General features: G+C 37.3%; 5 protein-coding genes and 1 long non-coding RNA gene across 6 annotated transcripts; 5 read left to right on the top strand and 1 right to left on the bottom strand.

Annotated features, from left to right (window-relative positions):
* The first annotated feature begins 21,989 nt into the window (after positions 1-21,989).
* On the top strand, positions 21,990-23,308 carry hoxa13b (homeobox A13b). Its single transcript, XM_070879927.1, has 2 exons — positions 21,990-22,653; positions 23,064-23,308. The coding sequence occupies exons 1-2, from the start codon at positions 22,005-22,007 to the stop codon at positions 23,306-23,308; spliced, it is 894 nt and encodes a 297-aa protein (XP_070736028.1). The 5' UTR covers positions 21,990-22,004.
* A 12,389-nt stretch (positions 23,309-35,697) lies between these two features.
* Positions 35,698-38,211, top strand: hoxa11b (homeobox A11b). The gene is made up of 2 exons (XM_070879926.1): positions 35,698-36,346; positions 37,545-38,211. The coding sequence occupies exons 1-2, from the start codon at positions 35,698-35,700 to the stop codon at positions 37,775-37,777; spliced, it is 882 nt and encodes a 293-aa protein (XP_070736027.1). The 3' UTR covers positions 37,778-38,211.
* Positions 38,212-49,014: 10,803 nt separating this feature from the next.
* hoxa10b (homeobox A10b) lies at positions 49,015-51,825 on the top strand. The gene is made up of 2 exons (XM_070879925.1): positions 49,015-49,824; positions 51,391-51,825. Exons 1-2 carry the CDS (start codon positions 49,065-49,067, stop codon positions 51,663-51,665), a joined length of 1,035 nt encoding a protein of 344 aa, XP_070736026.1. The 5' UTR covers positions 49,015-49,064; the 3' UTR covers positions 51,666-51,825.
* A 6,037-nt stretch (positions 51,826-57,862) lies between these two features.
* Positions 57,863-68,025, bottom strand: LOC139263867 (uncharacterized). Its single transcript, XR_011593236.1, has 3 exons — positions 67,954-68,025; positions 62,074-62,226; positions 57,863-58,360 (listed from the first exon to the last, which is right to left on the bottom strand). It is a non-coding gene; the product is annotated as an uncharacterized lncRNA (long non-coding RNA).
* LOC139263866 (homeobox protein Hox-A9) lies at positions 59,069-61,120 on the top strand. The gene is made up of 2 exons (XM_070879923.1): positions 59,069-59,681; positions 60,342-61,120. The coding sequence occupies exons 1-2, from the start codon at positions 59,141-59,143 to the stop codon at positions 60,581-60,583; spliced, it is 783 nt and encodes a 260-aa protein (XP_070736024.1). The 5' UTR covers positions 59,069-59,140; the 3' UTR covers positions 60,584-61,120.
* A 206-nt stretch (positions 68,026-68,231) lies between the features above and the next one.
* LOC139263865 (homeobox protein Hox-A7-like) lies at positions 68,232-70,631 on the top strand. The gene is given in 3 exon segments (XM_070879922.1): positions 68,232-68,273; positions 68,276-68,699; positions 69,646-70,631. Coding segments are annotated over 3 exon segments (699 nt in total). The 3' UTR covers positions 69,879-70,631.
* Positions 70,632-72,089: the final 1,458 nt, after the last annotated feature.

The following is a 72,089-nucleotide window of genomic DNA, read 5'->3' as shown; positions in this document are numbered from 1 at the left end:
ATCATTTGACATGGGACCATAAGTAACTATTTTAGCCATTTAAACAAGGCCCATGCATCTCAGTAGTGTTCATCCTCCCAACTCCCCACAATCATCCATCAGGAAATGGGCCATGCTGAGAATTTCACACAAAACTGTATGCCTGATTTTCCAACTGATGCTTGCTTCCAGTGGTACTGGGCCTTGCAAAATTGGGATTGTACTGTGTTACATTGAGTCCTCATCAATGTACCTTCCACATATATATACATACTGGGACTGATTTTCAGATTTGTTTGTGGACCCAACGGGAACCATATGCTGTGGGATTTACAACTGCCTGAATGATGAGGATTGACCCTGCTGAATGTTAGAGGTCATTCTAATTTTAAGAGTTTAAGGAAACTTCTGGCCCATATTGGGTCTGCTGCTGGGAGCTTGCTAGAAAGTGGTTATGTGTCACAGCAGCTATTAGAGGGCTGTTAACAAAGGATGATGGGTAAATTAAAGGGATGAAGCCACATAAAGGTCGACGAACGTGCATAGGAGGAAAACGTTTGTTAGCTTATAAAATGCTGTAAGAATTCTCAATACAGATTTGTACATTTCCAAACAAAATATGAGGAATAAAGGTATCTGACAATATTCCAATAATTGACACAACAGAGATCATGGCAAGAAATGCATTCTGTGGGTTATTGATGGAGCAGCATAGCTCTTGAGCCCTTTGTTTAATAACTGCTGCTACATGAGCTGGGTGCAGAAAGAGTTGCCCGTGTCTGTCATTCCAGGGCACCTTCTCCATGGGACAATACTGACAGACAATAGTGACTAGGCTCAAAGCTCCGTGAAGTGCCTACAAGATATGGGAACAGATGTGAAAGGAAATTGCACAACTTAAGGAAGCAGCCAAGGTGCAACAACTCAAATTTACTAACTACAAGACCCGTGTATTTGCAGCAGGGTATTCAGGAGAAACTACTTTTCCCAAAGAGTAGTAAGAATGTAGAACGTGCTACCACAAGGGGTAGTTGAGGCGAATAGCATAGATGCAGTTAAGGGGAAACTAGATAAGCAACTGAGGGAGAAAAGAATAGAAGTGTATGCTCATGGGGTTAGCTAAAGAGAGGAAGCTTGTGTGGAGCATAAATGTTGACAGAGATCAACTGGGCCGAATGGCCTGTTTCTATACTGTAGACTCGATGTAACTCAATCAACGCCGCAAAGTATTGCCAGGCAATCTGTTTCTCATTTTACTGCTGGCCCATGCCAAAGCCTCACACAACTTTACTGACCATAATTACCCATAGAGCACACATTACTGACCTTCACAGATAAAAGCACAATAACATAAGCTAGCTGCATGGTGCACTGTCATGTTTAATCATCATTCACACCTGATCCCCATTAGCATTGTATGTATAATTCACATTTGTATCCATTAACATTACATACTATGATTATTCTTCATTTATACAGATTTTCATGATATAAACTTTTACCCTTCATACATGTAATTAATTAATCTGGACTGATAAGAATAAGAATTACACAACATGCTATTAAGAAATATTGTGGTCCATAAATTAATTTATTCATATCTATTGCTCAAAGTTACCATTTTAGTTGAGAAAATCTCATCCTCATCCTTGACCATATCAGTTATCCTGGGAAAGCAACATTCTTGCTTAAGATTTTTTGAAATGAACAATATTTTGATTGAATCCAGTTTTTGAAAAGTTGCAGATTAATGAAGGTGCAGAATATTCATGATAAAGGAAAATGATAATCAGAGCACTCCTCACCTCAAGCATGACAAGTCTCATGTTCTGAAACTGATTGCACCACCTCTTTCCTTGTAAGATCCAAAGTATATCGGATCCTGGCTCGAAAGGCACATGACGATAGTGGCAGCAGTTACAACAACAATAACAACAATAATAGCAACAACAACAAGATCAACAGCAGCAGTAACAACAAGCGTGTATAAAGTGCTCCTAATGTACAGAAACTGCACAAAATTGAACACAATATTTCAAAACAGATACAAAAACAAAATACTGTGGATGCTGGAATCTGGAATAAAAACAGAAAATGCTGGAAATCTCAGCGGGTCATGCAGCATCTGTGGAATTGAAAGAGTATACTGTATTCGCTGCTCACGAAGCGGTCTCCTCTACATTGGGGAGACCAAGCGTAGATTGGGTGACCACTCTGCAGAGCACATCCGTTCAGTCCACAAGTATGACACTGAGTTTCCGGTTGCCTGTCTCTTTAATTCTCCACTGCATTCCCACTCTGACCTCTCTGTCCTCGGTCTCCTACACTATTTTACGAAGTTCAATGCAAGCTCAAGGAAACATAGAAACATAGAAACATAGAAACATAGAAACATAGAAAATAGGTGCAGGAGTAGGCCATTCGGCCCTTCTAGCCTGCACCGCCATTCAATGAGTTCATGGCTGAACATTCAACTTCAGTACCCCATTCCTGCTTTCTCGCCATACCCCTTGATCCCCCTAGCAGTAAGGACCTCATCTAACTCCTTTTTGAATATATTTAGTGAATTGGCCTCAACAACTTTCTGTGGTAGAGAATTCCACAGGTTCACCACTCTCTGGGTGAAGAAGTTCCTCCGCATCTCGGTCCTAAATGGCTTACCCCTTATCCTTAGACTGTGACCCCTGGTTCTGGACTTCCCCAACATTGGGAACATTCTTCCTGCATCTAACCTGTCTAACCCCGTCAGAATTTTATATGTTTCTATGAGGTCCCCTCTCATTCTTCTGAACTCCAGTGAATACAAGCCCAGTTGATCCAGTCTTTCTTGATAGGTCAGTCCCGCCATCCCGGGAATCAGTCTGGGAATAGCACCTCATCTTTCGTTTAGGCACTTTACAGCCTTCTGGACTCAACATCGAGTTCAACAACTTCAGAGCATACCTGCTGCCAATCTTTGGCTCCCTTCCCCCCCACCCCCCGAGCCTGTTTCTTTTTTTCTCCTTGTCTCTAATGGCAGCTGGTCATTATTCCACCATTCACACCCTATCTTGACTAATGTTTTTGACACTCCTGGCATTACATTTCAATTGGGCCCATCATGCCTTCTGTCTCTTTAATCTCTCCTGTCTTCCACCCTATCACAGAACTTCCCTTTTGTTGTTTCTTCCCCTTCCCATTTCAGTGCTTGTTAAGAATGTGTTCTTTCCGAACACTCTCCAGTTCTGACGAAGGGTCGTAGACCCGAAACGTTAACTCTGCTTTCTCTCCACAGATGCTGCCTGACCCGCTGAGATTTCCAGCATTTTCTGTTTTTATTTCAAATCAGATCTATCTAGCACTCTACTACTTTCTTGCATTTAAATTCGATAACTTTTGAGGTCCAGCTTTCTTTCAACTTTGATATGGTTCTCTTTGCACCTGCAAGCTAACTTTTAATGACTTTGGTACCTGTACCCTAAAGGGCTGATTCCGTACTCCCAGCAGGAAGCAGCAGTCACAGGAAGCACAATGCAGGAAATTATAGGTGCACAGCCTGAGATTTTCCATCTATTAAAATGAATGGATAAAAAACTACAGGCTCTATGCGCACAATTTCCCGCATTGCACTCCCTGTGGATGTTGTTTCCTGCTAGGAGTGTGTGAGCAAGGAATCGACTCTTAAATCCCTTTGTTCATTTACCAAGTGTCAGATTACCTTGGTTTTTAGTATTTTCTCCTTTGAGTCAGAATGTTGTGGGTTCAGCATCCGCTATGGATTTGAGCAAATCATTGAGACTGACACTTCAGTATAGTGCAGAGAAAATTCTGCATTGTCACGTGTAACATCTTTTGGATGGAACATTAAATGCAGGCCTGCTCAGATGGACATTAAAGATCCTATGACATTGTTTGAAGAAGAGCTGCGATTTCTCCTGGAGTCCTTGCCAACATTCCTCCCTCCACCAACACCATTAAAAACAGTAACGCCAGAGTCTCTGTGTATATCTATGCTCCCATTCTGTCTAATCACCTAATTCCTCCCATTTGTTTCGCTATCCTTTGCTATCTTCTGGAATGCGTCTTTTAGGAACTTACCCCTGTCATTTTATGTGTGGAATAAAGCTTCTTGAGCTCAGCATTTTACTTCTGACCATTAGAAAGTTTGCTTCTGGTTACTTGTGTAAGATTGGATGGGTCTTTGATTTCCAATACTCTTCCAGTGTCTTGTGCATGAAATTGGCCAATGGAGCCTGATACTCGCCCACAATAAAATGTATTTTACTTGCTAGGTATTAGCTATTTGATCCTTCGATATTCTACTAATAGACAATGCACAATTAACTGGGTCTTAAGTATCTGATTATTTCATACTCTCCTTGTGTCTAATAAATGAGTATCAGTTCTATTATCCCTTGATATCTATCATTACTTTGTGACATTAGATGTCAATCAGCTCTCTGGTTCTGAATAATCTGCCAATGTCTAGTTTCTGACATTGGCTGAGTATTAGTTATCTAGTTTTACTAATAATCTTTCAGTATCTTGTGTATGTGATTAGCCAGGGATTAGTATTAGATCCTCTATACTCTTCTTAGTATCTAATGTATGATATATGATACTGGTGGGTCATTAGCTGATACCCTAATATTCTTTCACTGCCTAGTGTGTGAGGTTGCTTGGGTATCAGGTATAGGGACCCCCAATATTCTTCCAGTATCTTATGTATGAGATTGGCTGGGTACCCCTCTATCTGGGCCAATGTACCGTTCCAGGGTCTGGTGTATGAGATTGGTTGAGCATTAGTTAATTGGTTCCCTTATGTAAAAGATGCAGTTATATTGTCACTTTACCTGGATATGAAGTAATTTCAGGATGCACAGTGAGGCAGAAGTAGCAATAGAATTCAATAGCCAGGTTCTGATCTTACAACCGGGTGCACTAAACTTCTTCCAGGAGATTATCTTATGCTAAATTTTAACTCCAGGTGAAGTATATCTCCATCCCAGTGTGGAGCTACATTTTAAAAGTGTCCAGACAATCAATGGATTAATGAATCAATGCATGCATGTATTGCCACTGACATCAGTGCAATCCATGGTGATATGTAGATGGCAGTATAAGTCATGGCATCGCACTCCCACAAATATCAGTTGGAGGAAATAGCTATAGTATAACTGTAGTCTTAAAAAAACTGATTTATTAAATTAACAATATATCATCCACCCATATAGAACCCTGATGTAGTCCAATGCTCTCCTGGCCAGCCTCCCATCTTTCACCCCCCAAAAAATTGAGCTCATTCAAAACTCTGCTGTCCATACCTGAACTCACACCAAGTCTGGTTCAACCATCTGACCTACATTGCTGAATTTAGGGAGCTAGGAGTTAAATTAAAAAGTAGGACCTCAAAGGTAGTAATCTCAGGATTTTTACCAGTGCCACGTGCTAGTCAGAGTAGGAATTGCAGGATAGCTCAGATGAATATGTGGCTTGAGGGATGCTGCAAGGGGGAGGGATTCAAATTCCTGGGATATTGGAACTGGTTCTGGGGGAGGTGGGACCTGTACAAACCGGGCGGTCTGCACCTGAGCAGGACCGGAACCGATGTCCTCGGCGAAGTGTTTGCTAGTGCTGTTGGGGAGGTTTTAAACTGTTGGGGAATCTATGCAGGGAGGCAGAGGGAAGTAAAAAGGCAGCAGAAGCAAAGAGTAGGAAGGAGAAAAGCAAGGGTGGAGGGCAGAGAAATCAAGGCCAAAAATCAAAAAGGGCCACATTACAACATAATTCTAAAAGGTCAAAGAGTGTTAAAAAAACAAGCCTGAAGGCCCTGTGTCTCAATGCGAGGAGCATTCCTAATAAGGTTGATGAATTGACTGTGCAGATAGCTGTTAACGGATATGATGTAATTGGGATTACGGAGACATGGCTTCAAGGTAACCAAGGCTGGGAACTCAACATCCAGGGATATTCAATATTCAGAAAGGACAGACAGGAAGGAAAAGGAGGTGGGGTAGCATTACTGGTTAAAGAGGAGATTAATACAGCAGTAAGGAAGGACATTAGCTTGGATGATGTGGAATCTATATGGGTAGAGCCGCGAAACACCAAAGGGCAGAAAACGTTAGTGGGAGTTGTGTACAGACCACCAAACAGCAGTAGGGAGGTTGGGGACAGCATCAAAGAGGAAATTAGGGATGCGTGCAGTAAGGGTACAGCAGTTATCATGGGTGACTTTAAACCACATATTGATTGGGCTAACCAAACTGGTAGCAATACTGTGGAGGAGAATTTCCTGGCATGTATAATGGATGGTTTTCTAGACCAATATGTCGAGGAACCAACTAGAAAGCAGGCCATCCTCTACTGGGTCTTGTGTAACGAGAGAGGATTAATTAGCAATCTGGTCGTGCGGGGCCCCTTAGGAAAGAGTGACCATAATATGGTGGAATTCTTCATTAAGATGGAGACTGACACAGTTAATTCAGAGATTAGGGTCCTGAACTTAAAGAAAGGAAACTTCGACGGTATGAAACGTGAATTGGCTAGGATAGACTGGAGAATGATACTTTAAAGGTTGACAGTGGATAGGCAATGGCAGACATTTAAATATCACATGGATGAACTACAACAATTGTACATCCCTGTGTGGCTTCAGAATAAAATAGGGAAGGTTGTTCAACCGTGGCTAATAAGGGAAATTAGGAAAAATGTTAAATCCAAGGAAGAGGCATATAAATTGGCCAGATAAAGCAGCAAAACTAAGGACTGGGTGCAATTTAGAATTAAGCAGAGGAGGACTAAGAATTTAATTAGGAGGGGTAAAATAGAGAATGAGAGTAAGCTTGCAGGGAATAGAAAAACTGACTGCAAAAGCTTCTATAGATATGTGAAGAGAAAAAGATTAGTGAAGACTAATGTCAGTCAGAATCAGGGGAATTCATAATGGGGAACAAGGAAATGGCAGACCAATTGAACAAATACTTTGGTTCTGTCTTCACTAAGGAAGACACGAATAACCTCCCGAAAATACTGGAGGACCGACGGTCTAGCGAGAAGGGGGAACTGAGGGAAATCCTTATTAATCAGGAAATGGTGTTAGGGAAATTGAAGGGACTGAAGGCCGATAAATCCCCAGGCCTGATAGTCTGCATCCCAGAGTACTTAAGGATGTCGCCCTAGAAATAGTAGATGCATTGGTGGTCATTTTCCAATATTCCATGGACTTTGGTTCAGTTCCTATAGATTGGAGGGTAGCTAATGTAATCCCTCTTTTTAAAAAAGGAGGGAGAGAGAAAACAGGGAATTATAGACTTGTTAGCATGACATCGGTGGTGTGGAAAATGCAGGAATCAATTATTAAAGATGTAATAGCAGCGCATTTGGAAAGCAGTGACAGGATCAGTCCAAGTCAGCATGGATTTATGAAAGGGAAATCATGCTTGACAAATCTTCTAGTGTTTTGAGGATGTAGCTAGTAGAGTGGACAGGGGAGAACCAGTGGATGTGGTGTATTTGGACTTTCAAAAGACTTTTGACACGGTCCCACACAAGAGATTAGTGTGCAAAATTAAGGCACATGATATTGGGGGTAATGTATTGACGTGGCAGACAGGAAGCAAAGTGTGGGGATAAACGGGTCCTTTTCAGATTGGCAGGCAGTGACTAGTGGGGTGCCGCAGGGTTCAGGGCTGGGACCTCAGCTATTTACAGTATACATTAATGATTTAGGCGAAGGAATTGAATGTAATATCTCCAAGTTTGCAGATGACACTAAGCTGGATGGCAGTGCGAGCTGCGAGGAGGATGCTAGGAGGCTGTAGGGAGACTTGGACAGGTTAGGTGAATGGGCAAATGCATGACAGATGCAGTATAATGTGGATAAGTGTGAGGTTATCTACTTTGGTGGTAAAAACAGGAAGGCAGATTATTATCTGAAGCGTGACAGATTAGTAAAAGGGGAGGTGCAACGATACTTGGGTGTCATGGTACATCAGTCATTGAAGGTAGGCATGCAGGTACAGCAGGCAGTAAAGAAAGCAAATAGCATGCTGGTCTTCATAGCGAGGGGATTTGAGTATAGGAGAAGGGAGGTTTTACTGCAGTTGTACAGGGCCTTGGTGAGACCACACCTAGGGTATTGTGTGCAGTTTTGGTCTCCTAATCTGAGGAAAGACATTCTTGCTATTGAGGGAGTGTAGCGAAGTTCACCAGGTTGACCAGTCTGATTCCCGGGATGGCAGGACTGACATATGAAGAAAGATTGGATCAACTAGGCTTATATTCACTGCAATTTAGATGAATGAGAGGGGATCTCATAGAAACATAAAATTCTCACAGGATTGGACAGGTTAAAGGCAGGAAGAATGTTCTCGATGTTGGGGAAATCCAGAACCAGGAGTCACAGTCTAAGGATAAGGAGTAAGCCATTTAGGACCGAGATGAGGAGAAACTTCTTCACTCAGAGAATTGTGAACCTGTGGAATTCTCTACCACAGAAAGTTGTTGAGGCCAGTTTGTTAGCTATATTCACAAGGGAGTTAGATGTGGCCCTTACAACTAAAGGGATCAAGGGATATGGAGAGAAAGCAAGAATGGGGTACTGAAGTTGTATGATCAGCCATGATCATATTGAATGGTGGTGCAGGCTTGAAAGGCCGAATGGTCTACTCCTGCACCTACTTTCTATGTTTTTATGTTACATTGGCTCCCGATCTGGCAACACCTCAAATTTAAAATTCTCATCCTTGTGTTCAAATCCCTCCATAGCCTTGCCCTTCCCTGTCTCTATAACCTCCTCCAGACCTACAACCTTCTGAGATATCTGCGCTCCTCCAATGCTGGCTTCTTGTGCATCCCGAATTTCCTTGCCCCACCATTGATGGCCGTGCCTACAGCTGTACAGGCCTCAAGCTCTGGAATTCTCTTCCTAAACCTCTCTGCCTTTCCACCTCTCTTCCTTTAAGAAGCTCCTTAAAATCTACCTCTCTGACTAAGATTTCCATCCTTCTTTGACTGTGTCATTTTTTTGTCTGATAATGCTCCTGTGAAGCAACTTGGAATGTTTTACTATGTTAGAAGTGTTATATAAATGCAAGTTTTTGCGATACCCGTGCATGTGATTGGCTGAATACCCTATATCTGGTCTCCTTACAATATCTGTGTATGAGACTGGCTAAGTACCAGTTATCCTGTCCCCTGACACTCTTTCAGTATCTGGCCTATAAGATTGGCTGAGTATTAGCCGTCTTCCCTCTGGGTCGATACTAATTGTATACGCTTAATTAGCTCCCTGTTGTAACAGCTGCTGACAGATAAACAGCGAAATGGACACGATTAAACGGCGTTTGGTGTCATTCTGGATTCCATCCTACCATGATGATCTTTGTAATTGAATGAAGTGTGTATATTTGTTACCAAATATAATTCTCCAACAGTTGGAAAGAGAAATGGCTATATAAATAATTGCCATTTATATTATATATGTAGCCATTTATATATTATTTATAACATCACTTTGCACACTGCGCATTACAACAAAACATATAGCGCGTGAACACAGGAATAATAAAAATACATTTGACCGTAACAAATGCTTCTGTTATAATATCATCTGCATTGAATTGCAATAGTCTGTGGGGCATTGAATTCCCCTTAAAATAATCCTGAGACTTAAAAGGTAATGTTTATACAATTATGCAAAGAGTTCCGAGGTTAAATAAAACCTATGAACATGCTGCCGCAGAATTACGAGCAAGGCATGCATACATCAGCCCTTGTTTGTCTGTGTCCTTTTAGAAAGACTGCAAAAGCTCTCTCCACTGCTGAGCTTCATGCCCCACAGAGCCTTCCCCCGAGCCCCGGTTATCACTCGCTGTCTTCGTGTTCCCCCTACTGTTGATTCGCGTTACTGCACAATAATGGGAATGAACCCCAATTGGCAGTACCTACATGTCCCATGTTACACATTTTCCAATTAAACTGTTGTTAACAGAGGCGTTTCCTCTTTTCGTCATCAAAATTAATTATATTGATTTTTGGAGTTGTTGCACGTCATCTTGGTTGAAAAGAACAATTTAAGCTTGCCGACTTTTTGTTTAATTTTACATTAGTGTTGATAGACCGCATCATTTCTGTTGTCTATAAGATATTGACATGATATTGACACAATCCCATTTGTTTCTTTCAAAAGTGAAAAACGATCAAAATAATTCAGGTAACATATTAGGCAAACGAAGACTACAACGTACAAAGCGGGATTCGGGTATTTTCTTTAGGAACTAACTGCAATAGCATAGAGGCCATTTAAATTAACTTATCAGAAAATCGATTAGAATTTCAGGAGGCTGCGAGCAATCGAAAAGGTGGGTTGTGATTTGATTGTCGACCATTTTGAGACGCGGTTCAATTTAATAGGCGTCGAGGGAAAATACGGGTTTCCTTAAAAAAAATATTGTACTATATTTGCCGGACACAATGCGCGAGTGAATTATTCAAGTACAAAAAGTTGTCTACAATTGTGAAACAGTCCAGATTTTTTTTTACTGGTTTTCATCTCCGTCTGAAGTAATTAAGGCATGCGTATTTATCCAAGCTCGCTTGCCTCGTAAAATCTACAAGTTAGATAGTTGCATTATAAAAATGGAAGTTTAAGAACAAACAATAACTTACCTATCAGAAAACTCTGTACTTGTTACTGGGGATCTTGCACTTCACAATATATCATTTTCACAAATGCATTAAGTCATTAGTTCATAACATAAAAAAGATGCATTCGCCTGAGTTACGTCTAACGATATTTAACATTGCCATTTCTAACCAGTGGAAATATATTTTTCTGCTTGGTGCAAGTGTAACTTACACAAGATTTCCACAGGACGGTGAAGGAAATCAATAGGATACGGCCATTTATCGCTTTTTAATATATAGAATTTAACATTAACGCATCTACAATGATCAAATGTAAAGCTGAAATAGTCCAGTTTCACTTACACTATATGCTGACATTAATGGCAATAATAATTCATAGCTTTTAGTGCGTTTTTATAGTCTGTAATGGTAACACAGTCACTCAAGAAATGTTTGACTTCCTGGGGTGGATGGCAGTGTGGAAGTAACCACGCGTTTGAACTCCAAATTCCATTCGTTTAAAGAATTTACGAGCATAACATGAAATGATGGAATTGGTAATTTCTCGAAAATGTGAACACAACATATAACCAATTAGAATAACTATTTTAAAATAATCATTCTTTAAGCAGCACATATTAATGTGTTGCAATTGATTTGTGAGCACAGAAAAACACTAGCGAATTGAGTTTGGTGGAGCAGAACCCGTCAAATATCGATAGGTTGTGGGAGTTCTCTGCCCCACTGTTGCCGATAAGAAATATCACTGACGATGAAAGATCAATCATCTCAGCATCGTGCTCTTTGCTCTTGACTGCTCAAAACACTCTTAGTCGCAAATAACACCTTCCTGAGATAGTCGAATGCTTTTCAGCCAATCAACTGCGAGTTTGTTTGCCCTTGCACCCATGTTTCAATCGATATGTTTCGGGATTCTGTGAAGCAGCGCACTGCCTGCCTGCTGTCTGACAAACGGTAGGAGCGGGGAATTTTGCATAAAGTTGTCAGATGCAATCAGAAAGAAACGACAGCAATATCTAATCTTCCCACTCGATGCACTGATGCTGATCCGTATTATACTTTAGTGTGGATTGTTCCCCGACCTCCCCCTCCGCACACGCCATTATATATCGACCAAAACCGCTGAACTTGTTATGAGTTCTTATAATGGACTCATTGAATTAAAAAAAATGTAGACACTAAACAATTCAATGAATTAGTTTTAAGGCATTATATAAATTTCAACAAAAAGGCGTTCAATTTGTCTCAGAATTTCCAAAACTTGAAGTGCAGCTCTACGAAATATGTATTTCCATAAAAACTTATTTAAGGTGAAATGTAGATCTGTTTGTTTGTTGTTGGGATTTTTGATGAACCTACTTTTGCTCTTTTAGAAGTTCAGGAATGATTTGTTTCATTAAAATTAATTAAACGAAGCCTAAAGCCGAAATTGAATAACACTGTAGTCACATACAATGGGCGATGGCTGCGGTTTCAGACTGCAGTTAAAACGGAAATAAATGTGAAAGCCAAGTTACTCATTTCGGTCGAAAATAGCGCGAGCTCCACGTTATCATATAAACGTGTTACTTTAATGTTGAGGATTTATCTGAGTAGATGGACACTGGCCAACAGAACAATGTGAATTAAAAAATACAGGAAGCGCGGGGAATAACTGCTTTAGCGTGTTTAAACTAGTCCAGGGCACCAACGATACTCCATTTGTTATTTTATTACTTAGAGACTAAATATTTGTTCAAAAATCTAATGTAGGTGCCTTTGAAGAAAGCTTAGGTGCATTGCCAGATGTAATGACCAATAAATCTCAAACCTCCCATGTCCCTGTGCTAAATTAGCTGGACCAGTGCCATTTGTCCAACCATATTTCACGTACTCAGCTCCAACACAGACGGCCCTGCCCACGTTTGTGTAAAGTGTACAATTCTGTCCAAAAATAAATGTGCTTCTGGACTTCGATGCAAATAACACTTCTGATCTCCGATCACACTTTGTAGTAAATGCGGTGACCGCCTCAGTGTCCTTGACACGAACAGATTGAAGTTAAAGCGGAGGCGTGTTTATGGTTTTACCTTGCTATGTAAACAGATACAGTAATAAAATGATCCATTTACATAGGTGCAGAATATATCCTGGTTCAAGAATGATTACTTTCTGTAGCATGGTAAAAGATTGCGTTCAGCACATAGGTGCTTTTACCTAGGTACAGCCAAATACAGTGCCAAGATCACTCAGTGACTGCAATCTTTGGAGTCAAGACTCATAAAACAGGAAAGAATAACATTCTTGAACGTCTTCCATTAACTCTGCAGACATCTAGTGGGAAAGCTGTGTCACTACAAGGGCAAATGCAGGAATGAACAAGCCTAGAAATCTCGAATATATGTACATCGTTTGTGCTCCTTCTTCACATTATCCTTGCCCGCCGGTCGTTTAAGTTTTGCAGTGATTCCTTCAGTGTATGATAGAGTTTACTACAGTCTCGTCATTGAGGAGTCTCTGCTACTCGCAGCATCAGATTGAGAGTTGCAGTTATTCCCGAGAACTCCTTATCCGACTTGAGCCTGGGCTGAACATGCAGGGGTCAGCCATGCTTATCTGGGAGCTATCGGGTTCCCACGACCCTCTAAACTCACTGGTCAAATTAAGACTGATACTAATGAACCAGACCTGAGGATAGCCCATTACCACCACTCGTCCTTTACTCCTAGCGAAGGAGTAATTAATTACTCTTCTTCCTTACGTTTATTGGAAGTTGCTGAAATCGAGTTAAAGTGACTGGGGTCAATTTCTGATCAATTTTATAACATTTGCAATCAAAATATTATCATGCTAAGATTAACATAGGAAGATTCGGTAAACAGATAATTAGCTAAAGCATCAAAATAGAATCACTGATATGATATTTTGCAGAAATATATACAGACCAGTTTTTTTAAACTAAATTAATTCAACATCCATGAAGGAACCGGAAAAAAAACTATACAATAAGTTTGCGACTTCTAGCAGCCTTATTCCTCCTTTGCATAATATCAGATATATTATAAGTTGAGCTTTTTATGTACTGTACTGCCTGATGCAAACTATCCCGTGTATACATTAAGTACATTTTCGGTATGGACACTTCATTTTAAATGTCTGCTGAATATTGCAGTCTCACTCTGCCTGCGTGAAGCAACGGAAACCCTAATTCACGATTAAGATCGTGTGTGGTAGAATGTTCATAATGTGTTGCAGTTGGGCTTCATAAATTGACAAAAAGAAACGTTTCAATCTAAAAGCGATAGTAAAACTTTATGTTGATACAATCCTCCACTCAAGTGCCCAAAACAACATTAACAGATTATCATTTTACGATGACATAATTTTTAAATAGTTCACTGGGAAGGTGGCGAAATGTTTGTTACTGTTCAAGAAACATTTTTCTTACACATTGGAGAAAGAGAAAATAAATCGCTGATCCTTTATCGCCGAAACTTATAAACGTCATTGAAGACTTTCAGAGGCAGTTGTGAACGAAGATGTGCAGATGTTTGTTTCGATATGTTTATACAGACAGCCGAAGCCAGTCACAGAGGGGATAGCTTGTTTAAATATTCAGTGTTATAATGTAAATCCTACAAGCACCGGTGAATCGATTTTAAAGGATTAATATTCGTTTATAAATTCATTTTGCTGTTGCGTGCAGAAATGCATCTTAAATATTAAAAACGACCATTCATTCTATATATACAATATGACGTTTCTCCAAGGATTAATGATGTATTATGGTGGAGAGTACACTTTAATTAAAATATATTCATAGTAATAAAATATAAAAATGTTCAGGAAATATATACACCTGTATTTCCTATACCTTTTAGCAAATTATTTGTTTTCACTTATATGTATGACAATAACCAGGAATTAAAAATAAGGATGAGAATTCAAAGCAATAAACAGTAAGTAGCACCAAGGTACGTTGATTTGTAACACTTACGTCTAGCTTATCATTATAGCCTGTGAGAAACACCGATAGAAAACAATCTTTGTAAAACATAGTCATCGACAACATAAAATATATCACTTATTAGTTGGCACGTAGCTAGTACATGAATGGAGTTAGAGTGTAATATAAAATATTGTCAATGTAAACGATGTGTCCTTAAAGGAGTACAATAAATGATATGTGTCTATTCACGTCTCATAATTGCAAACTATTAAAATAACTTTAGTGTTTAGCTTTGACATTGTACTTGTTAAATGCATGAAAGGTTGATTTCATATAGTGTGGGCACGAATTATATCACAAATTTGCAACAATCTCGTTTTTCTTGTTTTCTAGTCTGCGTTGATTCATACGTCTTTAAATCTAGTAATATTTTATACCTACAAACTATGGGCGTTTGGCATTTTGACGTTTATAAAGGAATGCATACATAACTTCGTATAATCTTTGCATCTTCTTGCGTGCGTTTATTAAAAGTGTAGACTTGAAGAGATACTTGTCTTATATAAATGTAACACTTCATATAGATTTTTAGTTCGCAGTTTACCGAATTTTCATGATTTTAGATCATAGGTTCAAATTACCTCAAAGCTGTCATCTTCACATTTATATGGCTACTCGAAAATGTTATTCATTGTACATATATAACGCCTTTGGAGTTTTATCATTCATAAACTATCACTATGGGACTTTATATGCATTTAGTTAAAGCGATGCGCGTTTTATTCAGATATTAATATAGTCGTACATAGTAATAAATACAATTGAAATAATTGATTCGAATAATGGAGTATTTACTCGTTTACAGCTCCGAATGTTCATTCACTCTGGTCTGCCCACCCACGAGCTCAGTACAGACAGAGGAAGAAAAGAATCCATCATAGCAAACCCCAGACTGCACAACGCCACATCGCTTTCCAGGAAACCTGCTTTCTGACGCCTGAAATGACAACAACGAAAATAACTGTTGCAAAACTGGGGATGTCAGAACAGCAGGTAAAGACGAGGCGATTCCAAAAGAGAAATAGTCTAGGCTGGCTCCTATATGCAATGAGTTTTTCTTTCATGGGAGTCCACTGCGATAACATTTTCTCTTAATAGGTAAAAATCTGGTTTGAAGATCAGCATCAGAAAGCGCATTGGTCATCAGCAAACAGGAACAAACAATTTAGTTGTGGGGTGCAGTGCTGAAACCGGATCTTTACAATTAAATTATCTTTTTATGTAAATATTATTGATAAATATTTACAAATGGCATCAAAAACGCGGTAGTTTGGTTTAAAGCAAGCATTATATAATTATTCTTTTGAAGCAAAACACCGTTATCTGTAATGCTATGGACTGATTCTAAACAATTCAAATTAGAGGCAAATTTTAAATAGAATCGAAAATATGCACGGCTTTAAGTTATTATAGCATATTTCTGTTTTATTTTATTTTGTTAGAATATGTTAGAATACATTTGTTAAAAAGTTATTGTGATTTTTTTTAACCTTGTACAAAATGTATCTTCTCACTAATGGTCTCATTATCTTTTGATAATAAGAAGAAAGAAAGACTTGGATTTATATAGCGCCTTTCACGACCACCGTTCGTCTCAAAGCGCTTTGTATATTGCAACAGTTTCATGAACAATTGTTGGGACACACTTGAATAACTTTTTATGTAAATATTCATGCAATTGTATTTAGCATAGCTAAAAAAGAAATTACGCGTAATGTGCCCTCACCAGTGTGAGGAGCCTAGTCAGATATGCACTCATAATTCAATGATATCACTTACTTAAACTGTATTTGATAATAAAAAGTAAAAAACATTTTATATCGAATGATGGACTGACATTAGTAAATATGAAAAAGGAAGTCTGTTACTCTTTTAACCCATTGTCTGTGGATGTATGGCATTGATCAATGGCAGCAACACAAATACATATGCAAAATATTTGTATATTATTGTATTCTGAAACGGCTTCATAATTAAAGTTATACAAACATGCATGATATCTAGATATGGCAAACTATGCCAAACCCAGTTTTCATAAGTAACAACTTGTTCTCCAAGGACATATAATATATCTACAGAGTCTGTCTTAGGCAGTTGGTCAATGGTACGGGTCATGAGTCAGCATTCACAATGATGATTGAATGTACTCGAGATCTGTTATAATTAAGAGATAAAAGGAGAAGAACCACATACTATCTGCAGTGTAGATATATTTATTGATATGTATGTTATGATATTGTAAATTAAGCAATTCATGGACAGCGATATTGATTAATCATTTTGATCGATCTCAGTCGGGCTCCAGGAAAGTATTTCGAAATGTTTCAGGAAAGCAGCATGGAATGATTGAGAGGAAATGTTGGTTTGTAGAGGTGCTGGTGTTAATCTAACAACTGCACAAATATTCCAAATACGATTCGTAAGACGCATATGGTGAACAGACTGTAATAGAACTGTTTTAGGAAAATTAATCTTGCAATAATACCTTATTGTGATTAATTTGGCTAACGTCTAGAAATAATTCTACCATAAGTAATAGATTATTTGAAGTTTCTTTGTTTGTTTTGTCCAAGACATTGCTTTGCGTGATTTAACCTGTAGTGCTCGAAATTTGAGTTGCTGGTAGCCACAGTGAATGAAATATGAGTGATGTGACTTATATGACCTGAAATCAAAACGACACCTATTAAATTATCTATTTAACTTAATTATTAAATCGTTATATATTATTAGTAAATATTCATCGACAAATGAAAGGAACAAATAATAAAAATGTAAAATGTATGGGTTTACACGCAGTTCCTGGAGAATGTTAAGACCATTTCCCTTTAAAGCATATTAAGCTAGCAGTCATAAAAAGAGACTAAATCGCAACTTTGAAGACATTAAAATTGCCACAAAGGGGTTCCAGAAATGTTCCAAATGTGAAAATAACAAATGCACTCATGCTAGCTTAGTTCTTTGACATGGAGATTGGATTGTACACGCTGCACAATCTATTTTATAACATCCGCAAATAAAATGAACACAAACATAGTTTAATTCTGTGGTACTCTTGGACAATGGCTTAAAATGGGGGGGAAATCCAATTTTACCAGCTATGCGGTTAAAATATCCTTTCCATATTATTTGATGGCATATTTATGTTTGAAAAATACGTGTTTTAAAGCCGTATTGCGCCGAGGAATCACGACTGATAAAATATTCGGAAACATTTGACTGGACCAACATGGAGATCTTTATTCAGAATGAAGAATTTGGGGATTAAAATACACAAGCTTCCTGGATCACGTAAATATTTAATTAGATGAAAATGGCAAATCAAGATCACTGTGATCTTCGAAAGCTTGTACACTTTAACCCTATGTTGGTACAATAAAACGAATTAAAATACACATTTTATTTTATTGGAGAACAACACTTGGACATGTTTTAGGCCATATCAAACTATGCACCAATATGTACTACCGGGTATGTTCTCGCTCAACTTGTTTGCAGTTTTACCCCAGCGATCGTTTTGATTTCAGGCACACATAATGCGCACCTATATAGTATTTATTCGCTATTTCAGCCCGATAGAACAAAAACATCCAGGCTGATAACATAAGCACATGAGGACGTCAGGCTGTTTAGCATGGATGTTCTGTAACACGTTTGAAAGCACATATACTGATCTTATTGAACGAAATAGCGGACAATAATTATAAAATTATATATTTTGTATTATAGTTCTAAATGTGGCTTTATAACTATTCGTGAGCATATCCGGAATAGCGGCGTATAGTTACTTCTTAGCCATGCAGTTTTTTGCACGTTGCCACAATCTAAGCTTCCCATTGGTGATGTACTGATCTGTACATAGTTTGAAACCATGTCTTGGAGATCACACCTGACATCACAGTACAACCCTTAATACTTTGACGTATTATTCATTAAGACAGTTCCTTATCTTCTACAGAATGTCCCTACCTTTTCAAATAATATTGACGTGCCTCTAGTGCAAACAGTCAGTTCAAAACTAGAGGTTTTGTAAACACTGCATTTAAACCGGATGCAATGCTATACAATTTGCAATGTATCTTAAAGCGACTGCATCCATTTCACATCCTTTTGCCAACCATGCAGAAACAGCCTGGAAGTGAAGACGGTATGGTCAGTGGAATCTTTTTTTCATTTGGAGGGTTGTGAGTGGAAAACAAAAGAAAACAAACAAAACGCCAATGAAAAAGTCAATTCTCACGGCTTGCCTTTATAAGAATTCAGACAGGGTCGTCAACGCGTGAATGACAGCACTCACATTGGCTAGACAGCAACTTTCAACTTGACCTTGGCCTTTAGCCGTGTCTAACCCGTATGTAAAAGAGTTGCCCATTTGGTTGCTGCCATTTTGTAGCATAATCTACAATGTGGCCGTTTGAATATGAAACAGTTTATATTTATAATGCACACATCCCATAGCACAAGAGTTTTTTCAAAGTGGAAGGCATTAGAGGTTCTACCTGTCACTTAAGTATGCAGCCGAATGTTTGTTTCAGTTTAATATGTACTTTGTTGGGGGAGGGGCAGCATTCTCTTAACTCAAGAATGGAGAATTAAATACGACGCCGTGTAAAGCTGTTGCTCAAATGCATTTCAGGTTAAAATGTAATCCAAAACGACGAAGCCGTTGCCCACTTTTTCGTGTATAATCTGACAACTTGATATTTAAATGGAAAAAACGCACACAATGAAATGTAGCGCATATTCCGTGTATATTCTGAGATTAACCTTGCGGATACGGTTGTATTAGCGATTAACATGAGAGAACTACGTGACAAAATGCTTTCCTTCGAAATATTGAACAACCAAAACAAATTCTAAGAAGACCCTTTGTTTATAATGCACGTGGAAATCAAGATACACCAACTATATTAAATTGAAACTAAGGAGTTCGACCAACTAATAATCATGGGATGAAGACGAAGCATTACAGCCAGTGACAAATATGCTCAAGTACCATTCATCTTAACAAATAATCATCACTGAAGTATAAACTGCACGAGTTCCCATCGAATAGGTTGGTCATGGAATTGAAAGAATAATCATTTAAGATCTATTGAGAAAGTTTAACAAAATCCCGATTTGGCTTGTCATAATTTCGCTGCAGCTTTGTATGTTTTGAAATGATCTCAATATATTTCCACAATTATAATCCAGAAAACGGTGAACACTTTCATTAGGTTTCCGAAAGGGAGGATAACGTAAAAAATGTCTAGATGCGGTGGAGAGGTTATTACTAATCTCGCTATTTCATGCTATGTTAGTCGACGGAGAATGCTTGTATTCAACATAATTTGAATTGCAGCGTCTCGGTTTAAATGACGATGTCAACAGCAGTGCGGGAACAGTGCTCCCAAATCATCGAGGTTCGTATCACTTCCAATTTCTAAAATAAGTTTAAAGGAACAGCGTGTAGCTGTTTCTCGAGCGATTGTATGACCCCAGTATTAGAATGGTATGAGAAATATAGAAAACAAAGAGAGCAAGAAAATAAAGCAAGAGATAGTAAAAGAAAGCAAGAAAGAGATAGATAAATAGAGAGAGAGAGAGAGAGGAATTATAAAGAATTAAAAGAAGTATTTTAATAGTAAAATGATTGCTCTTAGCAGCTGCATCACTGCAGGTATTAGGTCCTGTGCCAAAAAAGCAGGACAAAAAACTTACTGAAGCAAGCTTGACGCCTGATATGATATGGTTTTGATTCCATGTATCACAATATCTGATATACAATTAAGTGTCTGAAATTGAATTAAAATCCACACTTTGTGATGACCCATGTCAGCCGAATAGTATTGGTTACATTTTTGCTCACTTTATGATTTTTTTTACCAGCCACCCTTCCTCATCATGTGATATATGACTGAAGTTTGCCCCATGCTTTCCGCCAAATTGTAGCAGGTTAATTCTAAATACACGTAATATGGTTGATGTTTATCTATCAAATAACACTTTTAACAATGTGCTAGATATTATAAAATAAATCATATTTATGGATTTTAGCACATTTAAAGATGTGGCATATATTATTAAATAATTCATGTTGTATCCCTTTCCCTGTATTTAAGTGTGCCAGATACTCATAAAACACGTGTACTGATATTTCAATATGAAATCCAGTTATGTAACTGCTGTTCCTGCTCAATGAATACACATTTTGTAGCATGCGAGTTAATACGAATTAGCGGGGGAAGTAAGAAGGCTGACATTTATTTAAATACTTTTGTATCACGGCTGGCAAACGGCAAAGAAAGAATTAGTGAATATCTATATCTGTCTTATAAATGTCCTTTGATCTCAACAGATCTTTACTTGTGGCTGGCTAGAAATTTCGCTATTATTATAAAAGGTAAACATTTTAATTGGTCAATGCGAATGTAAGTTCAAACTGACTTCATTACACTATAGGACGAGTTCGAAAATGTAAAATTATTGATTTTACTAAGTTCTGCTCTGGTGTTTATTTTAGTTACAAATATTATATCCAGAGTGAAAAGATGCATTTGCTCAAATATTTATCACATCTTATCAAATCTCGGCTCCGGAATAATTTCGGTTTGTCCTTCGACATTATTACTATTTGGTTTAACGAGTTATGTCATGAAGCAATACAAAGGTCATACAGATGTTTCCCTTTAACTATAAAAATGCTGCGGCTACCTATTCCTTTAAATGTTATTTTATTATTGGTTGAAAACACCTTGAGATTTTATATATGTGGTGCAATTCAAAAAAGGTGCAGCTGTAGCCCATCCTAATGTCAGATTTTGCTCCAACGGCCACGGTTTTGACAGAAAACGCCTTTCGTTGATAAGAGATATACATATAAAAAGATGAATTGTTAAAAACATCTTGCATAGGCAACTTCAACCGCAGGCATAATAATCAAATACACAGCCATTGACATTTAAAATATTTTATGTCGTACAGCCTATAATTATGTGAATTATTTATTTCGTTAAATGCAAAAGACAACACTTTTAGCTTCGCCTTGTTTTGTGTAAATGCAAAATATCGCTTTTTCCAGTCGGGCCATGCGTTTTCATTTACACGCACCTATGTGATGCCCATACATAACTGGTTTATTTTGTGCACCGCTGGTATTCTGTGATTTTGATAACTGTATTTTATTCCTATCACTCCTGCACGTAAATATCCTAACGTTGCTTTATTAGACTAATGGAGTATCTACCTTTTTATTCTTCAGATATTTATCATCTACTTTGCATATCACGTGGTCAGCTCGCAGCCAATGAGGAGGCAACTTTCAGCGACAGTGGCGCGTCAATGCTGCTAAGTCTGAGAGATTCAGTATCTCTTTTCAGTCTTGGGGACTTTTAAAACGGCCACTAGTCTCAATGTTGGACGTGATATGACAGCGTCAGTGATACTTCATCCCCGCTGGATCGACACGGTGATGTTCGTCTACGACAATAGTTTGGATGAAATTAATAAAAACATGGATGGATTTTCAGGAGGGAACTTCACAGCAAATCAATGCAGGAATTTGATGGCCCATCCAGCATCCCTAGCCCCCAGCTCTGCCTACTCGTCGAGTGAAATGCCAGCCTCTGGCATTGCTGAACCTGTCAAACAGTGCAGTCCTTGTCCTGCTGCTCAAACTTCGTCCAGTGCTTCCCTTCCTTATGGATACTTTGGGAGCAGTTACTATCCCTGCCGAATGAGTCATCATAGCAGCATTAAGTCCTGTGCTCAGCCCTCCACCTTGTCTGGCTATCCTGCCGACAAATATATGGACACGTCCGCTGGCGAGGAATTCACCTCCAGAGCCAAGGAGTTCGCTTTCTACCAAGGTTACGCGGGGCCATACCAGCCGATGCCCAGCTATTTGGATGTACCTGTGGTTCCCACCATCAGCGCTCCGGGAGAACCGAGACACGAAACATTATTACCCATGGAGAGCTACCAGCCCTGGGCAATTACCAATGGATGGAACGGTCAAGTCTGCTGTTCAAAAGAGCAGCCCCAAGCTGCCCACCTCTGGAAATCGAGTCTGCCAGGTAAGTATAGATAAAAGACAGCGCGCTTTCAATTATCTCCAGAAGCGAGTTCAATGAAGGGAACAAAGCATTCTGATGCACGGGTCAGTGGATAATATATAAAATAGATTATAATTAAGAGATGATATTCGTAATTCCCTAATATAAGGAATATATTATCATTTACTTTAATGTTTAGTGTACTGCCTAAATATTATTTTGCATGATTTTTCATAATGACTTTACAATTCCAACGTATTGTACAAAATTATATTTTCTGCCATATAATTTATTTCAAAAAGTACACTCGATATAACATCTCCCTGGTGTGATCTTGAACTTGACTCCGGCGACAGTGCCCGTTTTTAAACTTTTAATTGGTGACAAGTGCTAAATTCCATGGATGGTAAGGTATGTTTTTCTCTTCACAGACGTCGTTTCGCACCCTTCGGATGCGAGCTCTTTTCGGCGTGGGAGAAAGAAACGAGTGCCTTATACCAAAGTGCAGTTGAAAGAACTTGAGCGGGAATATGCTACCAATAAATTCATTACCAAAGACAAACGAAGGAGGATATCGGCATCAACGAACCTCTCTGAGAGACAAGTCACTATTTGGTTTCAAAACAGACGAGTCAAAGAAAAGAAAGTTCTTACGAAACTGAAAAGTAACAGCTAGTGCGACAATTCCAGAAACGTTCGGACTTCTTTTGAAAATGTAAAAAAAACTGATCTCAACCTGGAGAAAAAACCCACCTCAGCTCATTTTCTTGATGCTAGATTTTTTTTTCTTTCTGCCTGCACATTGCTTTAAAAAAACAGAAACACACACAAGTTAATATCTAGGAGAGAAATTGTATAACGATTTTGTTAAAGCAAACTAAATATTCATCAAAAGTAAATCAAATCCATTAATCAAGAATCTAGAGAGTTGCTATTTTTAAATGTAGTAAACATGCGGAGTTAATTGTTTAATGCATATAAAATATATCACTTTAAAAGACTAAATGTACCAATTTGATTTATCCACTACCTTCGCATAAAGTTCATCAAAGCACCTGAAGAAAATGTGTATTGCCGAAAAAGGTTCTGGTTAATTAAAAAAAAACTAGAGTGCATGCTATTTTTTCCTCAGGTAAACCATGGGATATATCGTGAAATGTATAATAAAATGTATGTTTACGCACTACATTTTCTTTGGAAGGGATGCGCTATCTCTGAAGATATTAATGTACAGGTAGAAGGAAGAATATATTCTAAACAGCAATGTATATCGGAAAGTAAATACGCACTATTCTAGGGCTCTACATTTTGTCTAGTGTATATATTTAGGAGCATCCACGCCTTTCGCAATTAAACAGCAACGTAGATTGTCAGTTTCTGAAAAGCGGAATAAAGATCTGTCTGCGAACATGGAACCCCCCTCCCGTGTACATTAACTAAACATCAAGACTTTTTTGTCTGCTAGTTATATTACCCACCTCACATAGCATTAGTCTCCACGCAGAGTTAAGGCGCACAGCTTCCTTCTAAAGATGTGTGCAATTGTATTTTTTTAAATACTGCATTGTATATCTGCTTGCACCTCTCCTGCTTAGTTAATATATACCAATTATAGTTACAAAATTAAATCACCAATGATAATCATGAAATTAAGATATGTCTTGCATTACTATTATGCAGCTATTTAATCTGTATACCCTGTTGTCTTTATTCATCTAGTGAATTACTTGCATTAAAACAAATTATTTCACGAATAAAAAGGTCTTTATAAACAACAGCGTCGCATTTTTTGTTAAGAAACATGACGCCAAACTAAGAGCTTTTAAAACAAAAATGTAGAGAATATGGGTCAAGTAGATTTATTCTTGATGTCAGCCAGGCCATTTGTTTAAAATACCTTGAAATCATGCTTTCGTACTAAAGTTCTTAGAAATAATCAAGAAATTTGATAAGAATATAAGGTATCCGTGAATATTCCCTGCTGTTTTTAATCGAAAACATTACTGGCAGGGAAAGTATCAAGATTATTTTGATCGAAACACTTTCTGGAACTGGAATCCCAAAGTTTGTATTAAAATATACCGAAAGTTTAAAAGCAATAAACATCAGAGTCTCCATATTCTGATTGGAAATATACGTTTTGCCTTTGGTTTGTAAATGGGGGCAGGGCATTAGGAGGGGGGCTTAAACCTTGACCTTGACGAAAACAGATAGTCTTTGACCTTGACTATTAAAAGCCCATGAATAGTCATGAAGTGTATTGGTAGAGCAAGTGCGCCATCTACCGTTACATCTGCGGATATTCATTTATATGGGCTTTGAGCAAGCGAGCACCCTAACATATATGTTTCAACAATAAACAAGCAGAGGTTGATCTGGGGCCGTCAAATGTAGATCATTAATACAAACAACGACGTATGCATTGTCCAAATTGTGGAAAAGCTCAGATAAATTATTTTTAAAGTTCAAGTTTCAACGACTTGTCAGGAATGAATTACTATATATATGTAAACAATAAAACCTCCAAAAACAATCACCAAGCTTTTGAGGTTGAACTAAAATCACGAGCGGGAAGGTGTAGATTCCATATAAAGAAAGACCTATGGTGACATAGTTTGTAAATTAATTTCCAAGATAGTTTATATTTCAGCCTGTGTAAAATTATTAAAGAAAAGGAAACCAAACTGACCAGGTAAAGATGATCATTAGCACATTTGTAAAATGCATAGTTTTATTATAATGATGTTTAATATGTATATATATATATATATATATGATCAGTCAGTCTATAGCGTATCAGTCTATATATCTTCCATCACTCTATCAATCTGCCTTTAACTGCATCTCTCTATCTACTTCTGCTAATCTGTTAGTCAGATTTATCAATTCAATTCCTGTACACCGTATCTGATCATATAGTTGCACATTTTAGCATCTAGTTTCACAAAACTAAAGCAATCACTTAGCTGTTTTTTCCGTGTAAGTGGCATTATGCAATTTCGTTAGAAACAACCCGAGATGTTAAGAATTGTGCCCATAAATTTATAAAGCATGCAGTCTACATTAATTTCAAATAGAAAATGTGGGAAATTGTATGTGAAATTCCATTTGGGGGGGGGGGGGTGGGGGGAATAGAAGTGTAAAGCTATAATTTAATCTGCCTTTTACCTTTACATCAACCAAAAATTGCATCTATGTACCTCAACGTTTCAGTTAAAATGATATAGAATGATAGATAAATTCCATAGACATGCAAACTGTATTCCGTTTTTATCGCGGGCGTTATAGAAAGGCGCTCTTTCCAATTATTAATTGTGACCAAGCTAAGCAGGTTCGCTTATGTAACCGATGCATTTTTGCTACATTTATTTCCAATCAATATTAAATGGGTAATGTCCAGCCCAGCTTGTGTCCTTTCTTAATACAACCGAAACGGCAATCCAGGAGTCGCCTGGTGCAAAGTGAAAGCTGATTTGTCAAAATGTTGTGGGATTATTATATTCTACACTCATCACATGACGTAGTCGAACCAATCGCGGCATCCCCTTGTAAAATCCGACTAAATATTTGTTGGAAAACACTTGAAAAGAACCACCCACATTCTCTCTGATCAAGGCTGATCTAATGATCAGCTTATAGTTGTTTACTAGATGCGCCGAGTTTAGAAATATCGCAATATTTCTATTTACAAGGAAGAGAAATACATAGTTAATTAGTGTTTTATTCGTTATGAGTAACCATTGTTGATTGGTGCGATCAAAACAGATCAGATTTATCCGAGCTTTCCAAAGAAATCAGTCCAGTGCAAACATTTCTTTCGGGCTTCTTGGGCTAATGGAAAAAGGTCTCCATTGCCATACAGCAGTGAATTGGACATTTCGGATTACTCGGGTCATTTCTTGTTATTCATTTATTGCAAGATAAAGATTCAAGTAAAGTTAACCATATATTCAATGTTACCTCGTGATACAAGCCTAGCAAAACAGAAAATGCAATCCGTTGAAATTGACATTCTAGAATATACTCATTTAGCCTTCGGTTCTTGCAAAGGTTCTGCGCCAATGGATTCATCTTGAACTGTGAATCTCAATTTACAGTAAATAAATGTACCTTTTATGAGTACAGTGGCGATCATGAGCGATTAACCTAGTTTATTGTAAAAACGATAATGCATTGTACATAATTGAATTTGTGTTGTGAAATAACTTTAGGAAGGGTCTCCTCTGTAGTCCTCACGAAGAAGCTCGCACGTTACATTAGAATGCCATAAAAGATTTGAAATTTCGATGGAAATACACGAAACAAACATTATTAATCGAATTTAACGGAATTTATGCTCTGTATCGGCTATAATTATAAGAGTGCCTATCATTCTATGATACATTAGCGTTCATTAGAAAAAAAACGTAGCAGCCATTGACGAGAATCGAATGCGTATTAAGGCCTGGAAAGGTCTTCAATACAGTTTTGGATTTCATTTCGTTTCTCTTATCGCCACCTTTTAAAAATGTGCAAACCTTCACATCATTGTGTCTATATCCAAATTAAATTAACTTGGAGTGATTGTTTTATTTGCAGCCTGTGTGTTTATTTATCTTGATAAAACGGTATATTTGATTTATTTTGTTTCTTTCCTTTCACTCGGCTGCAGCCACACTAGCAATTCTAAGGTTATGCATAATTAGTTGTATGAGGTACTATATATACACACACTGCAAAACGCGTTTTAATTTTTTGTGTTTATTTCCAAATAGAACTTCATATCATGCAGTTAAATGCATCCAAATCTTAATATTCTTAATAACAAACAATATAAATTAATATGTAACGTTTAGTGTGAATCATTACAAAATAATGTTTAATGTAAAATGCCTGACCTTAATTCAATGAAAAACCTCGAGCTGTTTAAAATGGATTTTAATTAAATGTACTATGCCCCCAATGAACAGTATGCATATTTTCTTGAACGGGCTATCTATATTTTTAAACAAAATTACACCAGACTGACTTTAAAATTGTTGAATTTACTTTAACATTTATAACCAAATATTATTGAGCCACTTTGATCCAAAAATTAACTTGTTTCTTTAAATGAATAATCAACTGGAGCCTTGGGGTTGAAATATGCCTGCTTCTAGTTACGTCAAAGGTGCTTGGATGTACACGTTGACTCGTTGTTTTACTTTCATTTAGAACAGAATATACCCACAGTGCAAAAATGGTGATTACTTCAAAAGACATTGCTGACAACATGGATCGGAAAAGTGTAATCCTTTAAAAATGGGATATTTCGGAAACAATCGTGGTTTCCTACTTTAGTCGTTCATGTGTCCAATATATTTCACAAATAATAAACTGCATTTTATAAGATTAAAATATATAGTACACAAACAAGGCCATTTATGCGACTTCAAACATTGAATTTACAGATTACCTGCCACAGTATAATATTTGCGAATATTAATTTTGTGTGTGCATATTAATGGATGTATATCAACATGAAATATATCTGTTTATTTGATATAACTATATACTAAACGGGTATATTTCATGTTGATAAATATATACGTAAAATAAATGGGTATATTTCCTGTTGATATACACAAACTTTTAAATGTGATTAGTCACTTAAATAAAACATTAGTTTAATACGTTAAGTCTAAAAAGGTGTGTTAAAAAAAACCTACACAATTTACTTGAAACTCAAAGCCCTTTCAGGAATCTGAACAGATCTTATTGAATGAAGTCACATGAAAACATAGTGCAGACTCTGTTTTTCAATACACATAAAAAATCTATACACATACACATACTTGGGGCAGGTTATGCTGCATGACATTTCGGGTGTGTAACGTTTCACTTTTACCTGACTAACAGGTTTTAAGTTTACAAACTAACATGAGGAATGATTATAGTATTATACGTCTGATATATGTTAGTGTCTTTTGCTGCGAAATATATTTCAGTTCGTGGAAATCTTCTTTTAAATATTTCTATTGATAACAAATTAAATGTGACTATTTGCAAACGCTCAAGTATTTCTTAGTTAACATATATGTGATTATGTCAATTTATTTCCACTTAACATTATAAAGTTACAGATCAAAAAATTGCTTTAATATACCGTAATATATTTTGCATGATGTATAACTCGAGACTTCCTTAAAATTACAACTCCAACTGTCCCATTTGTGGGATATGTTATGTTGGACATAAAATGGTTCATTACGTCTTAATTGTATTATTATTTTTGCATCTCCAGATGCAAGTCTGAGATTAAAGTAATGACTGACTGTCATTCAAAGCAAAAAACACTTGATTTTTTAATCCTAATTTTCATTCTTTAATTTCTGTGCCGGTTTATGAAATATTGAATCCCTTTGAAATACATTTTTCGCATGATCTTACAGCGCAGTCCTCCAGTAGTGTAGTGATGCTCTTTAATGGTTTCCCGAAATCATACAGGCCGAAATGTTCTTCAGTATAATTAACGTCGACGATTTGTCCAACTCCATCTATTATTCTGAGATGTTATTTATGCATCGTATTCGGAATGTGATATGGTTCTCATTTATTTGTTAATGTGATTTGTTTTCAAATAGTTAATGAATTAGCAGTAAAACTTTAGCTTTGTATCTCTACATCGACGGATGTAAACAGATAAAATAAAAGTTCCAATGGTAAATTCATTCACAGTTGTGTGAAAGCATACTCTTAAAAAACTGAAGCATCATATTGTGATATGGACTTTGCCCATTGAGCTCAAAGCATTTATTAAGTCCTACATTCAGAAAAATATATAACGACATTCAGAGCCACTGTCATCCAAAGTAATTTACATAACTCATTAATAAAGCATCAGAACGAGTGCGCGTGCAATTCGTTAATTGTAGCTTTCATTAATATACAGTTCAGTCCGTCTCTTCTCTGGTGCATACAGTCCTGGTCAGTCCTGTTGACATTTAACACAATTTCAGTATGTCAATGTAATTCCATATTCTCTTTCAGTTGAAAGGGATTCAGTCATTTTTCACATTCTAAGTTTAGTGAGCACACATGCGTCGTTTGTGGGTCCTGAATGTTCATCTAGGCGACAACTGCATCACTCCACGGCTTGGAATATGCTAACCTGCCAAAGATTAGGTGCAATTTGAAGACGGCCGCCGCTGTGCTCATATGGGTACGCCAACTGGGCACTGGATAGATAGAAAGCTTCAGGAAATGTTCCGAAACTACCGCACCTGCGCATCCTGAAGTACCGGCTATTTATTGAAAGATTGAGGATTAGAAAGCTGGAAGAATCCATCCGAAATATGTAGGAAAATAGTTTATCTTCTCATGTTACCGTTTTTGATACTCGGTGAGGTAAGTAGAGTGCCTTTTAATGAAGAGAACTGTGTTCCTCTAGCCAAGTTCAAAGTAAGGAGCTGCCAAGTTCAAACCCGGTCATTTCAGGTGGAACTCTGCATCTCTTCTTGATATTTCAATGTTCATGACTGCTTGGCCCGGCATTTATATTGCAATAGAGGAGAGGCGTCAGTTAACACAAATATATCGATGGTATGTTCTCGTGAAGGATAACAATGCCGAAAATTACAACCTAACTATTATTGGGTTTATTCAACATATTTATTTTTTATATTTCATGAATCCGCGTTGAAATACTAAACTTATAGCTGAAATGTTGCTCTGTCAGCAACGGGTATATCTCCGCATTATTTTTTTGTCGTGCATGCCAAGTTCAAAACCATTACATGAACTACCCACCCTCTTCAAATTGTCATTTCGTATAACAGTGATAATGAATGTGTTGTTCAAAATAAAATCGCAGGTATTAGACGCAAAACTGCTCAGAATTGAAACATTGTTCACGTTTATTTGTAAATACCAATATTACGACGATTAGGCCTAAATTATTCAAAAGGAAAGTTTCAGTATTAATTAACGTCTCATTTATTTTGCCATGCAGTGTTAAAAAAAAGCACCGGCACAGTTTTTCTGCGTGACTTATTGGGCAGCTTGACATATTTGGGTTCCTAATTTTGGAATATATTGAAATAATTGCTTAAAGTACCATAATAAAACACGCAAAAGTGTTTCAAAAATTTTATCGGGGAAATATACAGAAGTTAAAAAGAATTCGGAATCAAAGTAGTACATATTTACCATAACAAAAGTGCCAATACTATAGATATACGCATTCCTTTTCATAGTATACTGTAGGATTTCAGAGAGAAATATAAATTTCCGCGCAAATAAGTAAAACATGTAAAATGCTCACTTATAATTTACAAGCCGTGTTATTTCAGGTTTCACTGCCAATCCTTACTGATTCTTTGAGGGTATGACTGTGCTGTCCTGGTTTTGATAGGGCACCAAAAGAATATTAGAAAAAAATCAAGTTTAAAATATTTCTGTTGCTTAGTTGAGGGTCACGTTATTCTATGTGGAATGTCTTAGTTCACAGTCATTTTAATAAATCTACTGTAGTTCAACAAAAATTACAATGAAACAAAACGATACAACTTTGGCTTAGTTTTCATCGTCAAGTTCAATTGGCTTGGAGGCTGTGTCCGATTATTGCTCTACTCGGGCTGTGTTTTAATCTTCAAAAACTTTTTTTTAATCAATTCAACGCATCTTTCTAATAAAGTGTTCGTTTCTTGAAGTATTTAAATGAACTTTCTGCAGAATTTCCGAGACGCTACGCATAAAAATGGCCGCCCGTCACCGTTGTCTTGTCATTGCCAGTGTCACTGAACAAGGGGGCAAAACAACCTCACACGCAAAAACAACATGGATTTTCGATAAAAGAGACGCACCCTTCTGAGGCCAATTATTTGCAGTTTAGATTTTGAGATTCGTGACATTTTTTTGGTAATCAGAGAAAAATAAAGTCATTGTAGACCCCCGCCACCAAAAAAGAATTTTATTTTTCATTTTATTTGATTTCACACCATTGACTTAAAATGTAGAATGATATTGCCAGGAAAATATATGACCGTTTTATTGCGCGCAGCTTGCCCTGCCAATTTCGAAGTCAGTTTATTTTTGAACTAATAACTATAATGAAGTATTATAATAATGTGAAGGAATTCCGTTACAAGGCGACACTTACTGTCTGACAATAGCTTCAGCTGAATATTTCATATTACATGTAGGAGGCTAAATCAGGAATTATCCACTTTCCACTTATTCAAGAAGACACTCTTCTCATTTACAACGTTTTTCCCGTCTAAAAAAGAGACAGATAATGCAGTAATGAGTTAAACCATTCCACATTAGAAAATTAGCTTGGGGTGTAGTATAGCGAAGTGCTTTTGCGGTTGCACACAAATAAGACATATGTTACTTTATTTGCACAGTGATAAGTAACGTGCAATGTAATTCATGGGAGCAAGTAAAGAACTAATGTGAGTACAAATGTCTGTAAAACCTGTGAAGGACAATATGGCTGGCGGTTTGAATGCTTGAGGGTAACAGTAAAAGTGTACTCGCCGCAAATATAGTTATTAATTTTTACCCCGCGGATAGTGAGACTTTAAAGTTAATGAATCCATGAATGACGAATTAAATTTTCATTTCCTTTTCCATTACATTACAATTAATGACAAGATCGACTTTACAAATGTCGGCAGGGCTCGTCCAAATAATTATCTTTTTTTGAAGAGGAACATTGGATTTAAGCAATTTTCATCATGACTTAATTTTAATTTCGCATAGTATAACTTCCCTCTTTAAAAAGTGAATTTATTTTAGTTGTGCAGTATTTTCCAAAGTTGAAGTTCAATGTTAAGCAGGCTGTGCATCCTTAAATGGTAAAGGCGTCCAACAATTCACGTGAAGACTTTGTCTTACCACAATCTTATTTTTGTGCTTGCTTTTATGTTCAAACTTCAACGTTAGAATTTTAAATCCGATTTCGTTTCTGACAATAACTGCGACGAAGCTTCGAAGTATACATCAGTGTGAAGAAATTCAGCTTCATCCGGGTCCCATCTCTCCCGTTGAGTTGGACTCCTGCAGGAAAATAGCCTGCGCCGCAATAATTCAGTGATCCCCTTAAACTTCGGCATTTACATTACATTTCATTCACATCAAATATCAACTGAATGCCCGCAGTGTGTGCTCGATATAACATCAACAAGGTAGGCATATTTAATTTTTGGAACCATCCCTTTAGCTTTCCGTGACTATGTTCTTGGAAATGACTACGACTAAAGACTAAAAATGACGAAAGGAGTTAATTTGATGTAGAATCTGTAATTGCAAGTCAACTGTAAAAGGGCGATACTTACTACAATAGAAGTGTGATAACTGAGAAATGGATAGAAAATGGCGCAGCGAATAAGATGGATCTTTGCTCATTTTTCGGCTTTTATTTAATCGGAAACGCAATCGTCAGCTTCCCTTTTTCGTTTGGAAGATTATTAAATAGCTGCAACTTTGCTTCTGTTATTCTCTTTGAAGCATTATAGGCAAACTGCGTTAAAACACACAGCAACACATTTACGTAGAATCCATCCTTCTCGCAGAGAAAGAAAGGGACAAGAACTAGATTTTGATCAACACGTAGCAAAGACGCGCAATGTACAGTACTCTTTAAAACTCAGCTCGACTTTTATCAGACAAAGGCCACGTCCTTGTCTCTTTTTGGGGACGCCTGATTGCTCACGTTAGCGGGGAATGTCAGGGATTCCATGTAGGTGGCGTCTTTAGCTCACCCCTGGTCAGCTATAATGCTTATTTGGGCATCTGGTGAAGCTGGTTGTCAAAGCTGCTATTAAAACCGCAGGCCAAACTAAACCGCTTTCGGTTCTCATAGGCGCCCTGCATTTAATTATATTATGAAAAACACTGTACTTGTGTAGGAATTTGCCCATTCATACAGCGACAGATCGCACCACCTTCCTCGGATTTCCTTTCCTTTTTTAAATCGTAAACCTTCAAATTCTACATCATACCTAAGTAATTTTGAATACGGAGGTTACTAAATGTACCCGATTGCGAGACCTATTCAGTTTACTATTTGGTTCATATCTTATTTTTAAACTGTCAAATGTGCAGCCACTCGCATATTATGGCTTCCCTGTATCATTCCATTTCATACAAATCATTTTATTTTCCAACAAGATTTTAAATAAAAATGTAGAAGTGTTGGGTAAGTGTAATGAGCAACGGCTGAACTGCACACATAGTCTTTATATTGAATATTATCAAGCTTTATTACAAAATATGGCGTTTATATATAATCATATTAATATTCTCGGTGTTTTCAGTATCCAGATTACTGTATTATATGCTGGCCTTATTTTTTTAGCGATTGAATTATCCAGTTAGGGCAGGTCAGAAAATGAATAAAATCTGTGATGCAAGCATTTGCAGACTTTTCATATCGTTATTGTTCGTTTATTATAACGAAACAATTAGAAAAGCAATATTAAATTGTCAACTTGTAACTAGAATGGTTTCCAGTAAAGAGATTTTAGTGCATGGCATTTAATTTAACTATACGTCTTTCTGGCAAATGTTTATGGCTAAGGTTCTTTTTCCCAGGAAACTGTTTGTTTTGGCACTGCGCAGTTGTTTTTGGAACCGCAATAAGCTAATTTGTGACAAATTCTAAGGCAAAGTTTAACATCAACTCTTTTCTATAGTCCCATTCTTTTCAACAACAACAGGATTCATTGCATGGCTTTCAAACCCTTAGCGTCTATTTAAATCATAGCGATTGTTACACGGTGAGTTTCCCTAAATAAACTGCATTTTATTGGACGTTCTTCAATGAATAAATCCCTCGCTAAACTCAACTATTTAAAGCAAATCTCAATCTGCACTAAATCTGTGTCGTTTACGTATTCAGGTATGAAAATAATGTGCCCACGGCCAATGTCACGTAGAACATCTTTCCTTTTACGCGCTTTTGTTCACCTCTGTTTGTTTCATCCTAAACTTATTTTCAGTGACGGCAAGTGTTCTGTCTTGAATAACACATTAACAAACATCTGTCTAAATGTGACATTGGACTGCACATTGGATTTTTTTAACGCTAATATTCCTCGAATAAATGGATACCTGATTTATATAATTTTGCTGATTGGGCGAGGATTTTGTATGTGTTGGAGTTGAACGTGACCATGCCCGCTTGCCCGCAAGCCAGAAGCAGCATAACAATTTAAAGAAAAAAAATCCTGTTCACCGCACACATTTGGCAGATTTGTAGAGGTTCATTTTTTATGGGAGAATTAATCTTATATCGATTTGGATGCACTCACAAAAACACAGACAAGCCCACGCCCATGTCGAACTTGTGGAGGGGTTAACTTATCTTCCCTTGGTCTTTGTGGGTTCTAAAGATGATTGTGTGCTCTCATAGTTTTTTTTAGGGAAGATAAAGGATATTATTTTTCATATAGCAGGATTTGGCCATTTAAAGATTGCTCTCGCACCATTCTATATTTCGGTAAGGTTTCTTACAGGGTATTGGTCATTATTTATCCCTGATTTCACAAATTATGTGCAGGCGAAATAGGCATGTTGCACAGTTTTCTCTCATTAAAATGCCAAGAAAGTAAAGGGAATTATTTGCCAATAAAAATGCCGAATATTCCCACAATATTCCAGCAGAACAAACATATATGAGATCGGTCGAAAATCGCTCTTTTTAGAAAATAAACCGTTTTTGATATATTTCCATTGCGGAAATCGTTAGCAGTTGTTTCTACGTGCACCCTCGCTTCATGTCAGTTTATTGGAGCGACGTGAAGAAAATGTGCCAAATGCGTGTCTGGTGTGAAGGTTGAACACCTTTACAGTATTATTCGAGCTTTCCTTTTCCCCTTTAGAAATGTACAGAGCTCAGATGTAAGGAGCTTTACGCTCCTGGTGCGAGGGGGGAATCCAAAGTGATGCATGTCAATTTCTCCAGGCATCAGGTCACATGACTGGCTTGTCCCTGCGATGTATGGAGATACATTTCCACGTCAGCTTACGTTTCCAAATTTTTACTCCGCGGATCAGCTTCAAAGAGGCAGCAGCATCTAAGGACCATGTTTAGCTGTGCGAATGCAAGCTTTTCTTGCGCTAGGGGACCCCAAGAAAGCGATGATGGATTTTGATGAGCGGGTTTCTTGTGGCTCTAATCTTTATTTGCCTAGCTGCACCTATTATGTCTCGGGTCCGGATTTCTCCAGCCTGCCTTCCTTTTTACCCCAAACACCGGCTTCTCGCCCCATGACATACTCTTACTCGTCTAATATCCCCCAGGTTCAACCTGTGCGAGAAGTTACCTTCAGAGACTATGCCATCGATCCTTCCAATAAGTGGCATCACAGGGGCAATCTGCCCCATTGCTATTCCGCAGAGGAGCTGATGCACAGAGAATGTCTGCCTGCCAGCACCATGGGCGAGATGTTAATGAAAAATAGCGCCAGCGTTTACCACCCCAGCTCCAACGCGCCTTCCAGCTTCTACAACCCGGTGGGTAGGAACGGTGTCCTGCCGCAAGGATTTGATCAGTTCTTCGAGACTGCCTACGGTTCCAGTGAGAATCAGCAGTCGGAGTATTGCGGGGAGAAGAGCCCAGATAAAGTGCAGTCTGCGGCAACTTCAAGTTCGGAGACTTCGAGGGTGTCCGTGGAGAAAGAGACCAGCCCCGGGAGCAGCAGCCCGGAGTCTTCTTCCGGCAACAATGAGGAAAAAGGCAGCAACTCCAGTAGGTAGAATCAGTGCCCACTTATGAGAGAAAGTTTTGCGATCTCGCGCGCTGCTGTTAAAATTTTTATGTGCTGTTTTATAAGCATATAAGGGGGTTTATGGATGGCCTGTAGATTTCCCAACAAAACTTTTTTTTATATAAATGACAAGATCACGTGTTCAGCTCTGAAATTGGCCGTGAAATAACTCCAGCCAATCGCTGCATTAAAATACTTCCACTAGCACCTCAAAAAGTAAGATTGGGGTTAAAAATCTGATCATTTAAATTATTAGGTGTAAATTCATGAAAAAATTGCTTTTGGCTATTGTGATCTTTGCGTGTATTAACACAGCTCAGCAATTCTATAAAACACACGTGTTGACACAGAAACTCTATTTATAGGTTGTATTGAGTTCCATAAGTAACCGCTTTAAAACATAACATGGTAAAATGTCATTGTTAACAGCTGCATAAATACTAGAATTCCTTTAGCATGGAGCTTTCCATCATAAAAACTTACTTCAGGACCGGGTGGCCGTATTATATTTAATAATCACATTTTATAGCTCGACATCCGATCGACGCAGTCTTAACACGGCAATATTACTTCTGAAGGCTGCTCCATGTCCAGTTTTACAACACGGAATGATTATATAATAAAGTCGCTTCCCCTAAGGAAACTAATTCGTGCATCCCAGTTTCTTTTAAAATGATAGCTCAAGTCACATTCCCCAACCCCTTTTAGTTTTAACACTTCAGATACAATAAAACTTTGTATATCTTGCATTTCAAATATTTTCTGCCTTTACTGCACTCATACTGGAATTATTCACTTTTCAAAAATATTTCTCTTCTAAAAGTTGTAGCTAGTCCCTGGTTACGGGAATCTCATTTGTAACTTTCATGTATATGGTTGGAATGGGAGTACTACAGCATCGACTTGAGAATTCCACAACCATTACAATCAGTGCAGATCGAGGCAGCCATCTTTTGTTCCAAGGACCATTCACAATATGAAAGAAAAAACGCGTTAATGCTGTAGCGAACAATTCTGTAGTTCGGGTACTGCTGACAAAGATCGGCGTGTGAAAATCCGGAGCCATGGAGAGTTTTTCCTGTGAATGTGTTCACAGCAAAGCATATATTGACGCACGGAAAAATGATAGTTCCTCTCATTTCCAACTCTGAGTTTTAACGCACTGTTTACCTGTTACAGGTGGCCAGCGTACACGCAAAAAGAGGTGTCCCTACACCAAGTACCAGATCAGGGAGCTGGAGAGAGAATTTTTTTTCAGTGTCTATATCAACAAAGAGAAGCGGCTGCAACTTTCTCGGATGCTCAACTTAACCGACCGGCAAGTTAAAATCTGGTTTCAGAACAGGAGGATGAAGGAAAAGAAGTTAAACAGGGACCGCCTTCAATATTACACTACGAATCCATTGCTCTGAGATTAGACTGAGATTACAAAGAGGCATTTCTCCTTCTCAATTTCTCCTTCTACGAAGAATGCGGCCAGGGCAGAATGCAGAGGTAAAAAAAACTCAAGTTCGAGTTTGGGAGCAGTCACTTTAGTACAGCTCTAACGGGCCGGACAACCTTGCAAAAGTAATTGGGACGTCTAGTTTCAACTTTAAAAAGTAACTGGAATTAATGCTCATCGTTGATTTCACACACACACACACACACACACACACACTACTATATTCTCACTTGTGTTGTCTATATGCTTTGTACAAAGGGTGTCTCCAGAGATTAACATTGAGATGCCAAGGTGAATGCTTGGATTTAGTTCAGCGAAACAGATTTTTTTTTAATTCGAAGAAGAATGCAGCTTCTATACGAGTACGGACCTGTGTATTGGAGCCCAAGGAGAAAGAGTTGACTGTTGTGGACCAGCTGCAATATAAAAATATTTTTAAAAATAAACTAATAAAATGTGCGCATGCTTTAGATTAGGAAGCTTTCAGTGGCTCTCACTGCCAATCACAACTATTGGATATATATTTTTTATCTTCAGTTACACGGAGTAGCAACCAGCCTCGTTCTTTTGTAACTGAACCTTCCGTAAGGTGGGAAATTAGCTCGACAGTTCTCTAAACAATGTCTGCTCATCGCTGCTTAGAATACTGAAACGTGTGTATATGAAAGGCGGATTAAAACCTACATCTCGACAATAAATCCACTTTTGTTTCTATAAATAACAATGAGTAGTGCCGCCCCCCCTCCCCACTACCCCAAACGGAGAGCATGCATGTAAATATCCAGTCTGAAATTCATAGTAAAAAAGCGGTTGCTAATGGGAATCGAAGGCGTTTAATTCATATTCGCCACCAAAATAAGCAAGTGTAATTAAATTATGTTTAAAATGTAAAGATCTGTAACTTTTTAGCTGTGGAGCGCTATATATAAACACTTTACATAGCTTGGAGTAATAAGGTTTTCGAAAACAGGCTATTCTATGCTTGCTGAAGCAATCCGTTGGTGTTTATTTGTACTTGACACATTGTGCGTCGTAATTTGCAAATGCAGTTTTTAACGTTTCAAAGGGAAGAGATGCTACCCGTGATGGCATACTTGAGCACAAAGTATTGTAAATATATCGCTCTTTTGGTACAATATGAATGTGTATTGACAGTTTTAAATAGGAATAGTGTTAAAAAAAACTGCTGCTCATGCATCTATTATTTTCACGGATTCCTCCAAAAGATGACAAGTCTGCAGTACTGACAATACTGAAGCCATCTTTATCCGTGTGAACCAAAGACAGAAATGATTTTCATTAAACACATACGTGTTTTATTGCACAATGGTAACATTTCCTGTACATTCACCGTATAAGCTTTTTATAGGCCGATATACATATAGGCCGTATTGTACAAATATCGTCCACACGTTACCTGATAACATATACCAGCCTTTAAAAATAGTTTTGTTTATTATACCAATTTAATTTAAAGTTTCGTTGTGGTTTGTACCATTGCCATCATTAAAGGAGATGATTTTATTGAACTTTCTCATAAAACGACGGATGACAGTGGTCGAGTATTCGCCATTACTTTCTTTGGTTATTCTAGTTTAATTTGAAAAACACTGAAATGTATTAAAAGGCTGGAATATGCACCACAGAACGTGGTGTTTTTTTTACATTAATCATTTAGATTTTGAAAAGAAATACAAATTATTTTAAGAGCAAGTCTTAATCAAATGCAGTTCAAATAAATGTGATATCATCATTTGCTTAACATTTGTATATAATTTATATTTATCGAGTTGACTAAAGGGTATAAGATTTGCATGTACACGTTCAGAGAGCGCACAATGAGATTCAAGGTGGAAAAAAGTAACTAAAGGTGCGTTTTCTTGATGGCGATCAATGTAGGTTTCTTGAACTTTGTCGGGTATTCAAGACGAAAACTAAAACACCTGCAAAGTACTGTATTACTGTGCGTTTCATGTACGTAAAAACAATCATTAAAGCTGGATAACATTCCACATCATCCTACATACATTAGTATGTTTTTCTTTGGTTTATTTTCCGAAAACCTATAAATTGAAATAAAATTTTGGACAATGCAACTTCAGTAGTTTTCTCATGGCACAAGTCAAAGTTATGCCACACAATTTGTCGTGTTGCTCACATAGACAAAATCGGTTGAAATGCCAGAATTCGAATTAGTTTAAACTTAGTTTATTTTGTATAAACAAAAATTGACTCTGTAATTTGGATAGTATTGCGAATCTAAGCTTTCCGATTGGCAAACATTCCACTGCGATTGATTGGATTTTTAGGGATTTACTTTAGAAGTGATTGTAATACCTTTCATTTATATTCCAATATTTTTAATGCCGGTTTGCATTCTGTTTTCCTGCTTATTTCCTGGCTTTGAACTTCTGTTGCGCCATGGACGTCACCTCTAACCTTGGGGGTGAAGGGATAACCAGCCCTGAAGCTTCCATATACTGGTTAGACTCCCGCCGGAGGTGAAGGGAGCCCGATACAAATTGTAAGAGATTGATCAAGAGGATCGCAGAGATCCTAGCGAGTTATGATCTAATATCACGGAAGTTTAATATTGCGTGTGAGGTTGTTTTAATAAGGAATGATACGAGCTGTGATTAAAGATATGAATGTAGCTTTTAGCTCCACAGAAGAGGGAGTTGAGACCAGCATTGTACCAGATTAAGGGGCTGTGACATTCGAGGCAAATGACAGGGGATCGTCTCTGTTGCTGTGGTTACTAACAGCAGGACAAGTCATAAAGCCTATTTAATGTGGCTATCTGCATATTTGCAAGATTACCGCAATAGATTTAGAATTGCAAATGTGGGGAACGTAATCAAATAATTCGATTTTAGCTGTTCTCACATTCTAGATACCTTTTTGCGTTCGTTTTAGGTTTTTGTGCTACCGCAGCTGTGACAATGAATCCTTTCAATAGGACGTTCAGTCCACAGGGTGGCGCAATTTAGATCAATGTCAAAGCCGCTGTAGGGCAGCAAAAACCTATAAGAAAAAATACTTTGTCCATCGCTATTCCAAAGCAAGAGTTCCAAAAGAATTTTGTTCGTCACTTAAAGCCAAATTGAATGTTGCAGATCCTCGAGAGATAAATTAAATCCAATGCGTTCGGAATGCTTCAAAACAGCTTCAAAATATCTGTTTTGCTAACAAAAGGTAGGTGATCAGACTACATGTAGATACGATATGGACGTTTTATTCGACCAAAGTCCATATAATAGTTTACAGACTCTTCAACCCGCTTAACAAATGCTATTACACAATTATAAATGAAAAATCACAGATTTTATGTTACAGTTAAGGTAAGCATTTAAGACGGGAAGGCTGAAATTTCCTTGTGAAATGTATTTTATTTCGTCCGAAAAAACTCTGAGAAAGGGGAAGTGCACGGTTTTCATTTCAAACATAGCAGACTTTAATTGAATTTTGAAAAAGGGTAGACAATTCTGTAAACTTGATGATTACATAAAACACTTGCAATAAAACATTTTACAATAGTAACAATATAAAATGTACATGTTCAGATTTGCTGGTTAGGAAGGTCATTTTAATTCTGGAATTAAGCTTTTCCGTTATCTTTCTATTAATTATTTTTTATTTCTGTTGTTGCAGGATGTTGCATGATTGCTCTTTTATAAAGTATCAACATAATACTGTCACAAAACACTAACAGATATTTTCTTATAATTTGATCTGCAATGTTAAATTTGATTTGCTTCTCAACAACCGGGACATTTTGTATTTTTAAATTCTAACCGCTAAATAACCATATGTATTATTCAAAACCACAGACAACGTTCAAATATGCTCAACCGCTGTTCTTAGGTTTTGCGTTCAAGATACAGCATATTTCTGTAACTTGTGTACTGCCTGGTCCTGTGTGTTTCCAATTTATACAAAGGAAATAATATTTTTTCTCCTTTAAAAATATATAACTGTTCATTTTCTTGAAATAATTCATTCTCACTGTTTTATCTGTTTCTTACATGTTGATTGAAAGTTAAACCTTCAACCGAATCGTGTAACTTGCCTTGATTTACTAATTTGATAATATTGTCATTTATATGCCTTAGCCGGGCAGTTTTATTTCTCTACAGTTAATAGTTAACTTTTATATTTCAAAGAAACATTGTACTTTGTTGTAATGTTGTTCTTTTTATTTCAAGGGATATCAGTTTATTTCCATTTCCCGCACTATATAATTTTAAACGGTTAAAGCAGAAATTAATGCATTCCATTTTTCCAGATATGTCTACATATTGGTGTACATATTTTGTCATCCACTAAACATTTTGTGATTTTTAATATAGACAGCTAATTAACAAAGGCATTAAAATAAAAACAGGGAGCAGTAAAGCAACTGGATACAAAGCAGTGTAACATTTCATAAAACTTAATTACAATTCAGAATTTATGAACTTAACTAAAATTAATCGCACGATTTTTGTGACATTTTGAACTAAATTTCATGTGAACACTATACTTGCTGATCTTAAGTTGTGCCAACAGAGGAATTGAGATCTCACTTGTCTTGTACAACATTTCTTTCGGTAACCATTCCCTATAATAATCGGCTTGGCTAAACATTGCATAAACATACTGTTTGCGACAACTATTACTGCGTTAAATTCTTGTGGGATATGGATTCGGAAGGGAATGCGTGTATAATGTGCTGTGTTCAATGTATGTGTGCGTGTATATATTTACGTGACTGCTTATCTAGTAAACGGTTTGGTAAAAATAGTTATATGTGAATTACGATCTTGTTTTAGTCCAATGGTTTGGTTTGGTTAAATTGCAAATTACTTAGTTTCCATACCCGAATAATGCTGTGAGCCTATATTTGCAATATTATTTCTCCCTCTCAGTTTATTCCTTTATTTTACACGATCGGACAAAAATGACAAGTTCCGATTATTACGTGCTTATTATTTTAATGAAGTGTTACCTAGTGTTCGATGCATGTCGTGAAGTACATACCTATCAAGAATCAGTGCAACTTCAATATTTTATGCATATGAGTTAGAAGCTGAGGAAATTTTAGGGCACAGCGCCCTCTGGGTCTAGGATTAGCACTTGCATAACAGAAAACCAGTGATTGATTCTGGGGGGTTTCCTTGCCGTAGAAAGTGTATTCGGGTATTGCAGAACTAAATTATTTTAATGATCAGAAACTAATAAAAACAGCTAAAGTTAGGGCTGCATTTCTACGGACAATTATTATCTTCGTGCTTACTGCCACAATATACACAAAAAGTCAGTGGCAGCCTATTTTCAAATGATTTATAATTAAAGAGAGACATTTTCAGCAATCGCTCTTTGCTCTTGGTGGGCACATGAGATTTGTTATTCCACAAAAGCTTATCATATTTTGCAATTACTGAAACGGTAGCCTTTAAAGTGTATACATGTATTAAACCTTCGATTAAATAGTTGAGGGTTTGTTTAATATATAACTGGATAAATCCCCAAATAAACTGTGGAAACTGAAGATTTTCCACGTGGGATTGCCAACACTTTGGAACAGTGAGAGACGAGTAAGAAACAGTAAGAGGAACTAAAGAACCAACATTAGCCCCCGACCTGCCGCTGTGAGCTTTAATTTAAGTGTTCGGAAAATAGAACCGTCTAGACATTCCGAAGTTTAATTGCACGTTCTTCGATTTTTTTTAAAGATTAGCTATTTTCTTCTTTCGCTATTTCAGACAAAACACATTGTAACAATTGTGCATTCTGTGCAGCTAGCTGGGTCTTTTTAAGCATTCAAATGCATTTTACAGTTATCTCCCAACACACATTACTTTAAATAGAAACTTCCGCTGCGTAGCTACTGAACTCCGATCGCGCAAGCAAGATAACAATTTACGCTAAAAATATTTTAATATAATACTGTTTTGTTTCTATAGCAGCAAATTGCAAAACATGATACTGATGGTTACAGTAGGTTCTTTGTTAGGAAGGGGGATGTATTAGTGAAAGTTAACGTTTACTTTATTCTGGAACATTGAAGCTGTACATTAAATAGAAATGGCATATGCACTCTTCACATCTGGAGAAGTTACACTGCAATTTGCTCTAAGACATTTACCATTCCGTTATGTTTTGGAATGACTTTAAATTGAACATTAATACCACACATTCTTCTTTGTTTGGACGTATCAAACTATTGAATGAAAGCGTTCCAGTCAGTGTAGTTCTATACAGGAGACAGATGTGAGAAATTAGCTTTAATTATATATTTTACATAGAGACTTTATTTTAACGTGATACGTAACATGGACATGCTTTTTGGTTTGTGACCTGACCCCCGCTGCGTCACCTTCACCGTGGCCTGAGCGACTGAATTGCCGCTTTTTTGGGGGAATAAGGGCAGTGAGCAATTCTGTCAGCGGCAAAAGAAAGCTGTGTACGCATTTACTTAAAACCATGCTAAATAAAATCAGAATTCGTGCGTCTTATTGTAAATTATAGAGATTAACATAAACTTGCGTTTTCAAATAAACGAAACCTGTATTTCAACTAAATCGAATCAAAATCTCTTTCATTATAAAGCAACATGGACGAGTATATGAGTGTGCTGGCGCATTGCTATGTTTATGTGCTTGTGTTTTGTATGCGTGATTTCTGCATAATTTGATCATTTTCACCTGTATTCTCTGAGGCAAATTAACATCAGAATTATTTTAAGATTTCTCATTTGAAAAAAACGGTACCACCGTATCATCCACAATACTGCACCGGAAACAATTCACTCTATTCAATCTAGATAATAGATTTAAAACTTGGACATTAGTCCCACTTATTTTCATCGGCACATTTGTTTAATTGTTAGATCATTTTTTAATTGAACAACTTTGACTGACAAAAACTGCTGCTGAGACATAAAATGATGCGTAAAAGACTATAATTTTCACTGCGAGCACAAATTTCAAAGTTAGATCCTTTACCTTGTGAAATGTTACTCAATGTTCGTTTTCAAAGTCGGATAATTTCAAATCATATAATCCAATCGCTATTTCTTAATTTTCATTTGTTAACGGAATTCCCGGCACAAAATTCTGAAAAAAGTAAAATAGCTGAACTGAAATAAGGTTAAAAATAAAACAAATGAATCATAGTTATATATTACTCCAGAAATATTCACTGAACTCAATTTAAGCGCACACGTTTTTTTTAATTTACTGGTATTGATATTGTAATCATATTAACAAGTTAAACAGTCGTGTGCCCATTTCTGTTGTTATGCTAGATTTTATTCAAACTTTTGTATAACAATAGTAGTCTTCTTTTTTTCAAACTCTATTGCCCGTTTCCTTTGCATTGAAATGCATGTATAAAATGTTGTTTAATCTGCATTCTTTGATTCTCTCTGTTTTAACACAACTTTTTACGCTGAACAGTAAGTTACCCCCAAACACGTCGCTTTTACTGCAGTAGAATGCAGTGGCAACAATTAACCAAGTTAGTTAGAATTGTAGATTTAGTGAAAAGTAAGCTTTAATGAATAGTAAGCTTTAATGAATTCAACAAGGGCATGTTCTAGATGTCTTTGTTTTTAATGTCTTGACTGCGGTCTGTGTCCTTTAGTTTGTGTTTTATGTGCAACGGCTGTATAAAGTTCTCGTTGAGTGACTTTTTAAAATTCCAGAATAGTGTTTCTGTTTTAATGTATTCTATGTTTTAAACATCAAATGTAAAGAAGTGAAGCAATTTAGTACCGCGGGGTTGCCAGCCTTCGGTGTTTACCTATCCATATAACTTATACGTTTACATAAAGTGTATAAAAATATATTTGTAAACACATTCTGATGGGCAAACTGTTCAGGGGTCTCAGGATCCGGCCTATAAAACCCTTTAATACATTGGCAGTTAAAGGGCGCCATTGTTTTCAGATTTATCTCTAAGACACAAAGCAATTATCTCTCTTCGACCTCTCCAGTTATCTAAGCGAATCACAGATAATTATATATATATTTTTTTTTAAAAAGACGATATATGTTAAATCAGAGTTCGCGAATGGTAAATATTTGCTCTAGTTGGTAGACTGAAAAGAATTCACTGCGCACATACAATGGCCGGTACACTTGAAGGTTGAGGCGTCTTTTTAAGACTTCACAAAGTGTTGCATAGATTTTGTTAATGCAAATCAGAGGTAAATAATTGCAAGTAATCTTACTCAGTGCGGCAAGTGGTGGATATATGAATCTTCCCCTCGGATCTTTATTTAGGAAACGGAGTGGAAGACTCATTCTGTCTGGCTTTCAGTCTTAAGTTCACGATCTAGGCTAAGAACGAGTCGAGCTATGAGTGCGGTCAGCCTGCTCTGCCCAGGCTTTGAAATCACTTATTTACTGGAGAACCGCCACTCGCTCCACTGCTTTCTATGTTCGCTCTCTTACCACTGACTGGGCAGCGTATCGTTTACCTCATTTGGTGCAATGTTTGCAGACATTTGTTTATTGCTGGCGCCTTGATGGAGAAATCTTGCAAAACCCACGATCGATACAGCTCGGCGAAAATAAAATTGTCTTCCTTGTTTTCTTATGTCAAGGGGAACGCGTTAAACGTGACAAAAAGTGTTGTATAACTTATATGGATTTCGGCGATTTCTATAACTGTTTCTTGTGCTTAGTTTTTTCTAGTCAAAGTTACTGATGTACATGCTGAAACCATTTCTTTTGTCTCAACCTCCTTCTCGGCAGAGTTAACCATATTTCTTAACTGTTAACAATGTTGTAATTAACAGTTACGACCACCTTAGAAACTAGGAGAGAACCCCCCCCCCAAAAAAAAATCCTTGGTGCTTCAATTACTTCCCAGTGTGTGTGTTTTTAATATACACAGGAGCCACACTGTCCTCGCCCCATTCTTACCCATAAAGTTGAGAAAGGACTGCAGTGTCCTTAGAAACTGCAGAAACCAATACACAATCCACATTACAGTTTTACTGTGAGACTGGGTTATAAATGTTTAAGCCCATTACCTTTCCAAAACTACATCAATAAAATTATCCAAATATGGTATCAATTTATTAAGCAATGAAATATTTACCAAGAGAACCAGACAAATATCCGCCTTCAACACATAAACGCGCTGCTAGTTAGCATTGGTGTACAGTAGCTTGAGCCTTTTTATCTGAGACTCTAGTATAGAAGGCAATTGTTATCCCCCCCACCCCCACCCCCCCGCTCCCCCACTCCCCCATTAAATCTCTGTCTGCTCCCATGATCATACGTTTCATGGGCACAGTGGGACTGCAAAAGGGAACATTTTCAATTTTTTTGATAAAGCACATTTAAGTTTTTATGGATTTCTGGTCGACCGTGATAATTCTAAGCAGTCGTTTGTGTTAAAAAAAAACGACCAAAAATAAGGAATCCTCTGAGACGGCCCCTTAGCAAACCCTATGCGTGTACAGCCGGCCTTCATATCCCGCTGACTTCAACAAAAACGATATTTTACATAACCTGCTTTGGATTATCAACATTTTCTGAGCTTTAATCCAGCACCAGAAGTTAAAATAACAACAATTGGAATTATAACGTAGAGGATAGGTGGGGTGGGGGGGGGGGGGGGCAGTGACAATTCGAGTACGGCTTAAAATTGACTCGTAGTAAAACGCAGCAATGCCAGAGACTAAAGATTAAATCCTTTGTCACACTGTTTACTCCCGATCCCAACTTAAAGGCTACATTTGCGACCGTCATTGCTGGCTGTACTTGATTGCAAAGGTGGCCGAACAAAATACACATAACATGACTTAAGCACAAAACCGTCTCCAATTCGAAGCCGCATTGATACATGTCATATTGTACAGATATGCCACAAAATCAACAATTGGTAGGTAAACACCGCGCACACGCGACTAAACGCGCACATTTCCTTAGACCAAAAAGGTGTTTCTTTTTTTTTGGGGGGAGGGGGCATTCTTAATTGTTATATCACTTAATTTCTACCGACAGTAATATTAAGGATAATAGCTTAATTTCGTCTACAACTGTCCCTTGAACGCCACCTCATTCCGAAAGAAAACTTCAGAAGCCGAAGCTCCCGCTCCCCTCCTGGAATCCAGACAGGCAGTTGCAGTTTCTGTCTGATTTAATTTCTAAAAGTTACCTTTGGATGAGTTGGAGAGAGAAACTCAGGTCGAAGCTTCTGTTTCGCGCCTTGTTTTAAACTTGACCGGTTTGTAGTTGAGATGATTGTACATTCTGTTTAACAGTCTTGTTTTCTATTTTTAACCCGAAATGATTAGATCGATTTTATAGATGTGGTTAATGTTGTCTACTTTAGACCTGGCAGCCGAAAAGCACATGGTTAAAACATTTTGAAACAAATGCTTTCGATTTCTTGAAATTGTAAGTATGAAATATCAGAAATGGTCATGACTCAATCAACTTCTAATATCCAATGCTGGAGAAGTAGAAGGAGAAAGAAAATAAATAGGTTGTGTTGTATTATTAGTTTGTTGTCGCTGACCTTTTACACTTAACCTATAGAGCTGCAGCACATTGCATTAACCTACTAAACTCTAGACTACAAACATCAAATCAGAAATGCAATGTAGCGGCTGTATGTTCAGGAGTGATTCTTGAACCCCTCGCGTCACAAAATAGTAATAGAAATAACAATCAGAAAAGCACCAGTGTGGATCAAAATTACAAGTGATCACTGTGAAACTGTAGCAGCAGCCAGCTGGGTAATCACAATCAGACCCGTGAAAGTCAAGATTACTTATGTTTTCTCGCGTGTACCTGCCAGTGGATCTTAGCGTGTGATTAAAAGTGTATTATAACAGGACTAAAACTTTTCCTTTTTCTCAACTTCATATGTGAATAATTAAAAATATTAAAATGATTGTTACTATGAAGCAGTATGCAACTTTAATTATTGCTGAAAGTTGTGGTGATGCAGCATTACATATTGGAGCAGCGCTTTTATTTTCTTTGAAGAACGTGATTCTAACAAAGTAGAACCAAGTAAATAAAGATGCATTTAGACGCTTTTGCAGTTTACCGAATACATATGGTGACCTTATTGCAGTTCTCGTGACGTCGCCCACCGTGGAGGAGGGGCTTATGTCCAGCTGTGACATTTGATTGGCTCGTCCCGCCTGTCGTGCTGCGGAGGTATCTCTAATCATATTCAGCGTGTTTGCACAAGAAATGTCAGCCTGAACTGGATATCTTCTGCTTTCGCCAAATTACCCCACAACAATGTCATGCTCAGACAGCCCGGCTGCAAATTCCTTTTTAGTAGATTCTCTGATCAGCGTGGGCCGTGGCGGCGAAGGAACTTATTACCCCAACAACAGCGTGTACCTGCCGCCTGCCTCTGATCTGTCTTACGGCATCCAGAACTGTGGACTTTTCCCATCTCTGAGCAAACGCAGCGGGAACAACTCTCAGAGTATGGTCCTGACTTCTCATCCCTACATGAGCGGGATGGAGGTTTGGACAGATCCTCCCAGGTCCTGTCGCATGGAGCAACCTGCAACCCAGCAAGTAGCAGCATGTTCCTTCCCCCAAAATATCAAAGAAGAGAATGCATATTGCTTATATGATTCTGAGAAATGTCCCAAAAGCGCAGCAGCAACAGATCTTTCCACGTTCCCAAGACTGACATCAGAATCGTGCTCCAATAGTGACACTACTACTAGCGGCGGGGTTCCTGTCCCCGGCTATTTCCGTCTGTCCCAAGCCTATCCGACATCCAAACAGACACATTACAACAACACGGGCCAGGTTGGGGCCTCTCCATTCGTGCCCCAATCTCAGATCCGTTTCGGAACACCCCCTTCTTCAGCTTCGACCCCGACTGAGTTGGGGAGAAAAGGAAGTGAAGGGACATCCCCGGGTCATTTAACCTGCGGTTCGGAAAGAGAAGAAGCAGAAGCTCCGGCTTCTTCAGCCAACGAAGAGTCATCTCCAGTCCCTTCAGAAAGCAGCAAAAACTCTCCTGAGAAAGAAAAAAAAGGTAGGTAAATAAGAGGCAGAGGGGGATTGATACAACCAGCACTCAGAAACGGGTAGACGTGGCAGGTATAGCCGACAAGCGTAACAAAGGGGGGTTAATTCTGACCTTGTGAACTTTTTATTTTTGGGCGTGAGCTATGCTGTAAAAATTAATGCCTACTTTAGTTTATAGCACGAGCCCACGCTCCGGAGTCAATTGTAGCCACATTCTAAACTTGTCAGATAAGTTACAAACCACGAATCCTTTCTGCTATTATTTAAGTGTACCGCATAGAAGGACATATTTGCACACAGAGTCCAAAGTAAACAGAGAACAGCCAATAAATAATACTCAAAGGAACCCAGTGATGTTTTATGATCTAGCGCGCCTTTCGAGAAAAAATATTTTGAAAAAAAACGAAAAGTTAAAAAAATACTGAGGGATTACATTGTACATATTTTACTTTAGGTTGTTTGGTACTATATGGCCAGTGCAGAATTATTACTCATCTGAACTTTAAAAAAACAGTTCAAATTTGAAGTTATAAATCAGTTTTAGTCGTTAGTTTTTGCTGCGTTTAAAATCCAGGTGTCTAACTGCATGGAGGAATCACAACAGAAAGATTGACATGCTTTGGGAAATATTAACTCTAACGAACTTCCAAAGAAAACATTTGATAAAGTTATTTCAACCAAAGTGAAACAATGAGGTATTGAAAAGACAATAATCTTAAAACATTTCAACGAAGAGGAGAATATTTCAATCTGTTTCATTTGGATTTGTTTACGTAAACGAAAAGCTTTGCCTAATTTCCTCTGACTAATGAAATAGCTGAACACAGATTTTGTTTGCCATGAAACTTGGCGAGAATCAAGGCTGAAAACTTAAAAGTTGAAAATCATACCAGAGGAGAAGACACGCCTACTGGTGCTAAGCACAATATTGAAGGTTACTGGTAATTGCAAAAAAAGATCTTTCAGCGGAGACATTATTTAAACACACTAAAAAGGAGAACGAACGGGATTCTTGTAGAATAAAATGAAACCAAACAGACAGTGCCACTCCAAGTGCATAACAAGCTTAACAATCGTTTAAAAAATATATCCAACATTATCAAAATAGGGATTTCAAAATAATTTTGTCTTCCGCTTAAATGCACCTACAACTCCCGTTTACAACACGGAGATCTGCATTTCAGAAATCCGTTTAAGTCATGAAGTAATTGAAAATGTTATTTTTGCGTTCCATATGAATGTGAACATAACGTGCTGACAAGAAGATCAATGGTGCAATATTGACTAAAGCGTAGTGAATAGGATCAAAACAGAAACTTGAAAATTGGAAGATTTAACACTTTAAGTATTCAATAGCGTACCTATAGATGTTTTATATGTAGTGACACTGCACTGTGAAGGGTAGACAAAAAGCAGCAGCCTGCCACACGTAGGTAACTATTGAAAATTATATGACGAACCATGATAAACTTTCTTGCTTCTCTTTCTCTCTGTGCATTTCTTATCCCCTCTTTCCCTATTTATCTCTCTGTTTTCTTGTCCTCTCGCTCTTTCTCTCCCCTTTACTTACTAGGGGAAGTTAAAGCTGAAAACGGGGCCAACTGGCTGACTGCAAAGAGTGGCAGAAAAAAACGATGCCCTTACACCAAACATCAGACCCTGGAGTTGGAGAAAGAGTTTCTCTTCAACATGTACCTGACTCGAGAGCGTCGCCTAGAGATTAGCCGCAGTGTCCACCTGACTGACAGACAGGTCAAAATCTGGTTTCAAAATCGCAGGATGAAACTGAAGAAAATGAATCGTGAGAACAGGATTCGGGAGCTCACAGCTAACTTCAGCTTTACATGATAAACACAAACACTGGTTTACCGATTTTAACGGGACATCGGGAAGTTGTGCTAGTGTTACTAAAAGACTAAAAACTTTTCCACTTACCTCTGACTTCTCAGCCCCGTGCTGGTTGTAGATATTTACGATTTACGTGTTTTGTTTTTATTCATGGCGATAGTCTGTTTCTGTAACTATAATAATAAGTGTTGCCATTGATAAGCAAGGCATGCACAGACATTATCGCCATGTTTGATGATTTTTCAAAACAACTGTGGAGGGGGGGGGGGGACGACGACATGTCAACAATCTTTTAATTGTGCTAATTACCAATTATCAGCTAAGTAAATCAAACTTTGTAATGTTTAAATACAGATGACCCATGCTGTTACAATAGTTCCAAAATAAGCAACTACCGTATGCTGACATGTTGATAGAAGTTAAATGTGAATATGCTGTAAAGTGTGTTGTTACATAAAGATATCACATACCATGAACGGAAGCCCCAGAGCACATTTAAATGTGAAACATTGTTGCAAACATAAAAAAAGTAGAATGTCGGACCTTTTATTCACTGCCGTCGATTCACTTTTAGAAGAAAACAAATAGACTTGATTCATTTGAGTTTGAAAAGATGAAATACTCTTACTGCAGGACTCAGATTATGCTCAGTCCTATTGCTGCTGCACTGTGTACGTTAACAAAAACTTGTGTTTTCATGAAAGATGAATAAAACGTATTTCGTCGGAGTCCTTTGAGATAGGTACATGTATATTGTTTTTACTTCAATTTGTGTTCGGGTTTTTTTTCTTACCTTATCTGTTGAGGAAGTTTACAGCAGGAATGGTGGGTTTAAAGACTGGCAATTACCGTTGCAATCTATTTAAATATTACCTAGACGGTCGTAATTTGTCTGGGCTATATAGCAATGGTGCTGTAACGTTTGTCGGCTTTTGTTGAGTTTTATGACTTGCTAGTATATCTGGGTTGTTGCTGTCTTGGACGAGTGGTTTCAGTTGAGCGAACAGCCACGAAGACAGAGGAAGCAGAGCACCGCTCGGATGTAGGAAATTGATTTTCTGTGAGCACGATACACTACAGATCTTTTAATCGGCAAAAATCAGAAGATTGTGAGGAATTGAAAAAAGCCAGCAGATAAGACCTCTGGAGGCATTTACAATGAAGGTGAGGTCTGTAAGAAAAACGAATGCTAAGGCCTATTGGCCTATATTTTAAATTAATAGGTAAGAGGCTATTTCTAACAGCCTTGTATTTTAGTATATTTTAAAATGCAAACAGTGCTGTTAGCAAATAAAAGTTAAAGTTACTGTATCGTCTACTTTTTGTGGGGAGAGGAGAAAAAGAAAATACATCTCTATAGACTATGTCATCTGACTAGTTCTTTTCTTCGGACAAACCTTGAACTCGTGATTATTGCAGTGCAGACAAGTTGCTATGGCTTATCATTACTGGAATGACTGACATGCATTCAGATCGCGTGAAATCCTGCACAGAGATAATGAAGAACCCGCCATATTTAGTGGGGAACTAACAATTATCCTCGCGCTGAGTTTGCAATTCAATCTATTCATTTGAATACAAATTCGGCCTGGAACGCAAAAGCTGAATTATTTGGGAAATGATTTCAGGGACGCACAATATTATACCTTAAAGGAGCGCCTTTCGGTGTTGGTAAACTGCATGTGAGGTTGTGACGAGAAGCGTGATGATTGTGCCCTTTTCTATTTCAGTAAGTTTGTTTGAATGTGCATTTAGATTATCCCTACGTGTGTACGGTGATAGGAATCTAAAGAACTGAGATAGAACTGATGTGTGATTTAGGTAGTTTCATGTTGTTGGGGCTCAAGTCTATCTCTACAACACGAAACTGTCTGAATTACTGCAGTTATCGTCTTCGCCAGTGAGTTCTGTCGCTGGTTTTGAAAGAAACCGCAGTTACTCAATAACCACGAAAAAGTAAAAGGTTTTGCTTTGATATGGCCAACAGTAAAATGGCACGTTTTATGAAAGGAATAACAATGTTTTATAAAAAGAAATGGCAAATGTTTCTTAGACAATTTTTTTTCAAAATTAATACAACTTTGTGAAATCATTTTTAAAGAACAGAGTGCCTTCTATACTTTGTAAGCTAGCACTGAGCCATGCTTTTCTAACGTTGTTGTCAATTGGGAGTTCATCAGTGTGATGTTTTACATTAGATTTGTTTATTTTTCCTAAGAAGGATCAAGTTCACGTTTAAATTAAATATGAGCAATTTTAGATTTCCTCTCAGTATATATGTGATGTTGAATTATTACTTGAAAACATTGATGTTGGTCGTCACTATCCTACTACAGATGACTGCAATTTCATCTGCACAGCGGTGTAATCGATGCATTGCAGATTTCGTCTTTGTTAGTGATAAATATTTCATCGTCATGTTAACATCGCCTTTACAGGATATTTCTTTAATGCATTCTGCACACAGCTGATCTTATAATTCCGAGTGAAAATCGGAAATAAAAAAGGACTGCACCAAGTGATTTAGGATACGCGTTTTAAGCATATGTATTCTACCATGTGCAAGACAAAGAAATTACTTGAAAGGCACAAGGCCTCGGTTATGATCATTACATGGCGCCTGGGCACGTAAATTTGTTTTGTCTTGGAAACAGCGACCTCGGCGGAGTATAGTGGAAGCGCTGCTCGGTCGGTGGCTCCTGCCTCTGCAGGAAACTAGACTAAACACAGAAAGCAGACTTGTCCCATTACATTGGCTGTTTAGACGAGACAAACAGAAGCTTTAATCTAAGCATAGCAAGTAAACAAACAGCACTTTATGCTGTTGGTCTAGTTATTCAAATTGAGCGTCCGATTGGAATTAAACCATTTAAATTCAGGAATCAATTAATACAACATTGGCATTGCAACGGGATAGTTTTTATGCTATCTTATGAAACAAGAACTAAATTAATTTCATGTAATATATATATAAATGGTAACCTTCCCATGGTAAAACGATCACAGCAGATTAATTAAGAGAATGTACTTGTAATAGCGATTGCATTTTCAAAGTTTTCCATATGTCCATAGAATCAGTTTAAAATTACCTGTGTAAGTAACCTACAAATAGTTGACTCAAATAGAATTTAGGTAACCTCATTTACAATTTAAATTCTATCATCCAACTTTATTAGGTATATAAATGTACACCGTGTTGTAGAAGGACATTTTGCGCTAGTTAGAAACATTTATCTTGATTTTTTTCTTTAGTGAAATACAAAAGAATATCTTCCGTAAAATGTGCGTTGTTACACAATCGAAGGGTGATTCTACCTCAAACCGATTGTACGACCTGAAACTATCCACGGCGTGGTTTAAATATCCACAAAAAAAAGGGGCAGTCAAGTTTGTGCTGTTCAAAACATCACTTCTGTTAACAGACAGGCCCTGTTTAAAATGCACTCCAGCACAGCCTCTTAGTTAACGGCCTTTCCTTTAATTTGCTGAGTTTTTACATAAAATACTTTGGCAAAATATTGGGGATATTTCTTCAAATATTACGTTTCTGAGTAAATTGCGCAAATGATTTTATTTCGGCAAAATCATTAAAAGAATAATCGGTCTCAATTCAAATGTGCTTCGACTATGCGAGGTGCATGCATTTCCTCCTTATCTTGTTTTGATAAATGTAATGGTAAAAAAAAGCTTGAAAATCATTTTGTTTACACCTCGAATGTTATTATTTGCGCGTTGCTCGCAATCTTCTCCCAACCCTTATATGATTTATACTTAAAAAAAACTGAAGCCACAGTAGTTTTGTAGTTCTCTTTTTAATGTTAAATTTTAGGGTGGTTTTTAAAATGCCGAGCATGCGGTCTATCTGCACAGTTTTAAATTGAGTATTACATTTTGGACTGGTGTGGATAAACTAAAAGATGCTTCAATCTTTCGTAAACAAGCAACACTCCAATATAACGCTTGTTGTTAGAGATTATATTCATGACTTTTCTGAAACTAAGCCCTTGAGTGCGGCCACGAGATCGACGCGGTCAGTCTTGAAGCCTCTTGTGCAGACGTCTCGAGGATTTGGTTAGTCTTATTTTACGTTATATATATATCTTTAAAATCTTTGCCAAATTATACAATATACGGTAATTAGACTCGCAAACGGTGAAAACTCTTTCAACACGCTGTCGTCTCTGCATTCTGCATGCCCACGAATTGGCTTTGCAACTTCACATAGATGTTATCTGAACGGAAATAAAGGCGTCAGCATTATACTTTATTCCAAATAATGGAATTAGAAAGACAAACATTTCACAGTCCTGAGGTATTTTCTGCCTTGAAACTTTTATCACCCAGTTTTAACCCAGTATTGTAATATTTCTAAACTTTTAATTGTGACATTTTTTGCAAAGTGTTTCTGGCTACAAGGTGTATTCAATGAATAGCTGCTGGCTGGGTGAATCCCGGAAAGTATTAAACACGGTTTGTGAATGAATGAGTACTGTACTTTTTACGGTACGCTCAACTGCTGTAAAAGTTGCACGAATTAATAAAATATTTTGTTATTTATTTGTAACAAACATAATTCCCAAGTTAAAAAATACGACCAACTCAAAACAGCAACCAAAAAGCAGTTTCGTTTTATCCTTGTTGCACTCGCCTTGCTATACAATGAAAACAGGATACATGCCGCTCCCCATATATGTGTCTTAAATTTGGCATGGATATATTATTGTACTTCTGAATGTTGCTGAATCATCTGTGCCGATTTTGAATGAAAATAATTTCTTTTGAGACCTTTGGTGAATTGCATCCACGCACGTAAAAGATTATTTTCTGTTTAATGTTTCATTTCCTAGCCAGAAAGCTGCAACTTGCAAATAACACACCAACTTCCTGTGGAACATTCAAACAAAATTCTAAACTGAAAATGTAAACCGGGCAAGTCACCAAAATTCGTAACTATCATTTTAGGGGGGGAAAGTGATTAATTTGACATTGAGAATTCACTATGCTATTTCTAACTAATTCAACTATATCAATTAAAATCAAGCATTTCGTGCAAAACTATAAATCTTTAGGTATCACAGCAAGACGCGACACATTTCAAGATTGTAGTTAAATTCTTCCAGGCTTTTTAATGGTTGTTTGTTTATACATATTTTCTTGGCAAAAAAACCCCGTAATTTCAATTAAAGGAACAGCTCTTTTAAGCGAAGTGTAGTTTCAGAGTAACATTTGAATCCTAATTCCAAGCCATCTGCACAGGAAACACAAAACGTTTTTTTGCTGAGACTCAACACTGGACTTGAATGGTTCGCGATTCTGCGCTAGGCCTCAGCACTCCGCCAGTGTCGCTGTAACACTCCGCTGACCAGATACTCAATGCTGGCGTACAGGCGACAGGGTGAATCAACCCCCCCCCCCCCAAAAAAAAAAACAATGGGGAATGCAGAGACCTATAAAGAAAGATTCGGGTAAAGAGAACCCAAACACCGAAAAATGAAAGTTACATTTCAGTTAAATGTAAGGTTTTAAACTGCGGGCTTAGAAAAGGCAGCAGATGATGAGGGGAGCAAACGATTCAACACGACGGCGACAGCACGTTGGTCTAATGTGGGATCTGATAATTGTCTTTGTTTAATGGGTATTTTTCTGTTATTTGATCCACGCAAAAGCTCAAGTATTCTATGATAATTTTGAAGATAGGCGTTGCAATTTTACGCTGTTGCTAGCGTCGAGATACACCGAAGATTTGTTTTTCTGTAGCAGAAATAAACAAAATACCTCCATATATAGATTATTAAAAAACAACAAAGAAATATAAATTGGCATTAAAATAACACAGTTGCAAACTTACATGTGAACCAGCTACCAAATAATTTATCTTTAAAGTTCCAAGCATTTTCTAAACTGGGGTAAAATTAATTTGATTAGAATGACTACTGTCAATTCTCTTTCAGATTTTCAGATACTGCATACATCAAAATATGTTTTAAAAGAGTAGCCCAATGAAACATAACACACTGTAACATTATCGGTGTGTCTGTGAAACCTTTGCACTGGATCTATATAAACAAACGCACTGACGTCTGAACCTTACACGTATAATAAAACATTACATGTTAAAATAGCATGATAAATTATTCTAAGAGAAAAATGGCAACAAGAAAAATCACTGATGGACGTTATGGATTGTTTCTGGGGTTTTATTCATTTTACAAAAAAGGTACTACAAGTTAATTTACTTTAAAACTGGATCAAACAGTGATACTAGCCTTCTGACTTACATCCTATTTGTTGATTTTAATATAACTAAGTAAAATTGTTCATCGCTACACTCATATATTTATATCGACAGCTTGTGTGAGGGGCAGATAGAGGCCTACTAGGTTTTTGAGGCATAGCACTTAGTTGCACATACAATGTTTAATATGCCGATTATACTCTTTAACTCCATTGAAACACGACTCTTATGTTTTAGGTCTGTTTATAATATCTAATCGTTTGCTTTTATTTGCTATTGAAAGGACCGTATCTTAACCATATAACAGATTGGGTTTCCGAATGCCGTATGTGCGGGGAAGCTTTCCGATTTCCACAGAATCCGGCACTGAGTGAATGAAGCAAAAAGTCCACGAATTGAAGAGAGAGATGTTGGAACTTCTCGATTCCCGAAGAAATTCATTTTATCCGTATATCTGAATCTGTAAACCAAAATAACACGTTGAATGTGGAATTTGTAATTAATTCTGGTTTATTGTAGGTAAAGAGCATTTTTGGAATGGCTATAGTTTGCTAACATGCAGTTTTATTGCTCAAACTGTTGTAAAACGGAGATTGTCACAGTGTGTTTTATGTGCGCCTCATTTTAAAAATGAAAGATCTTTAGCAACTGCAGGTACACACGCCACTTCTCAGATGTACCCTTTAAAACTTCGTTAACGATTTTTATTTGTTAAAGAATGCGCTTTTAATTTTAGTTTTACTAAGTATGAATAATAAATAGCTGTCCAAACTCTTTCTTCGTTGTTTTTTCTGCAGTTTATAGTTTCACTCTTTCCATAATCTTTTATGTGAAGGTTAACGATTATAAGGTGTTCGTTAAAAAAAACGAGCATCTGATGGGAAGATTGATTATGATATAAAATAGTCCCCTAAAAAAAGAACTGCAACGGAATACCTTTTCACATCTCAGCTGGCAACAAAGAAATCAGCTTCCATATATAGAGGTGATTATATCCTTTTGCATAAAAAAACATATGGAGTTGCTATATAAAATTATGACTATAAAAGATTGACCCTGTTACAAGCTGCGGATTGATTTATATTTTATTGTTGTTTTTGAATCACGTGAGTAAATTATCCAATGGCGTGGAAGTGCGTCTGCACCATATTAGCAGACTGTACTTGTCCCGGCGATAAGTTGTTACATTGAAATCTGCTCTTTCATATTTTCAGAGGTGCTTGCTGTGTCATTGCCGAGAATGTCGACATCAGGGACTATCAGCAATTATTATGTCGATTCCCTTATAATGCACGAGAACGAGGATCTGCTGTCGTCCAGATACGCGTCGGGTCCATTGGCTCAGTCTTCCAGGCAGGCAGCCCTAGCTGAGCACCCCGACTTCTCCCCGTGCAACTTCCAGTCTAAAGCCACAGTGTTCAGTACCTCCTGGAGCCCGGTTCATGCTCAAAGCTCTGCCAATATGCCCACTGTTTATCACCCATACATGCACCAGGCTCCCATTGCCGCCGCGTCTGATGGTAGGTACATGCGTTCGTGGCTCGATCCCATGCCGGGGACCCTGTCCTTCCCCGGGTTACCTTCCAGTAGACACTACGGCATCAAACCTGAGCCTGTAGCTGCCCGTAGGAGTGACTGCACCACGTTTGAAACACACACGTTAGCTCTCTCAGAATATACTTGTGGAACTTCTCCTGGCGACAAACGTATGAGCGAGGTTTCCTTTTCTGAAAATAATGGAGAGCTTGAGACAAACGCAGATAAGCTACATATGGATCCAAGTAAGTGTGGAAACCCCATTTTTTGTATTACTTTTCTAGCTAAGGATTAGAAATTCGAACTATTTTATATTCCTGCCTTTCTCTTCATTACATAGCGAAATAAAAATCCACAGATCTGTTTAATTCTGTGTAATTGTTTTATATTATATAGCTAAAAATGGATTTGAGACATTTGTTCTAGGTTTATGCTATATATTTTAGGCACAGATATGGACAGAAATTGTGCATATATCGAACTCATTATAGAAGGGAAAGGGGAGATATTCAGTAATTACTGACTCTGTAATTCAAGTGCATCTGATACAAGCATATGTGGTGGAGATAAGACTAATGGATAACAAATAAAATGCACGTAATATACACCACAAACAGGCAACATTTTGCTTTAGATTATTGTATCTGATTAACAGAGCGCCACAATATTACAGTTTTCTAACTCGTTTTTGAAGTCTTCATTGAGTTTGTTCATTGGACAAGACGAATCGTATAATAGTTTAATACTCTGTGCAAACACACATAAAAGTGTAGCAACCGGCCTAATTCATCCAGTGCTCCTTCGCCCTCGTTTATCTGTTAAGGTGTTTTCATTCCGAGAATGTTACAATATTAGACTAACATGAGAAGGCAAAATTATTAAATGTGTTTCCTTTATATTTTCAGATAACCCTTCCGCCAACTGGCTGCATGCAAGGTCTACCAGAAAAAAACGCTGCCCTTACACCAAACATCAGACGTTGGAGCTGGAAAAGGAATTCTTGTTTAATATGTACCTCACAAGAGACCGCAGATATGAGGTCGCGAGGGTCCTTAACCTTACCGAACGGCAAGTTAAAATCTGGTTTCAGAATAGAAGGATGAAGATGAAAAAAATCAACAAGGAACGACCTAAAGACGACCGGTGACACGAATGAGAATATTATTGAGGAAAGGAAAGGACTAAATTCACAATTACAATCGAAATAGGCCCTGCTTCAGAAAGACTATGAGAACATTTTGTCATGCCATTAGCACAAAATATTCCTATGCCAGTTCTGGACTACATATCGTGGGAAAAAAAAAAGACTGATACTCTTATTAGTCGGGAACCAAAGAGGGAGACATTTACGGCAAGGTTAAGTCTGTGGCTACGGAATCTACCTTACTTTACATGAAAACTACCTTCTCTTAATCCACCACTATTCTGTGTGGACAGTAATTCAGTAATACTGTATTAGTTTAATATTTACTTGTTTTACATGCAGCAAACGAGGCTGCCTATATACTTGAATCTGTGTCTGTTGTGGTGATTATCTCTGTGACTGGGCCTCTGTGCTTGGGCGGTGTCTGAGTAAAGATCGTGTAAACAAACAAAAGAAAAATCTCAATTTAACTCAGGATGTTTAATATAAAGATAACAGGCTGCGTAGTGCATATGAAATGTTATTTTCGTGGTGAACTTGGAACATATATTGTATTATTTTCACTGTGAATTAACTTGTAGGAACTCCGGGCTTTATGCTGCCTTTGTGAGACTGAGCAACGGCCTTGCCCAGGGTGCATGACGATTGTGTTGTTCTTCAGAAATTATATGAAACTGAATTGCATAGAATGCTAATATAAGTTTTATTTCAAAGAGCAGCGCTAAGCATAATGCTACACGATACTCTTGTCTGTTGTGATAAAAGCACGAATGAAGTTCTCAGACAGTTTGTATTTATCGGTGTTGTGGTGCAAAGAAAAGTATAAGATATGGTTTAAAACTACCTACATGTATAACTAGTAACTACCTATGTTTTGTGTGTAAATGTCACCCGTAATATTGTTTTGACGCATTTATGCGATGGAATAAATAAGCAAACAATATTGTCAATAAATGTAATGTGTACAATATAAGGAAAATATCTGGGTGCAATAGAAATAACGTATACCATTAATGTGTTTTAAATGGGGGTTGTCTTTAGACCTGTAGAGCTAACACATTTATACTTGTGTACACGTTTGAAATGAATACCTCGTGTCATATTGACCAAACTATACTGTTTGTAATGAAGTGTAATTTTATTTGTTGTCTAATAAAATATATGTTTCACTACATATAAAATATGCTTTCTCTTTCTGGATCTCAATATATGCAAACATCTCGCATGGAACTCTGTCCATGATTAGATTTTATTTATTCCACTATCATTTCAGAATTTTCAAAATTCGTCATATCAACTGCAATATTTTCAAAATATAAACTACAATTCCTTTAGAGATATATAATATTTGAAAGAGGCGAATCAAAACGTAAATTTTCAGACGAACAGCAGCGAGTTAATGAAATAAACGGAATAAAGTTCGTCACTTTCCTGAAAATAATCCAATATCTTTACTAATATTTTAACATTTCGTCGTTAATATCAATACTTACAGTTTTGCAAAATGTAGCGACAGCTAATGGATTTCCCCCCAAATTTTGATAGTCAAAACGTAACTCATAGATTGGATTGCACGCCTGTTATCACCTTAGCTGATATGACACCATATTTAGTGAGCAACTAAAATTAGACTGAGGTTGGGGTTTCTGAAAAAGAGAAGAAAATATAAACTGCGATGTAACAACTATGTCTTGGAAGCGGATCTGAAAGATTATGAATACATTTGAGCTTAACGCCCAGTTATCACCAATTAACTCGAGAACGTGCAAAACTGTACACGAACAACTTCTATCTGTCGCCTGGCCATGCGCCAAGGCCGTTGGTTATTGATATGATTTGTTGTGGGTTTCTTATTCAATAATGCAGTACTTCTGCTGAAAGTGGAAATGACTGAGCTTGAGTTGCTTGTCCGTGTAAAGAGCTTCAAAATTGTTCGGATTTCATCATATAAAGAGGTAATTTTTTTTAAAATCGCACTGGCACCAAACCCTGCCGCCATTTCTTTAACTAGGCAACACAAAAGAGTCAGATCCTTAGGAAGCAAAGAAACTTAAATTAGTCTAAGGCGTCTTACCGCTAACAAAAAATTGTGCACGGCTTGGCCATTTATGCAACTTCCTTTCCAACTGTAAGATCCCTAGTAACTTTTTAAGACCCCGAAGACAGTTTGGATAGATTTAGTGGGATTCAAGTGATTTGGAAACTAGACAGAGAGGCCGGAGTAGTTGCAAGTCTTGGCAGTGGCTGTCGTTAGTAAAATTCAGAGTGGTGTACCGCAATAAAAGAAAATGACTGCTGTAAGCGTTTATGGGGTGTAAAACGCTAGAGGTTAAGGGGCGAAGTACATAAACACGACACTGACAATCTTACATTTGGAGTATTCGTCTGTATCTGGCAGCAAACACTGGAATTGGAGTACAATTATTAAAATAGTTTTTATTATAATATTAAACCAATTGCTAAATTGAACTATCATTTTTTCGTGTTCAGTCTGGAGGGTTATAATGTTGTGACGCCCTCTGTTGTTGCAGATGGAACTTCAAAGACTAATCGGGGAGACTTGCAATAAAATGAAGGGTCTGGCACTGGCAAGCCGTCTGGAATTCGGGTTTTAATGAGTTTACAACTGTCCAGCTACAATCAGTATTTTTCCAGAGAAGGCCATCCATTTGTTTTGTCTGGATGCCTAGACAAAAGGGTCTGCGGAAATAACGACCTTTAGTAGTCTCGTCTCTAACGTGGGCCCCTCAAATATCTCTTTACTAATTTATTGCGTCTAGTGGAAAAATAACAGATCTTTAGTTATTTTGAAGCGTGGTTAACACTATTTGCAAATAAATTTGGTATGTATAAGAAAATACACGGTCAAAAATATATAGATATTAGTTTCTGTGCACTTACAAAATGTTTTCTGTGAATTCTCTGACAGCAATTTCCTCGTTGCAGTTTTCCTTTATAGCCAGGAGATGGCAGTATTAATCCACAGAAGAATTTAAAAAGAGTGCCGCCAAGCTGCCAAAAAGCGCAATAACTGCTATAAACTGGGATTTATTTATACAGTAGGTTGTAAATAGGATGAAAACATCTACCACAAATGACACTTGTAAAAAAGGACTGAGGTCGATGGAGTATATTCATTTTGAATCCATCAACTCATTTGTGGACAGATTAATTCCACTTGACCCAGGGTTTCGAAATCCATTTGTATTTTAGTGTTTTATTTTTAATGTACAATAACACGATTTAAATTGATTATCTTCCACTTTGTTCCTCAGTGTACTGTGCTGCGTGGAACAGGGGAAAGCGATTAGAAGTTGTGAGTATCTGAAAGCGGAATGACGTGACCTGTTATATATCCATCCGTACATAAAAACAACCATGTATATATAAACCTACGTGCATGAATACGTATGCACATCCACACACACATATGCGTGCACTCACATACCTAAATAATGTGCACGTACATTTGTTTATCTTGAAATTCTCCAGGGATTTCAGTAAGAATCAAATGTTAAAAATGACGTTACCTTGAGGTAGGAAAAGTAACTTAATGTAATTAGTTATTCTGTATACTTTATGAATAGGCTTCATAATGTTGTTATTTTAAAATTATTTTAAAAACACGTCTATGTACACAGTAAATAGGATACTTAGATTAGTTAGAAAGTAACATTCATGGAATTATATATAATCTCATATATATATATATATATATATATATAAATACACAGAAACGATGGATCTGTAAATAGGTGATTATTTTTAGTTTATGTAGACACGTCAACAGAGAGAACGACATGCATGTTACAGTACGACAAAAATTAAATACTTTTAAAGATAGATAGATAATGGATAGGTAAGTGGATAGCGTTAATAATGGTATATCGTGAAATACATGTTGAATGTACTTCACTCTATGGTAACTTTTAGAAATTTCGTAACATTAATAACTAGGTCAAATGTTATAATGGTAACAAAGGAAATCAGTTGGGAGAATACATGTCTTTTTTTATATAAAGGGACCCACATAAAATATGTTCTTGTTGGGTCAAACTGCAGCATATATGTATTATTTTTGTCACTGGAATGAGTCTGCAAAACCTCCCCCATATTGGTATTGGACTGAATTAAAGCGACAGTCCAACCCAAAGGATGTTCTTTTTGTAACAGTGTGACTGGTATATTTAAATAACGTCACCTAAGTTTCCTCATACTTCAGAAAGTCAAAATCGTGCAATTCCTTTTTAGTAATAGTAATAGCTTTTACCTTTTGGAACTAGAACAGGTGGGTTCTTCACCGTACTAACACACAGTGTATTGGATTCAAAACCTCTGAGATCATTCAAACACTTGACATCACGGCAATGTTAATGATTTCACGATATATATCACAAAACAACAATGCTCGGTTTCATTAATGTTCTTTACAAACTCCAGCGCGATGTATACAATATATATATTATATAAAAATCTGTGCACTTCTTGTCACAACACAATACAAAACCAACATTTAGAAATACATAAATCGAGCTTATATTTCCTTTCATAAACTGCACAGAAGGAATGGGGAACTTTTACAGCCATACAATAGATTCCAAACCACAGCAATTGGCGTGTAACGAAATTCATATATATGTATTTCAAGATATGCTGACAGGAATGATCTACATTATTCTTCAATCGCATTTCAAATATATGCTGTGATCACTGTGCTCTTTGCTACTTTGTCTATTGAAGTATAAGCTCCCAGCTGCACTTTCAGTATGATCTGTTACTGCGCAACCTAATCTTAATGTTGCTCAAATTCTTTTCATATGCTTGTAAGCAGTTTACAATAACATTTTAACAATCTGTTAGAATAGCATATAAAATAAAACATAATTGGACTTATAGCCGTATCTGGAAATATAGAAGAAACTCAGGCTTCGGACCTTACCAAATCTACATTATAATTTAAAATTTCTGCAAATCATAACGTTGCAATATAGTAAATCTGTATTTCTATCGATCTATCTATCTATCTATCTATCTATCTATCTATCTATCTATCTATCTAAACAATTGTGAAATTTGTGTAACTGAATATTTATCAGATTTTTTTCAGTGATATCAATAATCCTTGGTCTCCGCTCGCGATGAGCAGAAATATCTAAACTCTTCGGTTTGTAACAACAGCATGATTTACAGAGCAGCCATATGTACAAATAATTATTAAATTGTATTCGGTTTCAAAAATATACGGTAACATTTGAAGTCACAATCACAACAACGTATTCATTCGTGTTATATATGTGTTTCGTTTTCTTTGCTTCTGTACTTTCTTCAGTTCGACCTGTTAATACGATGCTGTGATCAATACTTTCTTAGATTCCTGGTAATAAAAGAACGTAAGCATTTGGGATTGTAGTTAACTAACCCGTGTGCTCTAGTGTCAGTGATTTATTCGTAAAATATTATTTAATGTGATAATGGAATGCATGCGTAATTAAAATGTTGCATAAAATGTTATAATCTGTATTGTATTTAGAAACATGTGTAACTGGGACCGTGCAGTTGCATTGATCGCAGGACAGCTGTGCGAGGAAGCTTACAGCCCTGGGAAATGGCGAAATAAAGAGCAAAATAGAAGAGAAGATAACGTTTTTCAACTCATCTGTTTCATATTATTATGAAATGGAATTTAGAATGTTTGGCGGAGCGTCGGTGTTCTTGGCGAGCATTTGACTTAAGTTAACAGCGTTCTTTTGATATTATTGGGCTAGGAATACATGAATGAAATGCTGACTTTGCTGCTAATCCGTTAAATTACATTGCATGCATTATACTCCACTCTCCCCTTCCTTTGATTTTTATTTCTCAAGTTTTCGTCGGATTTCTATTCATTTCAGTCAAAGAGCAATCTGTAGCGGTAAACCTATTTTCCGGGAGGAACCTTTCGACCTTTTAAAAAAGTTCGTATTATATATTGGTCATTTCTGCTCGGCCCAGCCGCGCTATGGATTTTCATGATTTAAATTTTATTTCAACTCTTAACCTTGTTCTGTTACCCAGTCGCTCTGGTAAAATCTTTGACAGCTCGACCTCGGATATATTTGTATGTAGGAAAAGTTTAGAATACTGAGCGCGCTCTCAAGCGCTTCCCTGAACATTTACTTAGCGCGCCGTTTCGTTTTAGGAATGTACAGGAAACATAGAGATTACAGACAGTTTTATAAGCCAGAAGGATATCAAACAAAGATTGTTCTTTAACGAGCGAGGGACCAATGACGTGCAATAACCTCCTGATACAACATCCCCGCTGGTGCAAAGCCTGTCTGCTTAGCACAAGGATTGTGACTTGCCAGAGTAGACTGCAGAGATCAAAAGAAAATAACATTTTCGAATATTAGAGAAGATGTTTCCTAAAGGATCTCAGACGGAAATGTAGAAACATAGATTTTATAATTATCCTGTACTTTCAGGTGCATCGTTGTAAGACTGTATATCTGTTATATATACAGTGAGCTTGGATTTCTTGTCTACGTACAACGCCGACAAATATACTCCTATTAATGTTGTACATAAAAGCAACTGTTCCGCTGGAAAGGAATCAAAAGCCTAAGTAGAGCAACTGGAAAATTTGCAAGGAAATTGCGGACAACGGCTTCGGAGACAAGTTCTGTGATCTAACGAGAGGATTGGGAGTGAGAAAAAAAAGTTGTAAAACAGAAGGAGGAAATGATGCCGGGGTAAATCCCCTGTGGGGTTCTAGTCAGATTACTTAGCAACTCCAAGAGGTGTCCACAAAATAGCTGTTTCACTGAAACCCGTGAGAGGAACCGTGGTTGTCTCCAAAGTGAAATTGTGCATTTCAGCAAATCAATAGACAAACACGCTTGAATGTTAAAAATACCCGAGAGTTTATAGCAGGAGCTGGCTTCACAGTGATGTCACCCCCACCCCACACGCCCCCTCTGCAGCGTGACGCAGTTTATATCTTGTGTCTATAGTCCTCAGTAAAACCACACAGATTATTTTATAATCGAATGATTAGATATATATTGACCATTAATTCAATTAGGCTACAGTTTCCAGTGTTGTACAGTGTTTTCACGTTACTGCAAGACAGCAAACAATTGCACAGGGAAGGGAAGAAACAATGAAAGTGCTCCTTTCTTTTGATTGAAACCATTTAAACGTTTCCCTTGTAACGCAAAGTGTAGAATGATCCTTAATATTAATCCAATGTGACCATCGAGTTCCATACATGAGACAAGCGTATTTCTATTATGTAAAACCAAAGTGTCTCCCCTTTATGTCCAAGTAAACGTTTCATTACAACACTTGCAAATTAATCACACATTTTATTTTCAAAAATGTTGGAAACATACCTGCACTCCTAAAACCTTCACATACATGTGGGTATTGGCTTGTTAAGTAGTAGTTATGCTACCTCCTTTTTAAGTTCCACAATCTATCTATATTAATAATGTTGCAAACATTTTTAATGACTCTTGCACAATTTTATTTTGGAAATAGTCGGATAACATGATATTTACCACCTGTGATGCGGAATGCTATTGGGTGACTGGATCACATGGTCGGGTCACGTGAATTGAAATAAGTCGGGCCGAAGGAAAATGGGTGTTTGGTGTAAATCGGGGTTGTAATGCTGCCATATATCACGCTATCTCGTAAAACCGACACTGAAGAGTCTTGGCCAACAAATCACCAGACAAAATTATGAGTTCGTCGTATTATGTGAATGCTCTTTTTCCCAAATATACGGCGGGGACATCCGTTTTCCAGAACGCGAGTGGCTTTACAGAAGCAACTTCTTGCGCCTTTGCTACCAACTCACAGAGATCGAGCTATGGAGCGGGCGCCAGCGCGTTCCCAGCCCCGATGGCCGGGCTGTACAATGTTAACAGCGCAATCTATCACGGCCCTTCCATGTACAACACAGGTTATAACCTAAATTCCGAAACCTACAACCTGCGCTGCTCTGCCTTAGACCAGAACATTCCAGTGCTTTGCAGCGATCTGAGCAAACAGGGTTGCGAAAAATTGGATCAGACAAACGTGCACCCTCAAGCAGAGAGCAATTTCCGGATTTACCCCTGGATGAGGAATGCAGGTATGGGACATAAATGTAACATAGCTATGAGAGACGTGCAAATGGCCAGTTAGGATGAGCGCCAGTACATCCTGAAAGTAGTTAAGAGTTTTAATGATAGCTAAGGAACAGTTCCTCAAACGCATGTGGCATTGTATGCAGATAGCAATCATAAAACTTTTATTGCACAATTAATCAGTACAATCCTCGTAAAAGCACTCGACTTCCGCTCCTTTAAAGTTAACAGCAACTCACATATTGCTTGTTTACACACTTTTCAACATCAAATAAGAATTTTTTTACAAATACGCGGGAAAGCCGTATATTATTGAGTAAATGTAGAATGATATATTCCAGGTTTAACGTATGTTTACAGATAATGTACGGTGGTGGAATCGAATACATTGTTTTATTGTTTTCACCTCAAGAAAGATCCTTGGGCCCTTGCAAAGCTTCCGCTCCTTACAGATGTAGGTTCGTATTTAAGACGCACCAATTTAGTAACATAATACAGGAGCTCTACCATCAGAGTGGATATAGGGGTTTCTATTGCTGGCTTTAGAATCTAACACATTTTTAAAAACATACATGCAGGCTAAGATTTTAGTTATCTGCCATCTCTGTGTCTGAAATGTTAGCACTGGTGGCCTTTATCTTGGGTGAATTAGCGTTGGATGTCCCCACTTGTTTATACGTAAATAGTTAAAGACACACAGTGACTTCCACTGAACCTTGGGAAATATCCATAACCTTTAAATATGTTGCCAGAAAAAAATCCCGCTGCGATCCCAAATGTTCATTTGCACCTTAGCCTCTGAATATTCTGCTCAACCACAGACAATTTCATGTTATGGAAGAGTGGAGGAAATTTAGAAAGAGCAATATGGGTTGACCAAATGTATTCTGCATTTATTAAATTTTATTTGTATAGCAGCTTTAATGGTTGGTGTTTTTCTTTCCTTCTCAGGTCCGGACAGAAAGCGAGGACGTCAGACTTACACGCGTTACCAAACGCTGGAACTGGAGAAAGAATTTCACTTTAACCGCTACCTGACTCGCAGGCGGCGGATCGAAATAGCTCACGCTCTATGTCTCACCGAGAGACAGATCAAAATCTGGTTCCAGAACAGGAGGATGAAATGGAAAAAGGAAACCAAAGCTGGGAGTTCTAGCACCACAACCGAGGAAAAACAGGAATGAGATTCTCAGCTGAATCTTGAACTGTGCTAATATACAAAGTTGTTCTTTAACCGCTAACGATGACATTTGACTACCTAACCACAATAGTGGACTGTTACAGAGATGCTGTGCATTAGCACTCATAATACTACCTATATGTATTAATATCCTCTTCCGAAATCATGCCTTTAGAATTCAAAATTCCCTGATTTGGTTTCAGTCAAACAAACAGAATCTTTATCGGCAGTATTAAAAATAAAGTAGGACTTGGGTTCAGAATCCATGCTTTTGTTAATAAAGTGAAAGCGATGGATTTAGAACCTTTTTCTGCAGTCGTCACAAAATTTGGAATGCTTGTTTTCCCTAGTTGGATTGAGATTCTCTTTTGCAGTCATAAAATGAAAGGGAATGAAATTCGGAACCGTTGTTGAGCATTAGTAAATTGAAGGGAATTGGACTCGGATTCTGGGTCTCCCAATAGTAGAACGAAAGAGACAATCTTAGCCGAGGAAACAAAATGTAACTATTGTTGTAATTGACGTAATGTAAACCTCACTATACCACTATATGATATAAGATAGATCTCATGCACTGAGCTATTTCTCAAACTTATTTTACCTCTGCTAACGTGTCTTCTTCATACATTTTAAAGTATTTCTGCTTACTATTCACAGAATAAAAATGTGATGATAATAAATGCTCATTTCCAGCCCAATCAGAAATCAAATATTTGAGCCAGTCTACAATGTAATGCAAACACTGACAGAAAGCTAACTCGACGAGTAAAATAATTTATTTCTGTTCAATTCTTTGTTTTTATTATTTTCTATATGCGTTCTTAATTGTTCTCTGAGTGTATCTCTTAGTTCAGAGATGTAGCGTTCGATTAACAGAATAAAGAAGTTCTCTGTTTTCACATAGCAATGATCTGCAACTACCTAATCCACAATAGTGGACATCTTGCACGTCTATGGAAACTACCTAAATGTTTTAATTTAAAATTCGTTTCTAGACAGAGAGTGTTCTGGGAGTTTTGACTTTTCGCACTTCTTATAACAATACCATAATATGGGAGTAAAAATGTAAAATATATTCTGATGTATGTTTTTTAAGGAGGTGCGACTTTATAATACGAAAATAGTGAAAACTACCTAAATGACGGTTTACGTTTGAGGCGAATGGAATTCTTTCACACTGTGCTTAAAGACTATGCTGTAAAAACAAAAAAGTCGTATTAGAAAGGGGAAATTGCATTATTACTTTTTGATTAGTGGCATTAAATACATACTTGCTAAAGATTTCAAAGAAACCATGTATTACTGAATGATGTAACGTGTTTCTTTAAGTGTGTTGTATCAGTTGTCTTATACATGTGTGCTGTTTAAATTATAAAATAAAAATATCTCATAACCAAATGTAATAAAAGAAAACCGAACTGCATCGTCGACTGAATACATTGTGGGTCCATATTCGGTGTGATATCGGTCAATCGCAAGTTTGCTTTGTAATCTGTGTATGTGTTGTTAAATAATAACCGATGTTAAAGGTTTAAGGTGCAATCTATTTAAAATATATATATTCGTTCCAAACATGTATACTTTGAATGGAATCTCTGTAGGAAAACAAAAATCAGAATCATTAAACGGTGCTTGAATAAACATGGTCTCGCCTTCTTGTCTGAACCAAATATTTACCACCAAATGAGTGGGTACAAGCCTCGTATAAAGGCACACGTTACATCAATATTAACTATAAACAATTAAATATAAAAAATTTCAAAATTAATACACAATTCGTTATGCAACGCAGCCCCTTCAATGTCTTCTAATCTGATTTTTAATATACAAATTGATACATAGTTTGTCTATACTAAATAGACAACCTTTATACTACTTACAACCGAATATAAGAAAGAGCGATTGTTAAAATTGCGCAATTTTGAATATAGTTGACCAGATTATTGCATCTTTTTAAGCAAAGTAATATTCAAAGGTAATGCTTTCGAATTGGGACGAAGATGGACAAAAGTTCCCACTAAACAATCTGGATCCGATTCCTAATAATGCCCATGATTCCATTTGAAAGCAGTCTAAGAAAAGTGGAAAGATGAGAGCAGAGTGGTATTCAGTGTGATGTTGAAATTCAGTAAAAAAAAATATGAAATGGATAAAAAGAGTCGAGTCGTTCTGTCATCGCCGAGCTTTGAACGAAATTTTGGGACAAGCGCAACTT

This window comes from Pristiophorus japonicus, chromosome 5 (assembly GCF_044704955.1).
Source record: "Pristiophorus japonicus isolate sPriJap1 chromosome 5, sPriJap1.hap1, whole genome shotgun sequence".
NCBI lineage: Eukaryota > Metazoa > Chordata > Chondrichthyes > Pristiophoridae > Pristiophorus > Pristiophorus japonicus.
Note: the sequence above shows the minus strand (reverse complement) of the source record. Positions and strands in the feature narration are given on the sequence as shown.

What these genes read in the sequence shown, in the direction of transcription:
- hoxa13b (XM_070879927.1), top strand. Translation starts at nt 22,005, where the DNA reads ATGACAGCGTCAGTGATACTTCATCCCCGCTGGATCGACACGGTGATG. An exon ending in CTGGAAATCGAGTCTGCCAG is followed by an intron (nt 22,654 to 23,063) that starts GTAAGTATAGAT and finishes TTCTCTTCACAG; the next exon opens with ACGTCGTTTCGCACCCTTCG.
- hoxa11b (XM_070879926.1), top strand. Translation starts at nt 35,698, where the DNA reads ATGCAAGCTTTTCTTGCGCTAGGGGACCCCAAGAAAGCGATGATGGAT. An exon ending in GGAAAAAGGCAGCAACTCCA is followed by an intron (nt 36,347 to 37,544) that starts GTAGGTAGAATC and finishes TACCTGTTACAG; the next exon opens with GTGGCCAGCGTACACGCAAA.
- hoxa10b (XM_070879925.1), top strand. Translation starts at nt 49,065, where the DNA reads ATGTCATGCTCAGACAGCCCGGCTGCAAATTCCTTTTTAGTAGATTCT. An exon ending in TCCTGAGAAAGAAAAAAAAG is followed by an intron (nt 49,825 to 51,390) that starts GTAGGTAAATAA and finishes TTTACTTACTAG; the next exon opens with GGGAAGTTAAAGCTGAAAAC.
- LOC139263866 (XM_070879923.1), top strand. Translation starts at nt 59,141, where the DNA reads ATGTCGACATCAGGGACTATCAGCAATTATTATGTCGATTCCCTTATA. An exon ending in TAAGCTACATATGGATCCAA is followed by an intron (nt 59,682 to 60,341) that starts GTAAGTGTGGAA and finishes TTATATTTTCAG; the next exon opens with ATAACCCTTCCGCCAACTGG.